We start from the raw sequence: 72089 nt of genomic DNA, 5'->3' as shown, positions 1-72089 counted from the left end.
AATAGTTGGTGAGTGGGGTGTGCCTGCTGGGGTAGATGAGAATGGGAGTGCGTTAGTGGACATTTGTGCTGGGAGGGGGTTGGTGATAGCCAATACCCTCTTCAGGCATAAAATGATCCACAGGTATACATGGCGAGTGATGAGAAGGGTGGGTGGTGAACTGAGTGAAAGGAAGGCAATGATTGATTATGTGTGTGTGGATGAAAGGATGCGAAGATGTATATTGGATGCAAGAGTTTATAGAGGTTGGGGGAGTGGACATTCTGACCACTACTTGGTGATGGCCAGAATTAAAGTTCAAGTAAGATGGAGGAATAGAAGAAGGGAAAGACGAGAGGAAGGAGTAGTTGCAAGGAGAGTGGAAAGGTTACAAGAGGATGAGAAAAAGGCAGAGTATAAGAGAGAAGTGGAGGAACGATTGGGCAAATATGAATTGGAGCAGATGGGGGACGTGGAAGGTGTGTGTAGAATATTTACAGAAGAAATATGTGCAGCATGTGATGTGGTGTGTGGAAGGAAGAGAAGACGGAGGGGGGTGCAAGGAACAGCGTGGTGGACTGAAGAGGTGAAAAGGGCTGTGGCACAAAAGAAGAAAGCATACAATGAATGGATGAGAAATAGGGGCGTGGAAGAAGTTTAGAGGCGGAAGAGAGAGTTATATGTAGAAAGAAAGAGAGAGGTGAAAAGATTAGTAAGAGAGAGTAAGAAGAGAGTGGATGAGGAATTTGGAAGGAATTTGAGTGTAAAGTGGAGGGACTGTAAGAAAATGTTCTGGAAAGAGGTGAAAAGAGTAAGACAGGGTGGAAGTGAAGTTAGCAGGGGAGTGAAAGATAAAAATGGTAGATTACTAGTGGAGAAGGGAGAAAAAGTGAGCAGATGGAGAGAACACTTTAAGGAATTGTTGAACGTGGAGGATGGAAGTAATGCGAGTATAAGTGGCTGGGAATGGCTGGGAGAAGGAGGGAGGTGAGAGGACAGGAAGAAATCAGTAGGATAGAAGTTGTGGAAGCAATGAAGAAAGTTAAATCAGGGAAAGCCCCAGGAATTGATGGAGTGTGTGGTGAAATGCTGAAGCATGGGGGAGAGATAGTAGTAGAATGGATGTGGAAGATGTGCAGATTGGCCTGGGAGGAAGGTAGAGTCCCGGAGGATTGGAAGTCAGGTATAATTATTCCCTTGTACAAAGGAAAAGGGGAAAAAGAAGTGTGTAGTAATCATAGGGGCATTTGTCTTCTTAGTATAATAGGAAAAGTGTATGGTAGGATACTTATAGACAGAGTTAGAGAAAGAACAGAGAAATTAGTTGGAGAAGAACAGAGAGGCTTTAGGAAGGGAAGAGGTTGTGTAGATCAGATATTCATTCTCAGATCTTTAGTGGAAAAGTTTCTAGAGAAGGGAAAGAAGTTGTATGCGGCTTTCATGGATTTGGAGAAAGCATATGACAGGGTGGATAGACTAGGATTGTGGAAAGTGTTAAGAATATATGGAGTAGATGGGAAGTTGTTGAATGCTGTGAAGAGTATGTACGATGGTGCGAAGGCTGCAGTGCGTGTGGATGGTGAACTAAGTGAATTTTTCTCTTTGAAAGTTGGGTTGAAACAGGGATGTGTCATGTCTCCATGGTTGTTCAATGTGTACATGGATGGGGTAATAAAAGAGGTACAAGGTAGGGTAGTGGATGTTGGAGTGGCCCTGGTGAGAGAGGATAGTGTTTGGAAACTCCCTGTACTGTTGTTTGCAGATGATACTGTGTTGTTGAGTGAAGACGAAGGGGAGCTGCAAGGCTTGGTGGATGAGTTTGAGAGAGTGTAAGAAACGGAATCTAAAGGTGAATGTAGGGAAGAGTAAAGTGATGGTCTTTGAGAGAGGTGAAGTCAGTGAATGTACAGCGAGGTTGGATGGTGAGGAATTGGAAAATGTGAGTACGTTTAAGTACTTGGGTAGTGTGATGAGTAAAGATGGAGGTTTGGAGGGTGAAGTGCTTGAAAGGGTACAGCAGGGAAGAAAGGTTGCTGGTTCTTTGAAAGCAGTGATAAGAAACAGGGAAGTGAGCATGGAAGTGAAAAAGTTACTACATGACAGTATTGTGGTACCAACTCTAACGTACGGAAGTGAAGCTTGGACGTTGTTGGAAGGACACAAGTCAAGAGTGAGAGCCGTGGAAATGAGTTATTTAAGAGGAGCCTGTGGAGTCACATGGAGAGACAGGCTGACGAATGAGGATATAAAGGAGCGTTGTGGTGTTGATGTGGATGTGATAGGAAGCGTTATGAGGAACACACTGAGGTGGTTTGGCCATGTGGAGAGGATGGAGGGTGAAAGACTGACGAAGAGAGTGTATGTGAGTGAGGTGGAGGGGGAAAGAGGGAGGGTGAGGCCGAGGATGAGATGAAGAGATGGGGTGGAGAGGTATATGAGAGAGGGGGGTGTGAGTTGGGAGCAGGGGAGTGAAAGGGCGGGGGACAGGGCGACTTGGAGGGGATTTGTTTGTGGCCACCCCAAACGGGATTGAGGCGTCTGGCAATAGAATATATATATATATATATATATATATATATATATATATATATATATATATATATATATATATATATATACATCATCCTTATTATTATTATTATTATTATTATTATTATTATTATTTTGTGGTAGGTAGGGGCGCTCACCATCCACTCACTCGATGTAGTGCTGCTATCGAGTGTCTGCTCTTTCCTCTCTTCCATCCTTCTTTCCTTCCATCCTCTTCTGTTCTTTCCTTCATTCTTTCCTTGTCCTTCTGCCTACGGGTAACTTTACACTCCCTCTTCTGTCTTTCTTTCCTTCATTCTTTCCTTTTCCTTCTGCCTGTGGGTGACTCTACACTAAGTGACAAGCCATATGGTTTCCTGTACACCAGGAAACCGTTTACTACGCTGGGTGGTAACCACATAGCCAAATTTTGGCACCTGGTGGTTTAATGGGTAATTATTGCACTCCAGCCGGATTGAGCCGGTGAAGGTTTATATCCAAGGGATGGTTGGGGTTGATTGCCCATGTAATGCCACTCAGGGATGCGTGAGGCTGGTCACTCTCATCTTAAATGTCGAGACCAACTGCCTAGCCCCGGGCTCCTACGCTCCTCATGGGGCAATGTAGGATTAGATGATGGATGGATGGATGGATTATTATCATTATTATTATTATTGATATTGTGGTAGGTGGGGGCGCCGCCATCCACTCACTCGATGTAGTGCTGCTCTTGGGTGTCTGCCCTTTCCTCTCCATCCTTCATTCCTTCCTTTCTCTTCTGTCTTTCTTTCCTTCATTCTTTCCTTGTCCTTCTGCCTACGGATGACTTTACACTCCCTCTTCTGTCTTTCTTTCCTTCATTCTTTCCTCTTCCTTCAGCCTGTGGGTGACTCTACACTGAGTGACAAGCCAAATGGTTTCCTGTACACCAGGAAAGCATTTACTACGCCGGGTGGTAACCATATAACCAGATTTTGGCGCCTGGTGGTTTTAGTGGGTAATTATTGCGCTCCAATCGGATTGAGCCGGTGAAGGTTTATATCCAGGGGGTGGTTGGGGTTGATTGCTCATGTAATGCCACTCAGGGATGAGTGAGGCTGGTCACTCTCATCTTAAATGTCGGGACCAACTGCCTAACCCCGGGCTCCTACGCTCCTCATGGGGAGGTGTAGGATTGGATGATGGATGGATGGATGGATTATTGTTATTATTATTGTTATAAATGTTAGTACTACTACTACTAATATTTCGTCTGAGGGCTGTTTAGGGTATATTTATAACCATTTGACTGTAAAATGTTTCTCTTTGTTGAATGAAATCTGCTAGATTTCGCCGATAAAAAAATTGTCTTGGTGCTAAAAGAGCTACAACCCACCAGCACCGACACACAAAGAACTAATGAATGGACGAGTTACCAGATATCGAGGAATAACACTATATCTTAACACGCTCTCGTTATTATTAGGGTAAAGAGCAGAGGTGGCGGCGTCTGAACGGGATTTGGAAGCGTCGTTTGAACAAACACTGAGAATCTGATATCACATTTATTATTGGATATGGCGAAGGGAGAAGAGGAGGAAGAAAGAATAAAGAGCAGGAAGGAGAGGGTGGAAGGAAAGGCAACTGAGAGGAATGGGTAAGGGAGGAGAGAAGACAGAGAAAATCCATGAACAGAAAGTACTGATATGGCAAAGTGGAAAGGGGAGAAAAAAGGAAAAATAAGAAAAGTAGGACATGAGGGTGGTATATGGATTTGTTTCAGCAGGAGAAAATGTAAGGAAAGAGAGAGAGAGAGAGAGAGAGAGAGAGAAGAATGGATAAATGGGAGGGTGGAAGGAAGAAGAGGACGGATTGTGAGGCAGATGTTGGATGGAAGGAAAGGGAAAATACCTTGGAGGAGATGGACGGAACGCAAGGAGAAAAGGAAAGAATTAAGTAGAAGAAGCGGGTGGATAAGAAGAAATGATAATAGAAAAGAGATTAGAAGTGGGAGAACGAACAATATTGGAAGTGTTGTTAGCGTTGCCTATGCCGAATGGGTGAAGGAGAAGGAATATGAAGAGGAGGCAGAAGAAAGATGGAAGGAGAGAACGAATGATGGAAGGAAAGAACGAAAGATGGAAGAAGAGGGAGAAAGTGAAAGAAAAATTAACTAGAAGGAGGAGAGCAGATGGTAGGTGAGAATGGAGCAAGAAAAGAAGAAAGGAAGGACGGATGGAGAGGTGGAGGATGCCTAAGAAGAAATATTAGACTGGAAGACTAGGAGACACACAAAGTGGAAAGGAACTAGAAGTGAGATAGGGAGAGCTAATGACAGGCACAAAGAAAGGATAGGAGAGGTGAGAATGGAGGATAGGGTGAGAAGAAAGGAGAAAGTGAGGAAGAGTGTGTTACTGCAGGAGGATACAAGGAGATATTAACAAAAGAGAGGAAATAGAAAAGAATAATAAAGGAGCAGGACAAGGTGAGACACAAGGACAAAAAAAGAGATGGTGAAGAGAGAATGAAAAAGGACGCAAAGTGAAGAGTGCACAAGAAGGACAGATAACTACAGTAAGTAGGGGAAGAAATAAGGGAAGTGGATGGAATGGAGTAAAGAAATAGAGGCAGAGAGTGAATGAGATTGAAAAACGATAATTAGGGTAGGGGGAACGGTAACAGGAAATGAAGCAATTACAGAGTGAACGAAGAAAGAAGAACAGAAAATTAGAGAATGAATGGGAAGGATGAGTAGGACTATGGAGAGGCCCAGGAGGTGAAGAGAGAGGAGAAAGATGAGAGGGGTTGTGGATGAGGAGCAGAGACTGAGTAAAATACCCCTGCTAATACCAGTACCCCAGTCCTGTGAGACAACCCTATAGCATGTATTTAATATGGACAGTGGGTGTTGGCGCCGAATTGGTGACATGTAGAGGTGTATGGCATGTAGGAGGACTACTGGGCCTTGGGAGCAGGATGTGAAGCCTATGCCCTGAGTCGAACACACACATTTAAGAAAAAAAAAATCATTGAAAATGAGAAGAGCAGAGAAAAAAAGTGTGGATGAGAAATGAGAGAGAGAGAGAGAGAGAGAGAGAGAGAGAGAGAGAGAGAGAGGGCATACCAAAATAGGATAACTGAGAGGGAAGTGAGGAATGGATATAGGCAGGAGGGGACAAGAAATGGTGCATAAGGAGTAGGAGACAGAAGAGGAAAAACAGTGAAACTGTAGATGACAGAGCAAGAAATAATAACCGGAAGGAAAAGAAGTTGATAGAATGGTGAAAACAGGAGTAGCTGTGGAAGGACAATATGTGAGGGAAGAATGAATAGCAAGAGGGAAAAATTAAACCAGTGGCAAATTTGTATCAGAGAGAGAGAGAGAGAGAGAGAGAGACAGACAGACAGACAGACAGACAGACAGACAGACAGACAAACAGACAGACAGAGAAAAAAAAAATAAAGAGAGGAGGGGGGTATAGGTGGAAAAGTGAGGCAATGACAAGAAAAAAATGAAAGAAAACCAGTGAAGTAAAGTCAGAGTGTGCTCATTGTAATATACTAACCAAGGAACTGAGTAACTGCTAAAAACGAACAAGGATGGCTTATATAATGCCACAATTAAGTGCAAGACAAATATTATAGTCTATGCACTATCATCTAATTCTTTACTCTAAAGGCGAGTATGACCAGTCGCTCGTCCTGAGTGGCAATAGATGCCCTATATACCCCAGTCTCCCTTGGATGTAAATCCTTATGGACCACATCTGACTAGAGTGCCTGAACCCACGAGACTTCCATGTGTTCATTTGGTTATATGGTAACCACTCTCAAATTATTCAATTTCCACTACTCTCATTCTGGACTCATGTCCATCGAACAGGATCCAAGCTTCATTTCCATTCTTAAAAATGGGAATCACCACACTGCCATGCAACGACTTTTATGTTTGTTTTACTCACGTCCCTATTCCCCATCACTGTTTTCAGTGAATCAGCAACTTTTCTTTCCTGCTACACCATTGCATGCACATAACTCTGAACTTAAATCCTCACTCATTGCGATACGAAAAATATTTGAATACACTCACATTCTCCATTTCCTGATCATTGTTATGGGCGTGTATATTACGGTGCACTCTTAACCCTTAGTTAAGCACCAAAAGGGATAAGATAAAGTTTGCAAGAAAACTAACTTAACTTTACTGTACACTATAACATACACAACCAAAGAAGAAACCAGGGTTCGTTTTACAAAGGGGAGGATTCATATAGGCCTCAGGATACAAATATAAAACAAGTTATTTCTTACCTAACCAGAATACACTCAGTGGAAGCTAAGTACTCACAAAGCTCGAGGAAACGTGGAGACTTCGAAGGTTAAATCCAGATATAAATCACACACTAATGTAAATGGAGGAGTGAACCAAAAATGGGAAATTGTACACAAACCTTGAGTTTCGTAATCAAAGTCACGTATTGAGTAGTGCTGGGGAAAAGTGCAACATAATGTGACAAAAGTGTAAAGTGACGGTAATTGTGCACAAATGTGTACAAATGACAAAATGTGTACAATGATATGTGCACAAAATGAGACTAAATGTGTACAGGGATGTGTGTACAAAATAAGACAAATGTGTACAAGGATGTGTGTACAAATAGACAAAATGTGTCTCTTCACACTTTCCTGGAGCTTATAAAGGAGACTTACTCCGCCTTTCTCAGCTAATTAACCACTAGGCTGTCTTAAAAATAATCTCTGTCCATACAGAAACAATAAAGGCATCTGCTACCAATGAGGGCCTCATACACTCCACACAGAACCAATTGCGTGCCATCAAGAACGTGACGAAAGCGCCATTTAGGCTTCTAATTGGCAAACATCCCTACTTTGCTCCTCCCACATTATGTCACACCCACAGTTCAAGGACAAGAGGAACTTCCTGCGTAATTTGTGAGAAAAACATCTGGTGTGTTATCAGTAGAGAAGGCAAAAGTTGACCCCTTGGGTAAATAAACATTGGGACCAGGATTACCCTTACAGGCAGCAAAACTGATAAGAAAAAAGATTTATGTTCTTAATGGCTCGCTTCTCTCTCCTTTCATTATCACCATATCTTCTATTTCACCCATTCGCTACTGGGATAACTACGCCAGTGACACCTCCCTTCCTGAGAAAAGAAATTTCCCAAGGGGAAATTTCTGGATACTGTACAATCAAGTTCTGGACATGTAATCTGCTAAAACATTACTAACACCTTTTACATGTCTTACATCAAGAGAGTATGGTTGCAAAAATAAGGCCCAGTGAGTCAATCTAAGATTTTTGTCCCTAAATCGGGACAAAAATTTCAGAGGGTGGTGATCAGTGTACACTAAAACATCACCTGACCCTGGACCAACATATACAGAGAAGTGTTGAAGGGCAAGTATGAGTGCAAGGAGTTCTTCTCAATAGTTGAATAATTTCTCTGGGCCTTATTGAACCTTTTGCTAAAATAGCACATAGACATCTCAAAGCCTTCATCATTATCCTGAAGCAAAACTGCGCCGGCCCCTAGGCCACTGGCGTCAACAGCTAATTTAAAGGGTTTATCAAAATTGGGAGCTTGAAGCACTGGGTGACTTGACAGGATGGCTTTGACTTTAGAATAGGCTTCCTCACATTCTGGCTTCCACTCATACTTGACTCCTTTTCCTAACAAATCAGTAAGGGGAGCTACAAGATCAGAGAAGTTCAGAACAAAACGTCTGTAGTACCCTACCATACCCAAGAATCGTTGCAACTTTCTCTTATTTTTGGGTTGGGGGGAACAGACTATGGCCTGAACTTTAACATCAGGTGGGCTCACTTGGCCTAAACCAACCACATAACCTAGATACTGCACTCGAGCCCTCACAAATTCACGTTTAGCTAAATTAAGCACTAAATTAGCAGAGGACAGTCTCTGAAACAAGGCATCTAGTTGGCTCAAGTGTTGTTCCCAGGTGTTGCTAAAAATAACAACATCGTCATTGTAAGTGATACAGTTCTCAACATCTTTCGTGAGATCATTCATCAGCCTTTGGAAGGTGGCAGGAACATTCTTCATACCATAGGGCATGACCTTACATTTATAAGTCCTGCCACCAACCACAAAACAGGAAATTTCTTTGGCCCTTCCTGTGAGTGGGACTTACCAATATCCCTTCATTAAATCTAATTTTGTGATAAACTTAGCACTGCCTATCACGTCCACACAATCGTCTACTTTAGCAAATGGGTAAGTATCAGTCTTGGTAAGGGAGTTGACTTTACGATAATCAATACAAAAGCGATGTGACCCATCGGGTTTTGGAACCACTATGACCGGGGAGCACCACTCACTTTGACAGGACTCGATTAACCCCTGTTGCAACATGTATATAGTTCAGTTCCTCTCGAATGATGGTCTGCTTCTGAGGACTAGCTCGGTAGGGGGACTGCTTTACAGGGCTGTCATCTCCAACGTCCACATCGTGCTGTGCCACTTCCGTCCGTCCTGGGGTGTCCCAGAAGACATCAGGGAACTTCCTGAGCAGAGCAACAAGCTCAGGACACCGCTCTGCAGTCAAGTTTATCAGTCGGTGTACTCCAAGCTTCCTGGTTTTCTCTCCAACTGGTCATCTGGTCCAAAGTCAAAGGGCAGCCCTTGTCCTCCGCCGACCCAACAGCCGACACCATGCATGCAGCACTTGGGGGTTCCACGGCTCGCCTGTGGTACTCCTTCAACATATTTATATGGCACAATCTTTGTTACTTGCTCCGGTCTGGGGTTAAAATGACATAATTTACTTCACCTACCCTCTTTTCCACTAGATAAGGGCCTGCAAAACTTGCCTGCAGGGGCTGACCATGAATGGGAAGGAAGACAAGAACTTGATCGCCTGGGTGAAACACTCTGTGCCTAACTTTCTTAGAGTGGTCATACCACCTCTTGATCTCCTGAGAGGACTCTAAGTGTGCCCGGGCTACTTCCATACTATAGGTCAGTGTTTCTTTAAATTTTGACTCACAGTCTAGCAAGTGGAGTAAACTGTAGCACCAGTCGAACAGGGCAGTACTCCTGAGGTTGATGGCAAGCTGGTGATAGGGAGAGCTGGAGCTCCCGTTTCACCAGCCCTCAGGACTTGATCCTGACTATCTCCCTTTGCTGAACATTTTCAGTGCATTCATTTACACAGAGAGTAGGCCAGCATGCTCTCATAATACCTCTACCTTCAACTGTCTACACAACACTACATGGGCATAACATATCACACCTTCTATTCATGTCTTTAGTAATGGCCGCTGCAATCGTACTTTCAAATGAGGTGGTACCTCTGATTGCCACCACTGGTAGGGTAGGGCTGACAGCACAGGGTCCTCCCGATCGCCATCAAGCAACTGTGCCGGCAGCGACTGTTGCTATTTCCGGGAATGCTCGTCGGCGAAGAGGTGACAGTGAGGCCTTATTCTTTACCAACATCCGCAGCCTTACCACAAATTTAAACTCAGTTCATATTTTCCTTCAGTCCATATCCCCTTTGGCCCTTTTCCTCACAGAACCACAAATCTCACCCTCTACCGATGTATCTCCTTTTTGTTTTCCTGGTTACCATCTCCTTACACACTTCCGTAACAAGGGTGGCACCTGTTGTGATATCAAATCCCAATATGCAGTTGATACTATTTTAAACTTCACTTCATCCAGTTTTGATTACTCATTATATAAATTAAATTGTCAAAACATTACCAAATATATTTCTGTAGTTTATCGCTCCCCCAGTGCTTCTTCGGAACCCAGTGTATTTGATTCCATATCCACTCAGTTGGGTAACCTTGACCTTGCCCTTGGCACCGAAATTACCATTTTGGGTGATTTTAACATACACAATGTTGAATGGTTATTGCATTCTGCCCGGACTGATGATGCTGGTCTAGAGTGCAAGCTGTTTGCGGGATCGTCTAATCTCACCCAGTTGGTAAAGCAACCAACCAGAATACCTGACAATCCTGACCATAATTCCCATCTCTTGGATTTATTCTTGACAAATAATCCAGATCAATACAGGATAGAGGTACTGTCACCACTTGGATCCTCTGATCATAATCTCATCAAAGCCTTATTAGTTAACCCTCCCACACCTCCCCGTTCTGAACCTGTCAGGGTGAACCAATGGCACTTTGATAGGGCTGACTGGGATGGATTTAGAAATTATCTTGCTGATGTTCCATGGCAGTCTTTCTTCTCTAGTGATCCCAATTCTACCCAGTTCCACATTTGCGACTTAATACTATCTGGTATGGATTTATTCATACCAAGTCAACAGTTCACTAAAAGATCGAACTCTCCTAAATGGTTTGATGGCAACTGTGCCAGAGCAACAGCCCAAAAGTCATTAGCATATAACTCTTACTTAAAATAAAAAGCATCTGAATCATTTTCCCAATTTAAAATTGCTAGAAATCATGCAAAAGCTGTATTAAATCTATCTAAATCAAACTTTCTTCAAAAGCAAGCATCAAAACTACTTAACAACCCTAATGACAATAGAATATTCTGGTCAACTCTTAATTCTTTCAATAATAACTTTAACAAGCCATCTTCCATTCCCCCACTAAAATCTTCAGATGGCAACATTACAAATGACCCACGTGGGAAAGCAGATATATTTCCCAGTACCTTTGCCAGAAACTCTACCATAGACGATACCAGCCAGAATGTCCCAGTACTGGAACTTGATTCTCCTGAAATTGTCCCACTTAATATACAGACAAGATACATAAAATCCATCCTAGACAATTTACCCACCAACAAAGATCCAGGCCCAGATGGAATTCTGCCAATTGTTTTGAAAAAGTGTTCCCCTGAACTTGCCTCTGTCCTAGCTAAATTATTCAGACTATGCATATGTACTTCTTTATTCCCAAATTCATGGAAAGAAGCCAATATCCATCCAGTTCCGAAGAAAGGAAGTTCGTCTGACCCCTCCAGTTACAGACCAATAGCTGTCACATCTTCTTTTGGTAAGGTATTTAAAACTTTAATCAATAAACACATTGTTAAACATCTTGAATCCAACAACTTAATTAGTGACAGACAATATGGTTTTCACCACGAAAGATCCACCATTGACATACTCAATCTCTTAACTCATACCATCCATCAATCAATTGATCTTTTTGGAGAAACTCATGCAGTAGCTCTTGATATCTCTAAAGCTTTCGACAGAGTATGGCACCGTTCCCTGCTGTCCAAACTCCCTTGCTATGGACTAACGTCTTTTGTTCCTTTGATTTCTTCATATCTTAGTGACAGGAAAATAAGAGTAAACGTAGATGATGTATATTCCAATTTCCACTCAGTTAACGCCGGCGTGCCACAGGGATCAGTTCTGGCACCAACCCTATTTCTGGTTCATATTAATGATCTCTTATCTGTCACCCACAATCCCATTCACTCATATGCAGATGACTCAACACTACATAGTTCATTCACATTCAGACATCCATTTACAAAGTCTAATATCTCTACCTCTCAACTCAGTACAGCCATCTCCAGAAATCAAGATCTGTCTACAATCAGAATGGGGACAAAACATCCTTGTCTCTTTTAATGCTAGTAAAACTAAATATATACAGTATACTAATAGACAGATATTGCCAGATTCATACATTACCTTCAGTGCTACTAATATTCCCAACTCCAAAAGTATTGAAATTCTTGGCGTCTCACTTAACAGTGCCCTCAGCTGGACCTCTCATGTCAGATCACTTGCTAAAACCGCCTCAAAGAAACTTGGATTATTGTACAGAGTCAGTAACTTCTTTGCTGATGAGCAGTTAGCTATAATTTATAAGAGTCATGTGAGCTCTCGGCTTGAATATTGCTCACCCTTGTGGAATGGTTGTGGAGAGGTTGTATTAAGACAATTAGACAAAATTCAGAATAAAGCTGTTAGAATCATTAACAACCCTGCCATTACACATAAGTTACCTCCCCTGCAAGTAAGAAGTAATGTTGCCTCCCTTGCATTATTTTACAGATATTTTATTGGCAAGTGTTCAGACGAAGTTGCGTCCATGGTGCCACCTCTCCATGCCTTCCCTCGTGCTACACGGGCATCTGGTAGCACTCATGTCTGGAATGTCACTCAGCCATATTGCAGAACTTCTGCCTATCAGAATTCTTTCATTCCCTGAACTGCATCTCTCTGGAACTCGCTTCCTCAGAGTTGTTTCCCTCCAAATTTCAACCCACAACTGTTTAAGTCTAACTGTTACAGATATTTTATGAACAGAGGACACCGGTAATCTGGTGTATGCATTATTTTTTTTACTCATTTGTTTTTCCTTCCTCTGTTCTGTTATTTATAAAAAAAAAAAAAAAAGTTAATTTGGTCATCATCCTTGACCCATTGTTCTTTGAGGAGTGTAAGAGGACCTCTTACTTCATGGCCAAAGATTAACTGAAATGGGGAGTAGCCCAAGGACTTGCTTGGTGCCTCTCTGGTTGCAAAAAGTAGGAAAGGCAAACACTTGTCCCATTCCTTTTCATCACCTCATAGTTTTCTGAGCACACTCTTCAAAGTTTGATGATACCTCTCTAATGCACCTTGACTCTGAGGATGATATTCTGAGGAAGTGATCTGTGAGATTCCTAACTCCTTAAGGGTTTGTCTGAACAGTTTGGAATTAAAATTACTGCCTTGATCCGACGGCACCTCCTTAGGGAGACCAAAACGGGTAAAGAAGGTTAGCATCTCCTTTACAACCAATTTAGCTGAAATATTTCTCAAGGGAATGGCTTCAGGATATCTAGTGGCCATGTCTAACATTGTGAGGATGTACTGGTGTCCTGAAGAAGTCTTAGGCAAAGGACCAACAATGTCCACAAGGACTCTAGTGAACGGGGCCTCAAACACAGGTAGAGGAATCAAAGGAGCCGCAGGGATGGGCTTATTGCTCTTACCGACTAGCTGACAGGTGTGACATGACCTACAGAAAAGGGAGACATCTCGACGGATTCCAGGCCAGTAAAAATGCAGCCAGATGCGGAAGAGAGTCTTCCTCACCCCAAGTGACCTGCTAAAGAAGAGTCATGAGCAATGGACATAATTTTTCGCCTATAGGGTCTTGGAACCACCACCTGATGTACAGTCTCCCACTCGTTATCATGAGCAACACTAGGAGATCTCCATCTTCTCATTAACACGTTATTTGGCCTTAAATAATAACACTCTGTCAGTTCAGACTCATATTCTTCTTCCCTAATTGCTGAGTCAGTTAAAGTGGCAATCTCTGGATCAGATCTTTGTATATCAGCTAACTTTGCACTTGCATCAGTCTGGGGAGAATCATCAACCTCTGAGTCATTTAACTGGGCAAAAAAGGTATCGCCAAGCCCAATATCATCATCGGCATTGCCAGTGTCATTACTGTCAACATTCCCATGGCTGGCTTTTGCCGTCATAGCTCTAGTTACAGCACATGCGGGAAACAATTTAGGACATGTATCTTCCAACTCTTTAGTCCTATCCTCACTCAAGAGTTTTTGACACGCAGGGAACAGCACTCAACTGTCCTCCCACCAGGTCATTACCCAAAAGGAAAGTGACCCCTTGTACAGGAAGCTGGTCAACAACACCCACACACACTGAACCAGTAACTAACTCTGATTGAAGCTTCACCTCAACTAGGGGAACAGATACAAACTCAGCTCTACCCTATAGCAAGACACATTCATTAGGGTCAGCTACATCAACAATCCCCTTCAACATTAGTGACTGTGAAGCTCCTGTGTCTCTAAGTATAATGACTTCCTTACCATCTTTTCCATCAACTGAAACTAACTCCTTAGAAATGAAGTTAGCAAATGAATGACCTGGGGAGGAGTCAGTTTGAGTACTGCTTGGGGGAGAACACTCTCATGGAGTCTTATTACCACTCTCACCTGAACCTGACACTGCACTGCTCCAGTCTTACTAGTGTCTAACAATGTCTCTACGGGAGTCTGTCTGTCCACCACTGACAGTTCCACTCTGGCCTTATCAACAATATGCACCTGCTGGGGTTGTGTCTGACTACCACTAACAATATCTGTGGGTGGCTGCTCTCTGTTGGTGTCAAAAGATCCCCAAGAGTTTATCAAAATAATAGGTTTAACAGAGGGATTTTTCCCTCGTTTTTTCCAGCACCAATCCTCCAAGTGCCCTGTTTTCTGACAATACTGGCAAAACCTGACACTTTTTCTTGACCCTCTGGCAACACTGTCCTCATTTACTTCTGTAGAACTAACATGCTCTGGGGTTGCAGTGTTCCCACTAGTGTCACTTGACATTAACTTGCCTTTACCAGAAGAAGGGTTCACAAAAACTGGTTGGTTCACTCTCATACCCTTAACAAATAACTGAGGCTTACGTTCATGCTTATGAATTATACTACTGTATAGTTATCTGCTACAACAGCAGCCTCAGATAGGGTATCTAAATCTTTCTCCACTAGGTATGTAGCCACATCACTATCTATCTTACCAGTGAAGTTCTCCAAGATCATTAATTCTTTAAGTTTACAGAAATCATCAACTTTCTTAGAATGCAACCATTGATCAAATAAGTCTGTGAGTACTCTAGCATATTCCACATGAGTCTGATCTTTCTGTTTAAAGGTGGATCTAAATTTAAGCCTATATGCCTCTGGCACGAGTTCATATGCTTTGAGAATGGCATCTTTTAAACAATCATAGTTAGCATTTTGATCAACAGATAGAGAAATGTAAGCCTCTTGAGCCTTTCCTTTCAAAACACTCTGCGGCAGTACTGTCCAAGAGTCTTTTGGCCACGAGAGACGACCTTCCACCTTTTCAAACACATGGAAATACTTGGTGACATCTTGCTCATTAAAGGGAGGTACTAGCCTAATGTTCCTAGCAACATCAAAAGATTCCTTGGCAGATGAACTATCAGCTCTAGGTAAACTATCAGGGTGCTTCAGTCTGAATTCGTGATCCATTTCCTTTTGGCACATTTGAGCCTGTAAATCTATTTCCCTCGTTTTGGCTTGCACTTCAAGTTCCCTCAGCTTAATTCTGGCTAACTCAAGTTGCGCTTTGTCACCAGTATCATGAGCAGAAAAATTACTAGGGCCAGGTATCTCCGATGCCAAAGCCTCAGGGTCAACACCTTGTGCAGTATCAAATGGCTCAGAACTAGCTATAGAGGACTCACTTTGCTCAAACATGGTGTCCAATATTAAATCAAGTAACTTAGTCTTAGTGACTGAGGCCGGAAATCTCAACTGTAAAGCCTGGGCAAGCAATATGAGCTCGTGTTTTGCTAGTGTTTTCACTCTATTTGGGGATGGCTTAGAATCCAAAAATGCTTTCACATCACTATCACTCATTAGGGCCATGATTACTGATTATAGTTAAGTAGGTATGAGTAAGCACTGTGTATGTGGCCAAGGTTGCCAATATTATGTCACAGAGCTATCTATGCTGGCCAGGAGGTCGCCAAATTGTTATGGGCGTGTATATTACGGTGCACTCTTAACCCTTAATTAAGCACCAAAAGGGATAAGATAAAGTTTGCAAGAAAACTAACTTTACTGTACACTATACCATACACACCAAAGAAGAAACCAGGGTTCGTTTTACAAAGGGGAGGATTCATATAGGCCTCAGGATACAAATTTAAAACATGTTATTTCTTACCTAACCAGAATACACTCAGCGGATGCTAAGTACTCACAAAGCTCGAGGAAACGTGGAGACTTCGAAGGTTAAATCCAGATATAAATCACACACTAGTGTAAATGGAGGAGTGAACCAAAAATGGGAAATTGTACACAAACAGTGTGTTTTGTAATCAAAGTCACGTATTGAGTAGTCTCGGGGAAAAATGCAACACAATGTGACAAAAGTGTAAAGGGACAGTAAATGTGCACAAATGTGTGCAAATGACAAAATGTGTACAGGGATGTGTGCACAAAATAAGACTAAATGTGTACAGGGATGTGTGTGTACAAAATAAGACAAATGTGTACAGGGATGTGTGTACAAATAGACAAAATGTGTCTCTTCACACTTTCCTGGAGCTTATAAAGGAGACTTACTCCGCCTTTCTCAGCTATTTTTCTTTATGCGAGGAAGAAGGAACCAAGGCCATGAGCCTGCAGTAACAGTTCCCTCCAAGAGAAAAACAAAAGACAATAGAGAGCCAAATTCAAGATTCGATCATTTTGAGATGACTTGACACACTGCGTTTCAAAGACTGGAGATCATTGGCAGCAGGAAATACAGACAGAGGGAGACAGTTCCAGAGCTGACCTGTTGCATAAATGAAAGACTGCGAGTAACTGTTAACTCTTGCATTAGAAAGTTGGACAGAAAAGGGATGAGAGTTTGCTGCCAGACGGTTGCAACGAGCCGGTCGTAGAGGTGGAGGAATGCAAGCAGACAGTTCAGAGGAGTAGTGACCATTAAAGTAGCGATAGAAAAGAGATAAAATGTAACAGTGCGGCGAAGAGACAGAGGTTGAAGGGAGTCAGTAAGAGGAGGAGAGTTAATGAGACGAAAAGCCTTTGACTCCACCCTATTGAGAAGAGCTGTATGTGGGGAGCCTCCCCACACATGAGAGTTGTACTCCACACAGGGGCGGATAAAACCCCTGTATAGAGTCAACAATTGTGCAGGGGTAAAGAAAGAGTGGAGTCGGCTTAGCACACCCAAATCTCTTGGAAGCAGATTTTACAAGAGATGTAATATGATCTTTCCAAGATAAGTCCCGAGTAAATGAAACCCCAAGCATGTTCAAGGATGATGCAGGATTAAGCTGAATATTATTAAACATTAGTGGGTATACCTGTGGAAGATTTTGTTGGGTTGATAGGTGTAAGAACTGAGTCTTAGATGCATTAAACACAACCATATTATTTTTACCCCAGTCAGAGATACGAGCCAAGTCAGACATTAGGTGTGCCATAGCCTCATCCCTTGTTTGTTGAAGTAACTGTTGAGATGGGCGTTGCGGGAACCGAATGGAAAGGTCAAGGGTGGAGTCATCAGTGTATGAGTGGATAGGGTTAGAAGTACAGCTTAGAAGATCATTGATGAATAAAAGGAAGAGAGTTGGTGATAGGACAGAGCCCTGAGGAACACCACTGTTGATAGATCTAGGAGAAGAACGATGGCCGTCTACAACAGCGGCTATAGAACGACCAGAAAGGAAGCTAACGATGAAGGCACAGATAGAAGGATAGAAACCGTAGGAGGGCAGTTTGGAAATTAAAGAATTATGCCAGACTCGATCGAAAGCCTTTGAGATGTCAAGTGCAATGGCAAAGCTTTCGCCAAAGTCCCGAAAGGAGGATGACCAGGAGTCTGAAAGGAAGTTGAGAAGATTGCCAGTGGAGCGTCCCTGACGGAACCCATACTGACGATCGGAAAGAAGGTTGTGATAGGAAAGATGCCTTAAAATTTTTCTATTGAGAATTGACTCGAAAACTTTTGAAATACAGGACGTTAAAGCAATTGGACGATAGTTGGAGGTTTGGGAGTGGTCACCCTTCTTTGGGACTGGCTGAATGTGAGCAAACTTCCAGCAAGAAGGAAATGTACAAGTTGACAGACAAAGGCGGAAGAGTTTGCCTAGGCAGGGTGTAAGCACAGAAGCACAGTTCTTGAGAACAAGAGGAGGGACCCCATCAGGCCCATATGCCTGGTTAGTACTGAGGCCAGTGATGGCAGAAAATACATCAACTGAAGAAATTTTAATGTCAGCCATGAGGAAGTCAGAGGGGGGAAGTGATGGAGGAACAGCACCGGAATCGTCTAAGGTGGAATTGGAGGAGAAAGTCTGTGCGAAGAGATCTGCTTTATCAGTAGAAGAAATAGCTACAGAACCATCAGAGTAGAAAAGAGGAGGGAAGGATGATGAGGTAAAGTTGTTAGAAAGATTTTTGGCAAGGTGCCAGAAGGAGCGGGAAGAATTCGAGTTGGAGAGTTGAGAGCATTTAGTATGGATGAAATTATTTTTAGTAGAGCGAAGAACAGACTTAGCACGATTCCGGGCAGAAACGTAAAGATGATGTGATTCAGGGGTGGGTTGGCTCCGGTACCTTTTGTAGGCCCTCTCCTTGTTGCGGACAGCATTAGAACAAGCGTGATTAAACCAAGACTTTCTTGCGTTAGGCTGTCTTAAAAATAACCTCTGTCCATACAGAAAGAATAGAGACACCTGCTATCAATGGGAGTCTCATACACTCCACACAGAACCAATTGCGTGCCATCAAGAACGTGACGAAAGCGCCATTTAGCCTTCTAATTGGCAAACATCCCTACTTATCTTACATATACTCCCAGCTACAATCACCAAGCATTGCAACTCCCATTCATCTTCACTTGGCATTTCCTTATCATCAGCCAAAAACAGTTCAGGCAATTTCCAACGTCTCTCTCTCTCTCTCTCTCTCTCTCTCTAAGGTCACTCCAGCATAAAAATGAAAGCTGATGTCAAAATCACGGGTTTAATCGGGACATTGGTGGGAATAGTTTGCCAAGGCACAAGGATATGTCATGAGTACACTCACAGTATCATTTATTACACTAGCCCTGAACAAGACACCCAAAGAATATCACTGTACCGATGTTTTGGTTGTTGCCTTCCAGACTTCCAGAAAAAGAAAACTGTTCATGTATCTAGAAATGAACATTTTTTAAAAATTTTTACTCGATTTTTTCTTTTACTCTTTTTTGTTTTTACAACCTTGGAAAGGGGAAGTTTCTCCAAGCATCATGTTTGTTATTTCAATTTCCTCCTAAATATAAGAACGGAGAATTGTCGCGTCATTTACTGGCGTGGAGTCGGATACATAAAGCTACACAAGGCCGGTGTGGGTAAAAAGGCAGGACTGTAAGAGGCTCAGGCTTCTTTTTAAGCAAACAGGACAATTAACTCATAGATGAAGAACTTCACTTACAGCTAGTGGGAAAGAGGTCACTACTCAGTCTCTCTCTCTCTCTCTCTCTCTCTCTCTCCTTCTTCTTCATCTTCATCTTCTTCTTCATCTTCTTCTTCTTCTTCATCTTCTTCTTCTTTCTCCTTCTTCTTCTTCTTCTGCATTACGTGCAATCATTTTTTTCATTGTTTACGTTTTTTTATTTGGCATTCTTATTTTTTTCCCCGCCTTCTAACACACCGTGTCATGTTCTCCTTTGTATCATTTTTCGTCTATCTTGTAATTTCACCAACCGTGTCTCCTATCCAATTCTTAGTCTGATCTGTTCTAACTTCTTCCTTTTTTGTTTCATTTTCCCATGGTCAGTATTTTTCTTCAGTCTCTCTTTCATAGATACATGATTTGGTATGTTCATTCTCCCATCCATAAGTTCATTATTATTATTATTATTATTATTATTATTATCATCATCATCTCATACCCTCCCCACCCCCCTCTTTTTTTATTTTCTTGTCACACACTATACACCTCACTCTCTTTACACTACATACACTCCCACCATTCAGAGTATCCTTCCCTACTTTCCCGTCGATTTACTGTTCGTCCCTTACCTCTCATCCTCCATTTCACATTTAGTCTCAAATATAATAGTACATGGTAAATACAATAAGTGTTTTCTTTGTTATCATCGAGAATGCAGCTACAAATCATCTCGCATTTTGATATTCATGCTTGATATCGAGAGTAAACTATTTCTTTTTTCACAGACACGAAGAAGTAAATTTCCTGGTTTTCAACTGTGAATAAACTTTGAGCAAGAGACTGACACTTAAATACGGTGCTGGCAAGGAAGACGTGCTATGGAAAGGATGTAGAGCCGTAGTATTTTCGCATTATACCATACAACAACGGGAAACTCGCTGCTAAAGGAACAAATTCTACTTCAAATTATAGTGCATGGACGATAGACATCATGAAAAACGCTGGTATATCAACTATATGAGGGGAGCAGTTAGGGACATACTCTCCTGTTCCTTATTTTCCCTTCTTCATTCTTTCCACTCTTCTCACTTTTCTTCTTTCACCTTCCATCTCTCCTCTCTTCTTCCTCCCCTCCCTCTTCTTTCTTCTTTCTGCTCTTCCTCCTCCTCTCTGCTCATTCTCCTTCTCCCCTCTCCCATTCCCTCTCTCCACTCTTATTCCTTCTCTCTTTCCCTTGTCTCCCTCTTCTTTCTTCTATTGGTCTTTCTTCCTTTTCTCAACCCGTCTTCCTTCTCCCCGCTCCTTTTCTTTCTCTCTGATCTCTTCCTTTCTCTCTGATCTCTTCCTTTCTCTCCTTTCATCTTCCTTCTCTCCACAGTCCTCCCTTCTCTCCAATCTTCTTCTTTCCCTCCGCCTTTCTCCCTTCTCTCCGTTTTCTCTTCCTTCATCCCCGCCATCCCCACCCCTGAGAGGTGACAGGGAGGGACCACCGTGTCGTTGGGCCTTGCTATGACTGCTTATCGGCCAGCGTGTACTTAGTATTCCTCTTACCATATAACATTATTGTACGACTGGTTCATACCGACAAATGGATAATAATGAGTGGGTCGTATAAACAGGAAATATGAGTGGGAGGGATAAACAGGAAAGAGTTAATGTTCTTTATATGTTTAGATGCTGAAGAGGAACGCCTGCATGTGGTGGCACCGATATAACTGGGCTGCTTCACTGTCCGGTTACACAATCACACCTCATCTTCCTCCCTATCCTTCGAAAGATGATGGTGGACTTCAGGAAAAGGGCAGGTTCAGCCTGCAATCCACTGGGTTCGTATTTCAGGTGTTGTCGAGGTTACAGCTACTACATCTGGTTTATTCTATTCGTAGCCTGAAACGTCAGAGAAATAAAGAACTTAAAACCTTTCTTGTTTTTCCATCAACCCACGATCCACAGGAGTATTGTGCTATGACTACTTCCTACTGGCGTCTCCTTAGTGTATATGTGTGTGTGTGTGTGTGTGTGTGTGTGTGTGTGTGTGTGTGTGTGAAAGACTAAGATAATTATAAAAACACTGAATATATATATATATATATATATATATATATATATATATATATATATTGTTACGGAACAAAGAAAGATAATGTACACTTTAAGTGAGAATACTAAAAATCACTACTGTCCCGTAAAGTTCCACGTTCAAAACAAAAGAATTAGGTAAAATTACAAGTTAAAGTTTAATGCTCAAACTAACAACAAAAACATTCAGGACTCATAAGGATAATGTAATGGCAAAAAACAGGTTAAATATATGGTTAACTGCAATAGCCTCTATTAACACGAAATTAGCAAGAGTAAATTTATCTAAGTCAGCCCTGATAAAATGAGAAAACCAGATAATACTCAGTGAATGCAAGATATATTATTACAGATACAAAATAATATTACCACTGGTTGACAATATGAATTACAAAAACTTTACTAGGCCTACGAATCAACACCTTATGCTATAAAGCACAAGAACAAAATGTAATAACACTCATACTCAAATTACACAGCTGCTAGATGGTTGGAGACTTCCTGAGCACTCACAATAATAACAACTGTACAGGGGAGGACAGAGATGTGAACAAAATGAGGAGTATAATCTAAGTGGCAATTAATGCAGAGACTGAGCTCATTATATAGGGGCCGGCAGAGCTTGATACAACTTGTAAGAAGGACGCGCAAATGAAGCCAGAGGGGACGAAGAGTTGACACTCCTGCTCTGAACAACAGAAAGAACGACTTACTCTACGATAAGGGTAGAAGGGGGGAGTGAGGTAGAACACGCTTGTGATCAAACATGCAGCATACAGTACGTTAGAATTACACAAAGGATGATGAAATCATAGGCTATGTAACACCTCCCCACAAAAAAAAAGAAATTTACAAAGGAAATTTCTTATTACTCTAAAACAATCTGTCTAAAGTCTAGATAAGCAATCTGCAATAACATTTTCTTTCCCCTTGACATGTTGTATGCCTAATGAATACTCCTGAAGAAGTAGACTCCATCTTGTCAATCTCTGATTTTTATCTTTAAACTTACTAAGGAATTTCAGTGGGTTATGATCGGTATAAATGACTATGGGGTCAAAACCAGAACACAAATAAAATGAAAAATGCTGTAAACCCAAAATCAAGGCCAAAAGCTCTTTCTCAATAGTTGAGTAGTTCTTTTGAGGTGGAGTGAACTTCTTACTGTAATAAGATACAGGATGTTCAATACCCTGATCATCCTCTTGCGGCAAAACAGCCCCAGCTCCTGTATCACTTGCGTCAACAGCCATCTTAAAAGGCTTAGCAAAATTTGGAGTAGCGAGCACTGGCTGACTTAATAGGATAGCTTTAAGTTTGCTGAAAGAGGATTCACAGTTATCGGTCCAGACAAATTTAACTCCCTTTTTCAGTAGGTCTGTAAGTGGTGATACAAGAATTGAAAAGTTAAGAACAAATCTCCTGTGATAGCCTACCATTCCCAAAAATCTTTGTAGCTCTTTCCTACCTTTAGGTCTGGGAAGATCACTTATAACCTGAACCTTAGCTCCTGGTGGTGCAACATGTCCATCACCAATTACGTACCCAAGGTACTGAACTTTAGCTTGACCAAACTCACACTTTGATAAATTAGCTACAAGATTAGCCTGAACCAAACGCTCAAGAAATTTACTTACATGGCATAGGTGATCTTTCCAGTTGTCACTGAAGATTAATACATCATCAATATAAACAATACACCCTGCCAAACTCTCTGTTACAACATTCATGAGCTTCTGAAATGTGGCTGGTGCATTCTTCATACCATATGGCATTACAGAACATGCAAAAGTCTTTCCTAGTGTTACAAAACATGAGATCTCCCTAGCACGTTCAGTCATAGGTACTTGCCAGTATCCCTTTAACAAATCAAACTTACTTATGTACCTAGCCTTTCCGATCTTGTCTATGCAATCTTCCACGCGAGGGAGAGGGTAAGTGTCTGTTTTGGTTATCTGATTAACACGTCTGTAGTCGATGCAAAGCCGCTGTGACCCACCTGGCTTAGGGACTAGAGTGACAGGAGAACTCCACTCGCTCTGACAGGGCTCAGTCATCTTGTGGTCCAACAGGTAGCCTAGCTCCTTCTCGATGAGAGGAACTTTCACTGGGTTCACACGGTAAGGAGGCAGTTTAATTGGCTTTGCATCTCCAACATCGACATCATGCATCAACACAGTGGTTCTTCCTGGAGTGGCACGGAACACTTGCGGGTACTCCTGCAGTAATGCCGAAAACTCCTGCCTTTCCACGGGAGCTAGATGAGAAAGCTTAGTCTGGAGATCATTCATGATATCAGGATTCTTCCCCAAACTATCACTCAGGCTCATGCTGCATGGGAGAACTTCACTTGCAGACTCGGGTGGAACAGCTACAGTGCAGACTGGGTTATTTTCGTCCCGCCTGTGATATAACTTTAGCATGTTGATGTGACAAAGTTGCTTGTTCTTTCTACGATCTGGTGTGGCGATGACATAGTTGACATCACTGAGTTTCTTCTCAACGAAATAAGGACCACTAAACTTGGCTTGCACCGGTAGCAGAATCAAAACCTGATCTCCTGGCTGAAAGTGGCGTAACCTGGACTTCTTATCATACCAAGTCTTCATCTCCTGAGCAGCTCCTAAATTCTCTCTCGCCAGCTGTAAAGCAGTGGACAGCCGTTCTTTGAACTTCATCACATACTCCAGCAGGTTGACATCATCTTCCTCCGACAGCCAGCATTCCTTGAGTAGCTTAAGGGGTCCTCTTACTTCATGGCCAAACAGTAGTTCCAAGGGTGAGAAGCCCAGTGATTCATTTGGAGATTCTCTTGCGGCAAATACAACGAATGGAAGACCTTTATCCCAGTCTTTCTGATGTTCCAAACAGTATTTCTTGAGCATCGATTTGAGTGTTTGATGATATCTCTCCAACGCTCCTTGGGTCTGGGGATGGTAAGCTGAAGACGTGATCTGGGTGATGCCCAACTCTTTCAGAGACTGCTTGAAAACATTTGACATGAAATTACTTCCCCGGTCTGACTGTACCTCCTTGGGCAGACCAAACTTGGTGAAGAACCCCAGCATTTCCTTAACCACGTTCTTTGCTGAGATATTTCTAAGTGGAATGGCTTCAGGATAACGAGTAGCCATATCAATCAGGGTCAACACATAAGAAAATCCTGAAGAAGTCTTAGGAAGAGGGCCCACAATATCCACCAACACACGGGTGAATGGCGCCTCAAAAGGAGGAATGGGAACCAGAGGTGCAACCTTTTCGGTCTGATTACACTTCCCCACAACTTGACAGGTGTGACAAGACTTACAATACCAGGAAACATCCCTGAAGGTACCTGGCCGGTAGAAGTGTTTCAAAATGCGTGCCACAGTCTTCCTTGCTCCAAGGTGTCCTGCCAAACTGGAATCATGAGCCACTCTAATGATATCCTGCCTACAAACACGAGGGATGACAACTTGATGTACAACCTCCCATTCACAGTCGGCTGATGCTGTTGGGGGTCTCCACTTCCTCATAAGTACTCCTGACTATATATAATAACAAGTAGAATCACCGGCTGACTCTTCCTCACTGCAAGCAGAGTTAGCTAGACCTTTCAACTCAGGGTCAGCAACCTGCAACTCAACCAACTCTTGAGGAGACAAATTATCAACACTACGGGGTACTGCCTCATCTGGTGAGTGGTCCAAATTAGCAAGAAAAGTGTCAGCTAGGATAACATCATCATCATCATTATCCTCTAAGTCACCAGTAACTTTAGACTTAGCCCTAGTGACAGCACATGCAGAGAACACATCAGGGACATCACAATCCTGGGCCGCAGCCACTGGCTTACTAGACAACTGAGGAGCTGGACTCACTTGACTTCCACCAATATCATTTCCAAGTAAGAAAGTTACACCTGACATTGGGAGTGTCTCAACCAACGCAACCATAACGGAACCATTAACAAAACCAGACTCTAAATTCACTCTGCACAGAGGGACAGAGAAGTAATTATTCCCTACACCTTGTAAGATTACAGTTTCATCAGAGGAATTAACATTAGAGCCTAGAACACTGGTCAGCATAAGGGATTGGCAAGCACCTGTATCACGATATATTTTAACTGATTTCCTGTCATTACTGTCCAGAGGACTGACAAAACCATCAGACAGGAAATTAGCACATGAACTCTTGAGTGTCACCCACGTTACTGCTCAAAAGAGGAGCTTCATCATGAGAATTTAATTTACCCCTCAAAGCAGGTTCAGTTAACTCAGTTAAAGAATTCTGGGAACTCTCAAGAGTGGACACTAGACCAATTGACTGAATATTTAAAGACTCCCATTTGTTCACATCACGCTGTCTCCTGAAACATTTCTCCGTAGTATGACCAAGCTTACTACAATAAGTACATTTACTTTTCTGAAATTTAGAGGTGAAGCTGGTATTTACTTCCTGAGAAACATCATCTTTATTCTCTTTCCTGTTACCTGTACTCTGAGTAGAGGCAACATACTTACTCTCAGCTATCCTTTTTTCTTTAGAATATCTCTTGTGAGTGAGAACATATTCATCAGCTAAAACTGCAGCATCAGACAGATTATCTATTCTTCTCTCATCAAGACATAGGCTTACATCTTTATTAATACACCTTTTGAAGTCCTTCAGGAAAATCATCTGCTTTAATTTATCAAAATCAGAATCCACATTCTTAGAATTTAACCACTGCTCTAACAGATCTTCTTTGATTTTTGCATACTCAACATGGGATAGCTTATCTTGCTTATAAGTTGTCCTAAATTTTACTCTATAGGCTTCAGGAACAAGCTCATAGGCCTTAAGAATCAAGCTCTTAACTACATCATAATTATCAGATTGATCCTGAGGCAAAGATGCATAAGTTACTTGAGCTTTACCGGTGAGAACAGTTTGAAGGAGTAGTGGCCAATACTTTTTGGGCCAATTAAAACCTGTAGCTACCCTCTCAAGCAACTGAAAATACTTTGTTAAATCAGATTCATTAAAAGGAGGGACAAGTTTAACATTTTTAGCCACATCAAAATCATCAGAGCTAGATGATCCAGTTCCACCTTGTTTCATGCGATACTCATGGTCTGCCTGAATCCTAGCAAGTTCAATTTGTGCCTGAGCCTATACCTGTGCCTCCTGAATTCGAGCATTTGCCTGAAATTCAGCCTCCTTAGTACGAGCCTTCTGCAGGGCTAGCTGTAACTTAGCTAATTCAATCTCCGTTTGCTCATTTGGAGGAGTTATATTAAACAAGCTTTCATTAATCATGTCAACAATTTGATCTTTAGAATGATGAGAGCGAACAGCAATTCCCAATTGTTGAGCAACAAGCTTAAGTTCATTCTTTGTTCTGTTTTCTACATCACACACTGTTTGCACATTTGACAAAAAATCTTTGGCTTCATCAAGAGTAGTAATAGTAGACATCATGAATAAATCACAGTCACAAAATATCAAGCAATATCCTTATGATAATATCCTGAATATCCTGATAAGAGATTGCCAAATCTTTGTTACGGAACAGAGAAAGATAATGTACTCTTTAAGTGAGAATACTAAAAATCACTACTGTCCTGTAAAGTTCCAGGTTCAAAACAAAAGAGTTAGGTAAAATTACGAGTTAAAATTTAATGCCCAAACTAACAACAAAAACATTCAGGACTCATAAGGATAATGTAATGGCAAAAAACAGGTTAAATATATGGTTAACTGCAATAGCCTCTATTAACACGAAATCAGCAAGAGTAAATTTATCTAAGTCAGCCCTGATAAAATGAGAAAACCAGATAATACTCAGCGAATGCAAGATATATTATTACAGATACAAAATATTATTACCACTGGCTGACAATATGAATTACAAAAACTTTACTAGGCCTACGAATCAACACCTTATGCTATAAAGCACAAGAACAAAATGTAATAACACTCATACTCAAATTACACAGCTGCTAGATGGTTGGAGACTTCCTGAGCACTCACAATAATAACAACTGTACAGGGGAGGACAGAGTTGTGAGCAAAATGAGGAGTAGATCTAAGTGGCAATTAATGCAGAGACTGAGCTCATTATATAGGGGCCGGCAGAGCTTGATACAACTTGTAAGAAGGACGCGCAAATGAAGCCAGAGGGGACAAAGAGTTGACACTCCTGCTCTGAACAACAGAAAGAACGACTTACTCTACGATAAGGGTAGAAGGGGGGAGTGAGGTAGAACACGCTCGTGATCAAACATGCAGCATACAGTACGTTAGAATTACACAAAGGATGATGAAATCATAGGCTATGTAACAGTTTATATATATATATATATATATATAGATATATATATATATATATATATATATATATATATAAAGAAAAACTCATCGCAGGGGAAGGACTGGAAGGTGTGAACGTGGTGTGTATGGTAGAATGGGCGGGGTGGACACATTAAAGGAAATAACTGACAAACGGCAGACGGAAAAACATGCGGAAGCTAGTAAGATGTGGAATTTTGAGGGAAAGGCACTTGAATAAGATAAAACATCAAAAGATATATAAGCACACACACACACACACACACACACACACACACACACACACACACACACACACACACACACACGAAACGGGAGAGATGTTTGTGTGGAGACAAGATGGGAAGTGAACATTAGGATTGAGAGAAACATGAAGCCAATTCAAAAGAAAATGAAACAAAGAAACACATAAGAATGGTGAATGAGTGCTGTAATAGGAATGGTGGGGTGGTGATGGGGAGGGGTTTGGTGAAAACTAGGAGGAAAACACACAGGAAAAGGAGGCCTCTCGGGTAAGGAAGATTGACATTGTTGTTGAATGGAACGACTGGGAAATTAAGTTACCAGAATGTAAATACGTACTGGAGTCTTATGTGAGAAAACAGACTCTCAGTGGAAATGTCATGCCGGTGTTGCTGGTAGTGGTGGTGGTGGTGGTGCTGCTGCTGCTGGAAAGCAAATACAAATGAAGAATGGTGATGGACTGAGGGGCTGATGGGAAAAACAAATGGAAAAATGGTTATGTAAGGAGCTTGGGAATACAGAGAAAATTAAAAGAACAAAGCACAAGGTGAAGAGGAGGAAGGGCATGCAATATGAAGATGGGCTTACCAACCCAGGGACGAACAACGCAAATAGAGATGCAAATAGCTTCTATAGATTCGCCAGAAAAAAAAAAACACACACACACACACACACATACAAGAAGGAGAAAGGTGACGAGGGAACATAGAGAAAGATGTCTGGGGGGAAGAGACGAAGTACCCGGATAAACTGAGATCATGAAATGGTATTACAAGCATCAAGGGATATTATATGGAAATAGATAAAGAAGGTGACATGAAAAAAAAAAAATGCATAAATGGATGGAGAAACTGCATGAATAAGAAGTTAATGATGAAGAAAATTTAATATATGTAAACTATTAACATTAACTCCTCCCTTTTCGCACATCCTATAATTTTGAATTTATAATGTTCCTTTCAATTATCCTGTACTAAATAATGGATCAACCAGCTTACCTAATGCTGTCTCTTCTTATTTCGTCCCACACAATTATTCTGTGTCGAATACTTCAGTGTGTGAAAGATACCACTAACAAATAGAGCAAAATTGCCGGATGTATTTGCATCATGAAAAGCCAAAACGATTCGATGCGTGTGTTGTATATTGTATTCCGAAATTATATATTATTTGCGGTGGCCCTTAACAAATTTTAGACGCATACATTCGCCCAAGATTCCTAGTTATTTACCCTTTCAGCATTATGGTGTATTTTCGTATCCAGTTTCTTGCTATCTTCGGACTATACTTCTCACCCCAGAAGATACTTTTCAAACTAAAAGTTATCGGTGTTCCTTCTGTCTGTTCATCATGCCAAGATTTTATCTAAACTACATAAAATCTTCTAGAGGTGGAAAGAATTAAAAAGACGTGGTGTGTGTGTGTGTGTGTGTGTGTGTGTGTGTGTATGTGTGTGTGTGTGTGTGTGTGTGTGTGTGTGTGTGTGTGTTGGACGAAAGTCTGGAGACGGAGAAGTTCAAGTAACTAGAGAGAAGAGAAGGGGAAAGTTACTCTGGCGTAACTTTCCAAATTCTTCTTCAGGACTTAAATGCACAAGTTTACTTAACCTTTGACTCCCTCACTCCTCACACGACTTGTCCTCACACAACTTACCCTCGAACAACTCAGCTTTGCACAACAAATTGTCCTTCCACAGAATACCTCCACACAACTTGCTTTCACACAGAGTACGCTCACACAACTTTCCCTCACGAAATTTACCTTTACACAACTCAGTCTTACACAACTCATCCTTACACAACTCACCCTCACACAACTCATTCTCACACAACATAACCTCACACTACGTTCACCAGTACAACTTGTCTTCACTCAGTGTGCCCCCACACAACTTGCGCTCACAACTTGCCGTCACATATCCAGCCATCTCATAGCCTAACCTTCAACAACTCATCCCCACACAACTCGCTTTCACATGATTCACCCTGACATAACTGACATAACCTCGTACAACTTATCTTCATTTTATACTCAAACAATTTGCCTTTACACAACTTACTCTCATACAAATGCACTCCCCTTTTGGTTCTTGTTCATCACCTATCTTCTGAAGATAACAATAGGGTTAGCATAAATCGAACAACAATATTACTTCTTTCATCAAGGATACGACCGGCTATGGTAGCTAACTCCTGTTCAAGATGCCTTTCTTAGACTGAATTATACTTTTAAATGAAAAAAGAATCAAGTAACTGAATATAAAAAAACATTATGGAACTAACAGGAGTAACAGATGATCTTTAAACTCAATACGAGGGGCTTTCTTGCACTGAGTAATACTAGATGTAGTGTTGACTCCGTCTTCCTTCACTTTTATATTTTGTCTGTGTCTGCCCTCCTGTCATCCCTATTCCTTTCATCTTTCATCTTCCCTTCTTATGAATCTTCTTTCCACCTCAGCTGGCTCTACACTGAACGAGTAACCTAATTTCATGTCGCCCACGAAACCATTTAAACGCTGAGTGGTAACCATATGGCTAAATAACGGAGTGATGCAGAGCCTGGTATGGTACCCCTTTTAACCGAGGGGAGAGACGCAATTGTGGCGTCCAGCCATGACTGGATACTTTATCTGAAACACAAGGCCCGGTATTCTCGCCGTGTGAGGAAGTTCCCTAACACTTTTTTTTTCTTTTTTTTTTTGCTTATTACACCTTACTGTCCTCTTCTGTTTTACTGAAAATCTTCCAATATTGCCACACGCTGAGAAAATAATGTACAAAACGATATTAACCAGCTGTGTACAAAATAAATCGGTAAGGAAGAGTTGTTAGGGAGCTTCCTTAGCCGACGAGAATACGTGGCCAGGTCTCAGGATGTCAGGTAAAATACAGCAGCAGAGTAAGTTGTGGCCTATTACAGGAAACTGATATTACCCGCTCCATTGTTCACCCTCATGTCTTTACTGCATTCCCTGCTAGGGTGAGCTTTTTATCACCCTTTTCTTTCATCCACTGCTAACCTAAAATTCAGCCAAGGTTTATGGCAATGTGGATAGATAGATAGATTGATATATAGATAGGTGCTAGTAAAGCTAAATATATACAGTTTTCTCCTACAGTAGACAAATATTGTCAGATTCGTATATTACTTTCAATGCTACTAATACTACCATCACCAAAAGTTCTCGGTGTTTCATTTAACAATGCCCTCAGCTGGACCTCTCTTGCCAGATCACTCGCTAAAACCGCCTCAAAGAAACTTGGATTGTTGTACAAAGTCCGTAACATCTTCACTGACGAGCAGTTAACTATAATATATAAGAGTCATGTGCGCACTCAGCTAGCATATTGCTCACCCTTTTGGAATGGATGTGGAGAGGTTGTTCTAAAACAACCAGTCAAAATTCAGAACAAAGCTGCTGGAGTGATTAATAATCCTGCCATTATAAATAAACTACCCCCACTACAAGCATGAAGGAATGCTGCCTCCCTTGCATTTTTATGGCAAATGCTCAGACGAAGCTGCATCCATTGTGCCACTTCTCCATGCCTTCCCTCGTGCCACACGGGCATCTTGCAGCGCTCATGACTGGAATGTCGCACAGACATATTGCAGAACTTCTACCTATCAGAATTCTTTTATTCCCCGAACTACATCTCTCTGGAACTCGTTTCCCCATAATTGTTTCCCTCCAAACTTCAACCTACAGCTGTTCATGTCCAACTGTTACAGATATTTTATGATTGGAGGACGCTAGTAATCCGGTGTATGGATTATTTTTTTATTCATTTTTTTTCCTTCCTCTAGTCTGTCATTTAAAGAGAGACAGACAGACAGACAGACAGACAGACAGATGGATGAACAGATATGGAGATAGATGGACGGATTATGCAGATTCAAGAATACTCCCCCAGTATCCCTGCTTGTCGTACGAGGCGACTAAAAGGGTTGGTGGTGGGTTAGTGCCCCACCCCGTAAAAAGAACTAACTAAAAAAGCGAATAAAGCGCCTCGGACCCGGACGGACCATACGTTGACGACTAAGGAACGGACAAAGGACATTCTGAGGGTGGGAACATGGAATGTGAGAGGAGTGAATGATGAAGTGAAAGAGAGAGAGATTGTTCAGGTGCTTGAGGATGCAAAAGTGGATATATGTGGACTGACTGAAACTAAATGGTAAGGTGAAAGGGTGAGAGAATGGGAATATGGTGTAGGTATATGTGCGGGAGTCAGTGAGAATGAGAGGGCAAGAGAGGGAGTATGTCTGATGATAAGCAAGAAGTGGAAGGAGAATATAAGAGAGTATGGAACAGTGGGTGCAAGGATTGTATGGGTGAGGATGAAAGTAGGTATACAAGCATGGGCGATTGTATGTGTGTATGCTCCAACAGAGGATCGAGTGGCAAGAGTGAAAGATGAGTTTTGGGCTAGAGTAGAAGCATGTATGGACAAGTTTGAGAGGAGCGAGAGAGTGCTGTTGATTGGAGACATGAATGGCAAAGTTGGGAATGTACGAGTGGATGGAGTGGTTGGTCAGTGGGGTGTGCCAGCTGAAGTAGATGGGAATGGTAGTGCTTTGTTGGACATCTGTGCTGGTAAGGGGTTGGCAATAGCCAGTATACATGGAGAGTAATGAGGAGGATGGATGGTGAACTTGTTGAACGAAAGGCAATGACAGACTACGTGTGTGTGGATGAGCGAATGAGAAGACAAGTGTTGGATGCAAGAGTGTGGAGAGGGTGGGGGAATGGAGTCTCGGACCATCACTTAGTGATGGCCAAAGTAGAGCTGCAAAGAAAGTGGTTGAGGAGACGAAGGGGAAGACAGGAGGAAGCAGCTCCTGTGAGAAGAGTGGAGAAATTGCAAGATAGTGAGAAAATGACAGAGTATAAGAGCATAGTGGAAGAAAGATTGGTAAGGTATGAGCTAGAGCAGATGGAAGGGGTGGAAGACGTATGTAAGATATTCACGGAAGAGATAGGCGCACCGTGTGAGGCGGTTTGTGGAGTTAGGAGGAGATGCAAGGGTGTGCAAGGGACAGCATGGTGGAATGATGAGGTGAAACGAGCTGTGGAACAAAAGAAGAAGGCATATGGTGAATGGTTGGCGAGTAGAGGTAGGGGAGAAGATGAGAGAGAGAAGAGAGAGGTATATGTGAGCAGAAGGGAGGTTAAAAGACTGGTGAAGGAGAGTAAGAAGAAAGTGGATGAAGAGTTTGGGAGGAATCTGAGTGTGAAATGGAGGGAGAGTAAGAAATTGTTTTGGAAGGAGGTAAAGAAAGTAAGGCAGTGTGAAAGGGGAAATAGTAGGGGAGTGAAAGATAGGAATAATAGATTGCTGGTGGAGAAGAGAGAGAAATTGAGGAGATGGAAGGAGCACTTTGAGGATTTGTTGAATGTAGAGAGTGAGAGCAGTGTGAGTATAAGTGGTTGGGGAATGGCTGGGAGAAGAAGAGATGAGAGGAGGGAGGAAGAGATCAGTAGGTCGGAAGTAGTGGAAGCGATGAAGAAGATTAAGCTGGGAAAGGCCCCAGGAATTGATGGAGTGTGTGGTGAAATGCTTAGGTATGGGGGTGAGATTGTTGTGAAGTGGATATGGAAGTTGTGTAGATTGGCTTGGGAAGAGGGAAGGGTTCCAGAGGACTGGAAATCAGGTATAATTGTTCCTCTGTACAAAGGAAAAGGGGAGAGAGAGAAGTATGTGGTAACCATAGGGGTATTTGCCTTCTTAGTGTGACTGGTAAAATATATGGTAGAATACTCATTGATAGGGTTAGGCATATGACAGAGGAGCTAGTTGGAGAAGAACAAGGGGGATTTAGGAAGGGAAAAGGGTGTGTAGATCAGATATTTGTTCTAAGATGTTTAGTGGAGAAGTATCTAGAGAAGGGAAGGAAAGTGTATGCTGCCTTCATGGACTTGGAGAAAGCTATGACAGAATAGATAGGCAAGGTATGTGGAAGGTATTAAGAATTTATGGAGTGGAGGGGAAATTGTTGAGTGCTGTGAAGAGTATGCATGAGGGAGCTAGGGCTACGGTGCGAGTGGATGGTGAGCTGAGTGAGTTCTTTGATCTCAATGTGGGACTGAAACAGGGGTGTGTGATGTCTCCATGGCTGTTTAATATATATATGGATGGGGTTGTAAAGGAGATGCAAGGTAGGGCAGTGGATGTGGGGCTGGCCCTAATGAATGAGGGTGAGATTTGGAAGCTTCCGGTGTTGCTGTTTGCTGATGATACAGTATTGTTGAGTGAAGATGAATGGGAGTTGCAAGGTTTGGTGAATGAATTTTGGACAGTGTGTAGGAGGAGGAAGCTGAAAGATAATGTAAACAAAAGTAAAGTTATGGTGTTTGAGAGGAATGAAGTCACAGAGTGTGCAGTGAGGTTGGATGGTGAGGATATGGAGAATGTGAGTGCATTCAAGTACTTGGGTAGTGTGATGAGTAAGGATGGAACTTTGGGGGATGAAGTACGTGAAAGGGTACAGCAGGGAAGAAAGGTTGTTGGTACACTGAAATCAGTGATGAGAAATAGGGAGGTGAGTATGGAAGTTAAGAAGTCACTGCATGATGGTATTGTGATCCCGACCCTGACGTATGGAAGCGAGGCGTGGACCTTGCAAGAGGGGAACAAGTCAAGAGTGAGAGCAGTGGAAATGAGTTACTTGAGAGGAGCATGTGGAGTGACGTGGAGGGACAGGTTGACGAATGAAGAAGTGAAGGAACGTTGTGGGGTAGATGTGGATGTGGTTGAAAAGATTAGGAGAAATACACTGAGGTGGTTTGGACATGTGGAGAGAATGGAGAATGAAAGACTGACTAAGAGGGTGTATGTAGGTGAGGTGGAGGGAGGGAGAGGGAGGGGTAGACCGAGGATGAGGTGGAGGGATGGAGTTGAGAGGTATATGAGGGAGGGGGGGGTGAGTTGGGGGGAGGGTAGTCAAATGATGGGTGACAGAGTGACTTGGAGGCGTTTTGTCTGCGGCCACCCTTTGCGGGATTAGGGCGTCGGGCTATAGATAGATAGATAGATAGATAGAGAAATGTAAAACACATATGAAGTACATCTTCACAGCATTTCATTTTATATGAGAGAGAGAGAGAGAGAGAGAGAGAGAGAGAGAGAGAGAGAGAGAGAGAGAGAGAGAATATTTAGGTGAAGAAATACCTTTCGTTTGAAGTACAGTAGTTACATCTATTTTTCATTACCTCCTTTAGTACCAGGACGTCCCTTTGATCTTATTCTTATTACCAACAGACCATCTTTTTTTTTTTTTTACCCTCTACCTGACAAAGTCAGAGGAGGATGTTGTTATCACTTGAATCAATAGGCGTCCGTCGGTAGAGCTGGGCGGCAGGCCGGCAGGATGGCTAGCTAGGTGTAGAGGTTTTGTTTCCGGGCCCGAACTCAGGAAGTTTTCACTTCAGAGCAATGAAATATCACATGGTTATGTGTCTTATAGCAAACTGGTGCCTTTTGAAGGGCAATATGCTGTCTTATTTTTATTTTTTTTTTTTAATAAGAAAAAAGAAAAAAATCCAAGATTTCAATGAGACCTGTGCAAGGAATCTAAAGGGCCTAGGGTATGTGTTCTCAAGGCATTGTCCTTAAGCCCACCTTTCAAAGAAAAGATTGGGGGGGTGGGTGAGGGCCATTCTGCGCTTGGTTAGGTGCGCAGGGAGGTGGAGGGTATGAGTTTGGTCAGTTGGAGGGTTGCAACAGTGCTTCATTCCTGATGCTTTTATTAAGACCCTCATAACGAAAGAATTATAAGTATTTTCTACTTATTCTTTCTCCACAGTGTGTCATGTACTTCCTGATCATGATAAACGGTTGTAATAATTTCGGGAAGGAGTCTGCAAAGGATGTAGTAAAAGCGGAACTTAACACGCACCGATATAGATTTACATATGATACTCCATATATAAGTAACTGACGTCCTCTTGTTTCTATTACATTTTCATTTTCATTATTGATCCTGTTGTCAAGAGAAGCTAGTGTTTTTTGGGGGGGACTTCTTCCTGCAAAAAGAGGTTATGGACGTGTCTTCACACATATCAGCTAGAAAACACACTCATTTTGAAAGCAAGGAGAGAGCCATACCTCCGCCGATGCCAATAAAGTGAATGATTTACTGCTGTAAATCCTCTATCCTCCCAGATGAATACTTTTACATTCCCTTATAGGTAGTTAATTCGACGGTCATATTCTATCCTATTACACAAATCAGAGAGTGTGCCAATATAATTTATGATTTATTCCTGCATCGGGATTTGGATCCATCTCATAATCTAATAAACTCTTCCTTGACCCACTGCCCACATCCACCAGATTTCATTTAAGTCCAATGTCAGCTTTTTGAGATAACATGTACACAGACGAAGAGACAAAAGTGAATTAATAAGCTTAATGCTATTTCTTTGGCGGAGGTAATAAAGTTACTGTAGCCCTTTTACCTTAAGTTGACACAGATTTTCGTCCTTTTGCTGTTTTTTTCACTTAACACAGTGCCATAATATGACAATACTATGCATCTACCACAGCACTTCTTCTTGACTAGCAGAATATGACACTACTGTACTGTGGATCTAGTGCCTTTCCTCAGCACTTCTTCATGATTAGCACCATATTCTAGTGTTAATTTATAAGTACAACTCTGCATTCAAGAGGGAGAGAGGGCAATTGAGGACAAGTTAGAGTGAAAGGAGTATAGTGAAGCCTCAGAGTCCACCAACAGCCCTCCTCTCCTCTCAAACGGTTCTTCATATTTATTTTGCGCTTCAGTTTCTACTCAGAGCTATTGGAGGAACCCCTTGTCGTTAAAATGATAAAAATTTCTTATCTGAAGTCAATGAGTTATTTACGCACCACTGCAGACTTGTCAAAAACCAGCAAATTCTCAATAAATTTTAACATCAATAACGAAGCGAATCGGATTCTCGTTTCGTTCATAAGTTAGGAATGCTAAAATTATATTGAAAGTAGTAACCGGAAATGTACTGTACTTTGATACCCTCTCTATCTCTATCTATATACCTAGGCTGCTTCCCCCAAGGAAAGGGAGGTAGCCGAGACAGGACGACACACTCCCCATTACTCATCCATTCAAACACATTCATTCGCATCTTAGCCCCAAAGGGGAGAAGGAACAGATCCTCACCACGTCAAACAGCACAAGGGTCAACTGCGAAGTGCAATCAGTGACATCCGCAGCAGGGCCCGACAGCAGAGCTGGTTTACCCCTGCCACATCATAATAGACCCATCCCCTTACCCACACCTGACCTGACTAACTGATCAGACCAAATGCGGGAGAATAACCCCTCAGGGCTGCGTCATCATTTATTTATTCACAATTTCTCTCCATTTATATCTGTCACGCACAGCCACTCTTTCTTGCTCAACAGACATCCCTCTCGCATCCAGCACTCTCTTCACGCTGTCCATCCATCATATTCGTGGTCTCCTTCTCAGCCTTACACCTCTCACATCAGATCTAGTTACCTTTTTCACCAATCGCTCATTATCCATTCTCTCCATATGCCCAAACCATCGCAACACCCTCTGCTCAACTCTACCAGCCATCTCCCGAACAACTCCAGTTCTCCTTCTCACTTCATCATTTCGCACTCGATCCATACGCGTCACTCCACACACACTCCTCAGACACCTCATCTCCATTACATTCAAACTTTTCCTCTCTGCTACACCCATATTCCATGTTTCAGCACCATATAACGCAGTCGGTACCACAACACCCTCATACAGCCTTCTATTTACATCCATTCTAAGTGAACGACATCTAAACACTTTCTTCATTCCTCCCAGCACCTTACCTACTTCATTCATTCTAAACTTCACTTCTGCATCTATTCTTCCATCCACAGCAACATGTGACCCTAAATATTTAAAACACTCTACCTTCTCAAGCAACTCATCATTCAAAACTATATTCATCCCCCTACCATCTACCATCCTCGTACACTTCATCACTTTACTCATATTCTCGTTTACTTTCAATTTCCTCCTTTCACACACCCTTCCAAACTCCTCTACTAACTGTCTCAGTCTCTCCTCTGAATCAGCCACCAGTGCAGTATCATCTGCAAACAGCAGCTGCTTCAGATTCCACTCTCCACCATCAACATTCACCATACTCAGACCTCCACCTAAAACTCTTGCATTCACCTCCCTTACAACACCATCCATATAAATATTAAACAACCAAGGCGACATCACACATCCCTGTCGCAGCCCCACTCTCACGGGAAACCAATCGCTCACAGCATTACCCACTCTTACACACACTTTACTATTTACATAAAAACTTTTCACACCTTTTAGTAACCTACCATCAAGTCCATGCAATCTTAAAACAGTCCACAAAGCCTCCCTATCAATTCTATCTTATGCTTTCTCTAAATCCATGAAACACCTCCTTCCCTTTCGCTAAGTACTTTTCACACACTTGTCTCACAGCGAACACCTGATTCACACATCCCCTCCCTCTCCTAAAGCCACACTGCTCATCACCAATCACTCCCTCTGTACCCTCGCTAACTCTCATAATTAGCACTCTACCATACACCTTACCTACAACACTCAACAGACGTATACCCCTAAATCTAGCACATTCATACTTATCACCCTTGCCTGTATACAACAGGACCACACAAGAACTTGCCCAGTCAATTGGCACCATACCTTTCACAAAGCATACATTCAACAATCTTACTAACTAGTCAACAATAGTCACCCCACCACCCTTCAGGCATTCCACAGCACACCAATCCATACCTGCAGCTTTCCCTGTTTTCATCTCCTTTACTGCCTTCTCCACTTCCTCCTTCGTGATCAAAGAATCATTCAACTCTCCCAACACATTTATTCCTTGCACCCTTCCATCCACCACAATCTCAGCCACCCTTTCCTCCTCTACATTTAACAATCTTTCAAAATACTCTGCCCATCTCTTCCTTACTGCATCGATCTCAATTAACATCCTTCCATCCTCTGCTTTTACTCTCTCCTCCTTCCCAGACTCTCCCTTTCGCACCCTTTTCACCTCCTACCAGAACATTTTCTTATTCTGTCGAAATCTTCAGTCAGTCGCCTACCCCACCTTTCATCTGCTAGCACTTTAGCACAACGCACATCCCTTCTCGCCCTATTCCTCTTTTCCTTATACCTCTCATATGACACCTCCTTCCTCTGCAGCCACACTTCATATGCATGTCTCTTCTCAGCCACAGCCATACTTACTTCCTCGCACCACTATTCACTTCCCTTTCTTACACCACCACCCACACGTCTCACACCACACACCTCTTCTCCATGCCCCACCATAGCACTCTTAAACAACTGCCATTCCTCCTCCACACTGCCATTTTCCTGATCTTTCACTGCGTTCCACTCATCTTTCAATTTCTCATGATACTCTATCATTTTCTCTCTTTTATCCAACTCACTCACTTTCAAAACCTCCCTGCCACACTTAACCCTCCTAGCTCTTACCCATCTCTTACCTACTCTTAACTTTCCCTCCACCAGCTAGTGGTCAGACATACCTCCACCCTCCCCTCTCAGAACTCTCACATCCAACAATCTTCCTATTACATTCCTAGACACAACCACATAGTCCATCAATGCTTTATCCACAATCATTCCACCCTCCTGTCTCACTCATGTATACTTATAAATATCTTTCTTCTCGAACAGCGTATTTCCAATCACCATCTCTCGCTCAACACACATCCCTATCATTCGTTCCCCATTTTCATTTCTTCCAGGCACACCATGCCCAGCAATATAATATTTCAAGTGTCACTCAGTATTGCACCAGCATCCCTCCTTTCGTCCCCATCGCCTCTTCGTAATCCCTGCAACGAGTCACATCATAAAATAGAACGGAAAAATCCGAACACTGGAGCAGCAGTAAGCAGCAAAAACGAAAAAACTTTTGATCTCTCTCCATGCAACCTACCCCTCCCATTCGCTCTCATTTTATATTATTTATTATTATTATTATTCATTATCATTATCATTCTGCGTCTCTTTTTCCACTCACAGGTAGAGAGAGAGAGAGAGAGAGAGAGAGAGAGAGAGAAACACTAAACACTAATTAATAGCATGTAATGTAGGCCACACATTCATTCACTCACCATTCAATCGACTGAAATCTCAACCCTGCCTCACAGGCATATCACCCTTATACACTTCACAATTACCAATAAAATTGGCATACCCTCAAGTAAAAGTAAAAGGGATGGGGGATACAAAACAATTTTTCATGCTCTCTAACAAATTTCACCATTCAGCTTAATCCTTGGTTCTGCAGTCTTATCAACCGCTGTCCCTCGCTTTAACACACAGTAATTTACCATATCTATCCACCTTCTTGGCTTATCACGCCTCCTTCATCTTGAAATTCACTCACACATACCCTTTCTATCACCCTGTTTAGATCTGTTTTCTCCATACAATTTAGCACACTCATTCAATTAATTTCTTTTAATACATTTTATAAATACTTTCCAAAAGTGGCCTGGTATTGTCTTTTATTTATTTATTTATTTTCCGTGGGAGGAAGACTTGTATTATTGTCTTACAATGTAAAGATGGCCTTGATGAACTTAGCTTACATTCCTCGCAATGAAAATGGTAGAATAGGCTTTATTTTTTCTTTCCTTTAGTATGATTGATTTCCACATAGTTTTTCGATACCTTTTGACAGTTTTATTAATCTATTTATTTATATATTTTGTGTGAGTGAAAATTCATGATGAAGGGTTTTTACTTCACACTGGCATTTTTCTAAGGCCATATTAGTGTTGTTTTACTTACAAGCTTCGTTCACTCAATCTCTATCATCTGGTATCAACACCCCCTCCTGCCAGTCCAAGCCTCACTGCTTTATATAGACTTCCATTATATCCTTGCACATCCTGTTGTTGGCCTTTTCCCCATTACCCTGTCGTTTATTCGTTGTAAAACTTTTTCTTTTTCCGTTCGTTTCGTTTGCCCGTCTGTCCTGGAGACTTGGTAGATTTGCTGGTGCATCTAAGGTTTTTGTGTGTATTTGATTAGTTACAATCAGATTTCTTGACCATTATCATTGTCGTCATCGTCAGTGTTACCAACACCACCACCGCCGCCGCAAGTTACACTGTATGACAATGAAAAAATAAATACAAAGACCAACGCAGTTACGGTCTCGTAAATCGCTACGGGCGGGGGAAAAGGGAGCGGCGTCAGATGTTGGCATGCACTAAACACTTTCGGAGACCTTACGAGAGCCGGAGTTACGATCGCCGCTAAGGTTGGCCCCGACCAACCTTAACGTCTCCCGTATCTTTCAGACACCCGAAAATAAATTGAATTAAGCATTCTCTCGTGTAAACGAATTATTTCACTAAACTGGGTGGTTAATTGAGGTGCTGTACAACAATATACAGTGCGCTGAATTGTACATTAGTGTAAATTGGTGCTTGGTGGTTTCAGTAGGTGTTCATTAGTGTTCTACTGTATTATATGCTCATCAGTATTGTGTAGTACAGTACTATAAATTAGAGGTAGGAATAGGGTAGAGTCGGCGTGAGAAGGCTCCGGTGAAGCCAGAGAACTGTCAAACGGCCATATTGGTCAAGTCAAGAGGTCACGGCAACACCTACCTGACTTGAAGAAGATTGCTGTGCACTCCTACCTCTATGGCTGTGCCCATAGAGGTAAGAGTCCTAATCCTACCTCCGTGGGTGTGGCCATGAGATTATTAAGCCAGCTGTGTGTCCACCTGGTATTCCTCAGGGAGAATGCCAGAAACAAAGTAGACTTCATTCTACCTCTGGTTTTAGTTGTAGTTCAGCTGTGGGTGTGAGACGTTCTGTCCTAAGTTGTAACTCACCATCAAATAACCTAAGTCTCCAAAAATGTCCACCACCTGTGCCGCATTTGGGTGTAATGAAAGAGGAGATAAGAAATCTGACCCATCCATTACATATCACAGGTGAGTATCTTTAGAGTGAATTATAGTTTGTAGGTTAGTATGCAAAAATAGATAAATAAATAAATAAAGATAAAACATATTTTTTTCTGTTTGCAACTAAGAAAACACTTTCGCCTGGTCAGCGGAACCAATTCAGACAGCTGTCAAAGAGGTCGCCGCCATGTTGGTCGAGTCAGGTCTGTCGGCCTCACTCTGACCTACCCTTGGTTAATCACATATGCCACCTCTACCTACTCCTACCTCTATGGTAAAGCCCCCAGGAAAAAAAAATCCCTTTTCTAATATAGTTTCAAGATAGGTTAGGTTAATTTAAAATCAAGGTTAGGTTATTTTAGATTAGGTTAATTTTTGTTAGGTTAGGTTTGTTTATATGTGGACTGGATTATTGTAAGGTTAGCTTAGTTTAATTTGAGCTCATGTAAGGTTAGGTTAGTACTGGGTTAGGTTAGGTTAATTTAAGAATTAGGTTAGGTTTGGTTAAATGTTGGTTAGATTAGGTTTATTTTTGTTAGGTAAGATTAGTTTATTTTTGGATTGAGTATTGATAAGGTTAGCTATGTTAAACTAATGTTAGGCTAATTTAAGGTTAGTTGAGATTAGGTTGGTGTAAGAATTGGGTTAAGCCTTGGTTACTTTTAGTTTAAACCAGATTATTTTAAATTTAGGTTATTTAAGTTAGAGTAGTTTATTACTGGAATGGGGTGGGTTAAAATTATCTTAATTTATTAGGCTAGGATAATTTAAGTTTAGAGTTATGCTGAGTTAGCATATGATAGTTGTGTGAACAGGGCAAGGGGAATTTTGACATTTCAAGGGGGCAATTTAAAAAAAAAAAAAAAAAGCCAAAACGGTCATAAAAGCCTGTTATGTTGGTTAGATTTTATGGTTTTTGGCTTTTGATTTGTGCCTTCTGAGAGTAAGGACAAAATTTGGATCCTCACATAATTGTTATGGCCACATAAAAGTACAAAATCTTAATATAAACAGATTATACCAAAATTTTCACTAAAACCACTAAATTCCATGCCATAAAAATTTAAGATTAACCCGAGTATATATTTATTCAAAACTTCAAAGGAGGGATGGAATCCCTCTTGGGACTTAGAAAGGAATTATTCAGTATTTTCTGGCAAAAGTGAGGAATGACTGAGAACAGTATTTATGTGAATCTCAGAGCAAGGTTAGGGTTGGATAAATTTAGCTTGTTAGGTCGATTATTATTATTATTATTATTATTTTTTTTTGCTGGCTTAGGTTAGCTTGTTCTATGTGGCTCTTATGTTTCTTCAGCTAAGTTCTGTTAGGTTAGGTTATTTAGATAGGTATTGTTAGGTTGTTAGGTAAGGTGAAATTGTTTGGTTAAGGTTTGGTTAGGTTAGGCTCGTTGGCTTAGCTTAGGCTGTTCAGTTACCTTTGGTCAGGTTACTTTAGGTTCTTAGGTCAGGTTACTGTTAAGCAAAAAATAAAATAAAAAACTACACAAATTTATTTTCTTTGCTGGAGCTTTTATCCCAGGGTGCTTTTTCTAGGGTGCTTTTGTTTAACATAAAATGTCAGGTACAGTATTTACTGTACAGTGTACAACAGTGTAAGTTTAGTTTTGCAGAACGCACATTAATGTAATAAGTGTTGTACGGCTGAAATGTTAAATATAAGAGCGATTCAGTCTGTACAGTGTACTGAAGGCACTTTAATGTACTCGTACATTACTGTATGATAGTAATGTGCAGTACTGCTGCACAACATGCAGCAGTAGCTATGCTGGTAATATTGTGAGTAATGCTTTCTGCTCACTGCACTTCCCAAACTGACAAACACTTCATATATTTCATCCAAGCCTGTCCTCTGTTTTGTTTTTGAGTTCTTCTCAGCTGAGAGTCAGTGTCACCAAACACGATGATTGGCTGAAGCGTCTAGGCAGAGATGCATCCTGCGTTGTGATTGGCCAAAGCGACCATCAGCTGAGCGGGGAAAAATTCCCTCAAACACAGCGAGTTTTTCCCCGGCCTTAGCCTTAGTCACCGTACGATGGTGGGAGAAATGTTAGTACATAGCAAAACACCGACTATCGTACGGGGACCGTAGAGGCGGCGGCCTTACGGGGAGCTTACGGGGACGTGTTAGTGCATCCGCCTCCTGAACAATTGTGTCTGCTGTCCCTCTGAATATATTGTGCAGTTAAGTCCCCCCTATAATTTAACACTACGTTTTCTCTTTTATGTAAGAACGATGAGCTCATGCTCAAATAGTTCTTTTAAGATTTTAAATACTTTTTTTTTTTTTCATTTTTTAGATCCACTGAAGATGACAGATGAATATGTCGAAGCATCTGGACATAATAAATATGCTTTTCGTTGCAACACTGGTATTGCTTTTTCTGTATAAGAGTGGCCTTTCCTAAGACAGTTTTATATGTAGATAACAAAAAGAACACCCAATTTTGTGTGTGACTCACCAACGGGGGAGGCGGTGGCTAAATCGGTAGAGAGGTGGCCTGCAGTCCTAATGGACCCAGTTTCGAATCCCGGTTGGGGCAGGAGCAGTTTATGGATTTGAATTTCATAAAAGCAGACTTTACTAATCTACCAGAAGACCCGCCGACATGTAAAAATACCCCCTCTAATAACAGTACACCAGTCCTGTATGAGACAGCCCTAGCTAGTATTCAATATGGACTGTGGGTGTTAGCGCCGAAGTGGTGACATGTGCAGGTGCAGGAGGACTACTGGGCCTTAAGGAGGACTACTGGGACTTGGAGATAGGATCTGAAGCCTTTACCCAGAATCGGAGATGTAAAAAAAATAAAAAATCTTGTAAATGATCCACCTACAGTATATGTAACACTATTTGCCACCAAGGTACAGTCACGCGTACTAATTTCTGCTCTGGGGTTACCCATTCCTTTCTCCCTCTACCCTGGACAGAGGGAAGGGAGGAATCGTGAACAAGTCTACCCCGCCTTCTGCCCCCAACACCCCCACCCTCCACCTCCAGCTGCCAGTTACTGATTATACGCAAATTTTCTCATGTCCTGTAAACATGACTAAACTGTCGTTGCACACGCTTTCAACGGCCAAGATTTGGACTATATTTTTAGAATAAATTATTACCGTATTGAACTGCATTCTCAAATTGAAAATATTCACCATCATTGTAATCCAGTGTCGTCCGCTGCACAATTCTGGGTTCCAGTGCTTACCTTTTCACTTCCCCCAGCTCTCTCTCTCTCTCTCTGAATTTACTTTTCCCACTCACTCTTTCTTTTTAAATTTATATAACTTTCTCTTTGCTTCTTTCTCCCTTCTCTCTCGTTCTTTGTCTTAAGTCTTCCCCGAATCTCACTCCTCCCCTCCCCCCACCTTAGGCCTGATCAGCAGTCAGTTATACCGTCACCGCTCCTTCGTATATCGTGTGCAGGCAACATTAATCACACACACTTAGGTCAGATGTATGGAAAGCTATTTTTTATTTTTATATATAATTGTATTTCTCATTATGTGCCAAGTTCAAATAGAGAACACCAGACCAATATTCGTAATTTTTATTAGAGTGACCGTTCCACTTCACATAGCTGGGTAGCTGGGCTTATGAACTGCACACACACACACACACACACACACACACACACACACACACACACACACACGACTTAAATTTTGCTCTGACAGCGTGGCGACTACATATATAGTCATTCTAACAACTTGATCTGCTGGCTCCAAACCTTCCCTGTCCCAGTCAAACTCCTCATTCAATAACCGGTTATTGAATGAGGAGTTTGACTGGGACAGGGAAGGTTTGGAGCCAGCAGATCAAGTTGTTAGAATGACTATATTTGTAGTCGCCACGCTGTCAGAGCAAAATTTAAGTCGTGTGTGTGTGTGTGTGTGTGTCTGTGTGTGTGTGCAGTTCATAAGCCCAGCTACCCAGCTATGTGAAGTGGAACGGTCACTCTTATAAAAATTACGAATATTGGTCTGGTGTTCTCTATTTGAACTTGACACATAATGAGAAATACAATTATATATATAAAAAAATTAGCTTTCCATACATCTGACCTAAGTGTGTGTGATAAATGTTGCCTGCACACGATATACGAAGGAGCGGTGACGGTATAACTGACTGCTGATCGCCTGATCAGGCCTAAGGTGGGGAGAGGGGAGGGGTGAGAGGCGGGGAAGACTTAAGACAAAGAACGAGAGAGAAGGGGGAGAGGGAGAGAGAAGCAAAGAGAAAGTTATATAAATTTAAAAAGAAAGAGTGAGTGGGATAAGTAAATTCAGAGAGAGAAAGAGAGAGAGAGAGCTGGGGGAAGTGAAAAGGTAAGCACTGGAACCCAGAATTATGCAGCGGACGACACTGGATTACAATGATGGTGAATATTTTCAATTTGAGAATGCAGTTCAATACGGTAATAATTTATTCTAAAAATGTAGTCCAAATCTTGGCCGTTGAAAGCGTGTGCAACGACAGTTTAGTCATGTTTACAGGACATGAGAAAATTTGCGTCTAATCAGTAACTGGCAGCTGGAGGTGGAGGGTGGGGGAGTTGGGGGCAGAAGGCGGGGTAGACTGGTTCGCGATTCCCCCCTTCCCTCTGTCCAGGGTAGAGGGGGGAAGGAAGGGGTAACCCCTGAGCAGAAATTAGTACGTGTGACTGTACCTTGTGTGCTAAGTCACGAATGGTTCCTGTCTGGAGTGCGTCATTATCGTTTTGTGCAAAATTCTAATTTGATTTAGATCATCTAATTTTTATTTCATTTTTCAGGTGACATTGATATTACTTAAGCAATAATGCCTAGAGAATGCAAGAATTCTCCAGACAGCTTTTGTTATATATGCGGATCGCTCACACTGAAACTATTTAAAAGAGGTTGTTTACTGATGCATCTCTCTACAGCATTAAAGCTGTATTCTTGCACATTGGAAACACCATACCATCCCTTCCAATTGCTCACACAGTCATTCTAAGAGAGTTATATGAAAATCTTCCTTTCATTCTAGATCGCATAAATTACAGTGATCATGAATGGCATATTTTTGCAGATTTGAAAGGTGTGGCTATTTTTAATGGGTTACAAACTGGCTATACAAAATTTGTGTGCTTTCTCTGCAAGTGGGACAGCCGGGCAAGATCAGAACATTTTGTACGCTCAGCATGGCCACCTCGGGATTCACTGATACCCGAATCCCACAATGTTATTCATGAACCACTAGTAAAGAAGGAAAAAGATCATTTTGCCACCTCTCCATATAAAGCTGGGCTTAAAGAAACAGTTTGCCAAAAGCTCTGCAGCATCATGAGCCATGTTTCCAGTTACTGAAGGAATAATTTCCCAAAAATAAGTGATGCTAAAATTAAAGAAGGCATATTTGTTGGCCCTCAGATTCAACTTATGACTGACAAGGATATTGAAATAATGATGGATGAAACCGGGTTAGCTGCATAGTGTGCACTCAAAGATGTGTGCAATGGACTACTGGGAAAGCATAAAGAGGGCCAACGTAATGTTTTAGTGGATGAACTAATAAAGTGTTACCAAGATCTTGCGTCCAACATGTCAATGAAGCTTCATTTTCTACATTCTCATCTATCCTTTTTCCCAGAGAATGCAGGGGATGTAAGTGATGAGCGCGGAGAGAGGTTTCATCAATATATGTCAATAATGGTGAGTAGATACAAAGGGAAATGGAGTCCAGCCATGCTAGCCGATTTCTGCTGGAATCTGAAGCATGACCAACCAGAAACATCCCACAAACGCTGAAGTAAATGCTAATATGTATAGAAACTCATTCTAAAATACCTGTTAAGTGCTTATTTTTTTATGGATATGAAATATTAACAATGATGACATTTCATTTGGCAATGGCAATATAAGTATCTCTTTTCTTTTTTTGGTTTGAATATATGAATGTTTAGTGGACATATCATGAGAAAATGTGACGTGAAAGGGGTATCTGGCTATCAGATTCAGATTCAGCACACTTGCATTGATAATAAAATCCTAAAGAGGACGACGTTTTTTTCTTGACCCTGAAATTTGTTATGCAGTATTATATATATATATATATATATATATATATATATATATATATATATATATATATATATATATATATATATATATATAATATGAAAGCATCCGGAAAAAATGATAAGAGACAGCTTAAAATTCGTAGAACTTACAGCATGCCCAGCAAATTGCAACACAATCGTTCACACATCATGCTGGCCTTCAACGTCTCTCTCTCTCTCTCTCTCTCTCTCTCTCTCTCTCTCTCTCTCTCTCTCTCTCTCTCTCTCTCTCAGAGTTAGTACTGGGTAAGTATGGTCATTCATGGTTACACTAGGTTTGGTTAAGTTTGGGAAATATTTCAGAAGCCCGGCCAATGTTAAAATATTTTCATAATTTACATATCAAACTTTTAATCTCTTTTCCACATCAACAGTTTCCATTAAATAAACCTTTTTCATTTGGTGCCACAGGTCTTTGAAGCCAGGGCATAAGTTTTCTAATTAATCTCTCTGCTTCTACACCACGCCGTCACAATCTTTAAACTCATTAATCACCAGAAGGTTAAATTTTACCTCCCCACTTCTCTGCATCATCATCACTCTCTGGCCAGCGCTGTGATCCACCCACTGGGGCTAGGATTACCGTATGGCTCACTGTGATGAGGAAAATGGATAAGTGACTCAAACTGAATGGATGTGGTGGTGGTGGGTGATGCGGGTTGGATGATGGAGGATGTGATGATATTGGGGTTACTTTATATTAATATTTATACACATTAGGTAATGTTGAGATGATGGTAGTTGACTGCTAAATGTAATGTTGTTGGGATTAGTTCATGGTAATGCATGAACACAATAGATGGTGGAGGTAGAGTGATGGAGGTTCGCTGATGGCAGGTGTAAAGCCATAGTGTTAGCTTACTTTGTGGTAATGTTTATGCACTCACAGATAGCCTATATGCAGGTAACAGGTAAGAATCCTAAACTCACTGTTTCACCAAAGGAAGTGCTACATGTACTGTAAAAATGTTTCTCACACAGCTTATCAATACTAGCCACAAATGGATTTTTTTTTTCATTGTGATAATTTTATAAGTACTAATATATAATACACGTAATCGGGTTTTCACTTAACTGGTCTATCTATCTATCTATATATTGATTTATCTATCTATCGATCTGTCTATCTATCCATCTATCTATCTATATATATATCTATATCTATCTATCTATATATCTATATCTATATTTATCTATCTATATATATATATCTATATCTATATCTATATTTATCTATCTATATATATATCTATATCTATATCTATCTATCTATCTATCTATCTATACACACTGTATTATTGTCTCTTTATAACTCTAGCTGAACAAGTATAATAATATGAAACAAAACATCTGTTGTACACAGTACTGGTGCATAACGTGAAGTAATGATAGATCCCCCTCTGCATACAGTAGCCTAACCCCCACATGTTCCTTTGTTACTGAACTATCCAGCTTGATAACACTACCACACATACTGTTTTCCTTGTAACTTGGCCTTAATTTGCCATCTCTCCATCTTGATTAGTGAGCTGTAACAATACCGTAACACTTGAATGTGATGCTAGTCATGAAGAAGCGCAATGAAAAGGATGTAGAGTCTTACTATTCTCTCATTCATCCGCTGACCTTAGAGAAATATGCTGCAAATGGGCGAAGATCTAGGCCAGGTTATGGTGCAAGAAACTATAACAGTTACAAATATCTGTTTGAATATGAATAAGTAATGATTACATTAGGTATCCTGCTCTGTGCATCCCAGCACAATGTGCGAAATAACGTAATATAAAAGCCCGGAGGACAGTACTGTTACCTTTCAGTTGGCAATGTTTGGCTGGATAGTTACTACATGGTGCTACGAACTGCATCACCGCTAACAATGTGTGAACTTATATGAACTACACTTTTTTATTCTACACGCTCATCGGTTACCCGGACGTTAGGGGAGGGGTAACACAAGGGCTTAGTGTGTGTGTGTGTGTGTGTGTGTGTGTGTGTGTGTGTGTGTGTGTGTGTGCTTTATTAGGTCGGCCACATTATGCAGTTTCATTTCCCTGGCAGACTAGTTGTTTACAGCACCAGATGGAAGGACGACCGTGTGCCTTGCGTGTATACTGTAGGATCGAAATTTCAAGAAGTGAGAGGTGACTTGACCGTAGGGTTTTTAGACGTGTATTTTCCACGGGAGCTTAGTATGCTCTTCCACCGTTAAATGTCCTGTACTGCGGTAGTCTGACCCACGGATTCTAAATCGTGGAAGGTGTTATGGAAAACTGGTACAGCATATCCTTTCATGTCATCAGTAAGTAGTACCATTACCTACTCTCTGAACAATGAGGTTCAGTATTTTCTTTACACTCATTCTCGGTTACATGTTAATGAGATTTTTTTTTTTTTCAAGCAGATATGTTGCATGACTTATGAACTCCAGATATGTAAAGCGGCTGTTGATTTTCATGATCAGTACAGTACAGCTTGGAAGCAGAGCAGTTGTACACTTATGTCCCTGTTTATTGTGTTACAATACAGTACAATGCATCACATGTGTCCTGCATTTGTATACCTGTGATTGTATCACGGTGACGCAGACCTGGGAAACTGACCGTTGTCATGGCAACATAAACACTACTAAGCCATAATATTCCCTTCAATGTCAATTCCTAGAGGAAAAAAGAACTTAATATGGAGGTTGTATCATATTTTACTGAACATGGATATTCTCTGAACTGAAGTGTTTGCGACTGCATCAAGTTATGTTCAGTAGTAACAGTGAAATGTAATTGGCAACATCATACTGAAGGAGTTAGGTTACTGCACAACGGACATGAATATACTGTAGTTGCTAAAGATAAATCCCTGGGAGTGAGGCTGTTGCATAATATTACGACTGCAGTTTGTTGCATTCAATATCCATTTCTGTTGGGCGTTGTAGTACACCTGTACTGTATATTACACTTAACAAGAGAGAAGCGTAAAATATCCTGATACATTTTGTCCCTCCCTATTTATGCCCATTGGTGAGGTGTTGCCTCCCAGTTAGTGTGTTAACATGCCTGCACACGGTCACATCCCCACACCCACACGGTCACATCCCCACACCCACACGATCACATCCTCACACCCACACGGTCACACCTCCATATCCACACGGTCACATCCTCACACCCACATGATCACATTCCCACACCCACATGATCACATCCCACACTCTCACGTCACATCTCCACACTCACACGATCTCATCCCTACACCGACACCGTCGCATCCCCACATCCAAACAGGGAAGGTGAAAATATCAACGTTTATTATCGTGGTATAAGAACAAATCACGTCTAAAACAGATAAATATCGTGTGAAAATAGCTTTGCGCAATACAAAGAATTATCTGAAGAATGTGTTGTTTTCCTTTTAGCCGTGAAGTAGGGAACAATAAGCAGTTCCTCAAGCACTGTTTTTAGGTGGTACACTTCGATACTGTACTTTCATTTATTGTCGACTAAGTCAAAGCATAACATTGTTCAGCAAGTACTTGATAATCATGTCAAAGCTGCACTAGCTGTTGTGCTAGTACTTCGAAAACCACCACTGTCGATATTTTCAATTTCCCTGTAGCACAAAACTAGCAAGTGGCCAATTTCTGTGTATCAGCATTAACTCCATAGTACGTTACCTTTCATCATACTTGGTCGAAAATGAAGGTATACTACCGTAAGGATCTTATGTACAGTAGGAATGAGAGGAAGGAAGGTATTTGCTTTCCTATTATAACACTGTGGTGGTGTTAAGGAAGAAAAAATATATATCATCCTCAGGGATACTAATAGCTCACTATTAATGAATAATGGGAATATTCTTTATAGCATATGATAAAATATTTTATTATTTCTCATGTCAAGAGGGAATTGTTTTCACTCGGTTTCCCTGTTTGTCTGTTAACAACTTTACGCGAAAGCTACTGGTGCGATTTTGACTAAAATTTCAGGGATGATGGGGTATGACTTTCTGGTCACCTGATTAATTTTTTGGCCAAACTGGGCCAAGGCTCAGGCTGTAGTCCCCCCCCCAAAAAAAAAAAAAAAAATCGTTTTTTCGACATAACTCCTTTCAGATTCGTCATATCGACATGAAACCAAAACCTAAAGGTGTATTTTCAAACCTGCATCCTATAACATGGCTCATTACATCAGGGGGGTCAACCCCAGTTAGCGGAAGGGGGGTCAACGTCAGGTGGGTCGGGCCTAAAATTTCAAATGTGTAAAAAATCGTCAATCTTAACCCGGTTTACTCCAAATCTGATATATAACAGCTTTGACTAGATATCCTGTTGAGTTTATACGTCAGCATTAAAATGCCTGCCGGGGACGGGTGTGCTGTGCATTGGCCTCACTTCGTGTTATTAGGTCTTTATTTTCAGATGTTTATTTTCAGATGTATTTATTACTCGTCCCAGTCCCGGAGGAGCTGGGGGACGGGCATTGTTTTCACTCGGTTTGTCTGTCTGTCTGTGTGTTTGTTTGTGTGTCTGGCTGTCTGTTAACAACTTCACGCGAATTCTACTGGTGCGATTTTGACTAAAATTACAGGGATTATGAGCTATGACCTCTGATCACATTATTAAATTTTGGACCAAATTGGGCCAAGGCCTAGTCTATAGCCCCCCCCCTTAAAAAAAAAAATCGTTTTCAAATTCGTCATATCGACGTGAAATCAAAACTAAAGGAGTACAGTAGACTGTGGCACCAGTCGAGCAGGGCAGTACTCCCGAGGTGGATGGAAAGCTGATGACAGGGAGTGCTGGAGCTCCAGTTTCATCAGCCCTCAGGACTAGTTCCTGACCATCCCCCTTTGCTGAATTTTTTCAGTGTCTCAGTTAAACAGAGAGTAGGCCAGCATGCTCTCCGATACAAATTTTCTAACTATCTACACCAAACTACATGCACAGAACACATTACACTTCCTTTTCCAAAATTCAAAAAAAAAAAAAAATGATCATGGCGTCTCATCACCCAGCCTCGGAGTCCCCGGGGGGGGGGGGGAGGGACCATAATTGCCCCCACCTTCCGCCCCTCTCCTGGTGACGACCCGAGGTGCCTGGAACCACTGTCTGACTCTCTTCTTCTTCATTTCTGCAACATTCGCGGCCTTTCCTCTAACTTTCGCTCTGCTGAGCACCACCTCTCCTCCTCTAAACCTCACCTTCTTTTTCTAACTGAGACTCAGCTGTCTGAGGCAACTGACAGCAAACCCTTTTCTGTATCCTCCTACTTTTCTATACTCATTTCAAAGCCAAAGGTGGCCGTTGTGTATAATACGCAACGACTTATCTTGCTCTCATGTTCCTGAACTCGATTCTTCTGAATTCTCTACACTCTGGCTTCGGCTTTCCTGTCATTCTCTGACTAAATATAACTGTGCTGTTTACTTATCCCCTAATTCTACGTACTCTCAAAAAGTCTTCGACTATCTTACTTCTACGATGGAACACATTCTATCCATTTCTCCTTTCTCTGAAATCTCCATTCTAGGATGTTTCAATGTTCACCACCACCTTTGGCTCTCCTCTCCTTTCACTGATCCACCTGGTGAACAAGCCTACATCTTTTTTATCCTTAATGACCTAGAACAGCTTGTACAGCACCCTACCTGTATCCCAGACCGCCTTGGAGAGAGCTCCAACATACTTGACCTTTTCCTTATAAATAATCCTTCTGCTTAATCTGTTAATCTTTTCTCTCCGTTGGGCTCCTCCAATCACAACCTTATCACTTTAACCTGTCCTATCACTCCGGTATGGCATGTGGACCCTCCAGGGAAACATTGTCTGTGGCATTTCGGAGCCATGGATTGGGAGGCCCTCAGGCAGTACTTCTTTGATTTTCCCTGGAATGATTATTGCTTCCATGGCCGGGAGCCATCTGAGTGTGCCTTGCGCATTACGGAGGTTATTCTCTTGGGCATGGAAGCATACATTAATTTCTCATATCCTTTGACTAACGCAAGAAAGCCTTGGTTTAATCACGCTTGTTCTAATACTGTCTGCAACAAGGAGAGGGCCTACAAAAGGTATCAGAGCCAACCCACCCCTGAATCACACCATCTTTACGTTTCTGCCCGGAATCGTGCGAAGTCTGTTCTTCACTCTGCTAAAAATAATTTCATCCGTACTAAATGCTCTCAACTCTTCAACTCGAATTCTTCCCGCTCCTTCTGGCACTTTGCCAAAACTTTTCTAACAACTTTACCTCATCATCCTTCCCTCCTCTTTTCTACTATGATGGTTCTGTAGCTATTTCTTCTACTTATAAAGCAGATCTCTTTGCACAGACTTTCTCCTCCAATTCCACCATAGACGATTCCAGTGCTGTTCCTCCATCACTTCCCGCCTCTGACTTCCTCATGGCTGACATTAAAATTTCTTCAGCTGATGTATTTTCTGCTATCACTGGCCTCAATACTAACAAGGCATATGGGCCTGATGGAGTCCCTCCTGTTGTTCTCAAGAACTGTGCTTCTGTGCTTACACCCTGCCTAGGCAAACTCTTTCGCCTTTGTCTGTCAACTTGTACCTTTCCTTCTTGCTGGAATTTTGCTCTCATTCAGCCAGTCCCAAAGAAGGGTGACCACTCCCAACCCTCCAACTATAGTCCAATTGCTTAACGTCCTGTATTTTAAAAGCTTTCGAGTCAATTCTCAATAGAAAAATTTTAAGGCATCTTTCCTATCACAACCTTCTTTCCGATCGTCAGTACGGGTTCCGTCAGGGACACTCCATTGGCAATCTTCTCACCTACCTTTCAGACTCCTGGTCATCCTCCTTTCGGGACTTTGGCGAAAGCTTTGCCATTGCACTTGACATCTCAAAGGCTTTCGATCGAGTCTGGCATAAATCTTTAATTTCCAAACTGCCCTCTTACAGTTTCTATCCTTCTATCTGTGCCTTCATTGCTAGCTTCCTTTCTGGTCATTCTATAGCTGCTGTTGTAGACGGCCATCGTTCTTCTAGGTCTATCAACAGTGGTGTTCCTCAGGGTTCTGTCCTATCACCAACTCTCTTCCTTTTATTTATCAATGACCTTCTAAGCTGTACATCTAACCCTATCCACTCATACACTGATGACTCCACCCTTCACCTTTCCATTCGGTTCCCGCAACGCCCATCTCAGCAGTTACTTCAACAAACAATGGATGAGACTATGGCATACCTAATGTTTGACTTGGCTCGTATCTCTGACTGGAGTAAACATAATCTGGTTGTGTTTAATGCATCCAAGACTCAGCTCTTACACCTATCAACCCGACAAATCTTCCACAGGTATACCCACTAATGTTTAATAATATTCAGCTTAATCCTGCATCATCCTTGAACATGCTTGGGGTTTTATTTTCTCGGGACTTATCTTGGAAAGATCATATTACATCTCTTGTAAAATCTACTTCCAAGAGATTGGGTGTGCTAAGCTGACTCCGTTCTTTCTTTACCCCTGCACTATTTTTGACTCTATACAGGAGTTTTATCCGTCCCTGTGTGGAGTACAACTGTCATGTGTGAGGAGGCTCCCCACATACAGCTCTTCTCAATAGGGTGGAGTCAAAGGCTTTTCGTCTCAATAACTCTCCTCCTCTTACTGACTCCCTTCAACCTCTGTCTCTTCGCTGCACTGTTGCATCTTTTATCTCTTTTCTATCGCTACTTCAATGGTCACTGCTCCTCTGAACTGTCTGCATGCATTCTTCCACCTCTACGACGGGTGCGTAGCACCCATCTAGCAGCAAACTCTCATCCCTTTTCTGTCCAACTCTGTAATGCAAGAGTTAACCGTTACTCCCAGTCCTTCATTTATGCAACAAGTCAGCTCTGGAACTGTCTCCCTCTGTCTGTATTTCCTGCTGCCTATGATCTCCAGTCTTTCAAACGCAGTGTGTCCAGGCATCTCGAAATGATCGGATCTTGAATTTTGCTCTCTATTGTATTTTGATTTTCTCTTGGAGGGAACTGTTATTGCGGGCTCGTGGCCTTTGGTTCCTTCTTCCTCGAATAAAAAAAAAAAAAAAATCTTTCAAATCTGCATCCAATAGTATGCCTCACTACATCAGGGGGGTCACTTCAGTTAGCAGCAGGGGATCAAAGTCAGGTGGGCAAGCCTTAAATTTCAAATAGGTATGAAATCTTCAAATTTCACCCGATTTACTCCAAATTTGTTATGTGATATCTTTGACTAGATATCCTGTTGTGTTTACACGTCAGCACTAAAATGGGGACGGGTTGGCTGTGCCTTGGCACCACTTCTTGATTTCAAATATCAATATTTTCAGATGTTTTTTTTCGGATGTCTTTATTTTCAGATGTTTATTTCCAGGTTTCTTCATTTCCAAAGGTTTATTTTCAGGTGTCTATATTTTCAGATGTCTTCTTGCTACCTGTAGACGATTTTGTGCAGCTTAGGGGGAAAGAGCAGGTTATGAATGGGTTAACTGGAGTCAGTTTCTAACCCAGTCAATACAGATCATCTCTCCAATGTTTAACAAAATCGCTGGGAGGTAGCAAGAATAAAATAAAGTCCATAAATACAAAATAAAATAAATAACAAGATAAATGAAATAATTTAACTATAATAAAATAATTAAAATAAAATACGGAAACAAATTTTTGAAAATAAATCCATCCATCCATCCATCATCCAGCCCTACGTTGCCCCATGAGGAGCGTAGGAGCTTGGGGCTAGGCAGTTGGTCCTGACATTAAAGATGAGTGAATAAGGTAAAAAAATAAAAAAATAAACACTCCATCTTAGTGAAGAGACTGGTTGTTATTTACCTGCCTTCACTCCAGAATGGATTACACGTGAACTAAGTATGCAGTTCCTCTGTTTAATCCACCCATTATTCTTCCTTCTCACACATTGCTTGCCGTGCCCAGCGAGCCCTCTGGTGGGCTGCCGGGTTGCCCTGGCGGACAGCTGGGGGCCCACCAGTGGACCCTGGTGGGTGGCAGTTGCCCACCATTAGATGCCTCTGGTAAAAGCTAAACCCCACTGACCGGGCTAATGTATGGCCCGGCTCCCTCTATAGGAGGGAGATATATTTAAACAACAACAACCCCCTCATATTACTGTATGTACACTCGATCAAAAAACTCTTTACATAGGCGACTGATGGTTTCATAGTGAGAGCTGTTGCCCATCGTTATATATATATATATATATATATATATATATATATATATATATATATATATATATATATATATATATATATATATATATACTGTGAAACAATATTGTGGGTGGCGTGGTAGTTAACGCTTCCGCCAGCCGATCCGTGTGACGTTGTTCCACCCCCGTTAGAAAAGATGGGTTTCTCCTATTAAACACCAGGCCCTTATGACCTAGGTCTTAGTAGCAGCCAGTCAGCAACCAACATCACAAATCCTCTCACCCCGGGCCTCGGTGACGGGCGCTAAAGCGCCTAGGTTCTTGGGATTAAAAAAAAAAATATAATAATAATAATAGATAAAAAATATAAAAAAATCAGTGTTCCACCTTGTAATAATAATTTCATGTTTGTTATGTTGCATTTACCAATCATGTAAGTAATATCACAACCAATGGTGATATAAACGTCCCAACAATTCATGAATCAATAACAATTGTACTTAAAATGACTGGAAGCTTTCACATACTATGATGTAGCTGTGGTGTCTTCATCTTGCAGTTATGTGAGATACTGTTGTTCGGTGAATAATCAATGAGCGTGTAAATGTGTGACCTCACACAAAAGCGGCACCGCTCACAATCAATTTTTCTTGTAATGTGTAACTTAGACATTCGTTAGATCATCGGACTACAAAGGTGTACTGTAATGACCATAGTCATATGAAATATGATACGGTAAGTCATTATCATAGCTGATATAACAGCCACATTCGACAACGGTATGCATAAACTCTTTGCCTGTTGGGGTGACAGTATTTTAACCTCCTACCTCTCCGTGGTGCACCACAGAACACATACAAACATCTACCTGAAGTACTATCAACGAGGAAATAAGCAACCGTTAACAGTGTCTGAACATCATCCTAAAGTTTATTGGCCAGTGTTATTCATGATGTGATTATGCCAGGTAATCTTACTTGTAGCTGGATGTAGATGTTAGGTAAATGCATTCCTCTTCAATCTATACTGATAATGGTATCAAGCGATCACCATATGAACTGGAATTACTGATATAAGGAGAGAGTGAAAGAGAGAGAGGCTTGAAGCAATTCCAGTATATAGTGCATTAACATGTTATGGTAACAATGTAAAAACAACATAGAAAATAAAATGTTTAGTATTGTTAAGAATGCAAATATTTCGTAGAATGCTAATGGATGTCAAAAACTAGTTCGGCAATTATTATCACTGACGGTATGAATAACGTAACCCTCCCCCCCCTCTCCCCGTCCGGCGCTAGCCCTGGCCTTCACAATACTGTATGTATATATATATATATATATATATATATATATATATATATATATATATATATATATATATATATATATTGTTACATAGACTATGATTTCATCATCCTTTGTATAATTCTAACGTACAGTATGCTGCATGTTTGATCACGATTCGCCTCGTGGCTTCCATAGTGACCATGTTTCCGTGTTCTACCTCACTCCCCCCTTCTCCTCCCTTATAGTAGAGTAAGTCGTTCTTTCTGTTGTTCAGAGCAGGAGTGTCAACTCTTTGTCCCCTATGGCTTCATTTGCGCGTCCTTCTTACAAGTTGTATCAAGCTCTGCCGGCCCCTATATAATGAGCTCAGTCTCTGCATTAATTGCCACTTAGATCTACTCCTCATTTTGTTCACATCTCTGTCCTCCCCTGTACGGTTGTTATTATTTTTGTGAGTGCTCAGGAAGTCTCCAACCATCTAGCTGCTGTGTAGTTTGAGTATAAGTGTTATTACATTTTTTTCTTGTACTGTATAGCATAGGGTGTTGATTCGTGGGCCTGGTAAGGTTTTTGTGATTCATGTGGAGTTTTTGATATCAACCATTGTTAATAATATTTTGTATCTGTAATAATATATCTTGCATTAACTGAGCATTATACGGTTTTCTCATTTTATCAGGGCTGACTTAGATAAATTTACTCTTGCTAATTTCGTGTTAATAGAGGCTATTGCAGTTAACCATATATTTAACCTGTTTTTGCCATTACATTATTCTTATGAGTCCTGAATATTTAGTTGTTAGTTTAAGCATTAAACTTTAACTTGTAATTTTACCTAACTCTTTCGTTTTGAACCTGGAACTTTGCTGGACAGTAGTGATTTTAGTATTCTCACTTGAAGTGTTCATTATCTCTCTCTGTTCCGTAACATACATTTGGCGACCTCTTATCAGGATATTCAGGATATTATCATAAGGATATTGCTTGATATTTTGTGACTGTGATTTATTCATGATGTCTACTATTACAACTCTTGATGAAGCCAAAGATTTTTTGTGAAATGTGCAAACAGTGTGTGATGTAGGAAACAGAACAAAGAATGAACTTAAGCTTGTTGCTCAACAATTGGGAATTGCTGTTCGCTCTCATCATTCTAAAGATCAAATTGTTGACATGATTAATAAAAGCTTGTTTAACGTAACTCCTCCAGATGAGCAAACGCAGATTGAAATAGCTAAATTACAGCTAGCCCTGCAGGAGGCTCGTGCTAAGGAGGCTGAGTCTCAGGCTCGTATTCAGGAGGCACAGGCACAGGCTCAGGCACAAATTGAACTTGCTAGGATTCAGGCAGACCATGAGTATCGCATGAAACAAGGTGGAACTGGATCATCTAGCTCTTATGATTTTGATGTGGCTAAAAATGTTAAACTTGTCTCTCCTTTTAATGAATCTGATTTAACAAAGTATTTTCAGTTGTTTGAGAGGGTAGCTACAGGTTTTAATTGGTCCAAAAATTATTGGCCAGTACTCCTTCAAACTGTTCTCACCAGTAAAGCTCAAGTAACTTATGCATCTTTGCCTCAGGATCAATCTGATAATTATAATGTAGTTAAGAGCTTGATTCTTAAGGCCTATGAGCTTGTTCCTGAAGCCTATAGAGTAAAATTTAGGACAACTTATAAGCAAGATAAGCAATCCCATGTTGAGTATGCAAAAATCAAAGAAGATCTGTTAGAGCAGTGGTTAAATTCTAGGAATGTAAATTCTGATTTTGGCAAATTTAAGCAGATGATTTTGCTGGAGGACTTCAAAAGGTGTATTAATAATGATGTAAGCCCATATCTTGATGAGAGAAGAATAGATAATTTGTCTGATGCTGCAGTTTTAGCTGATGAATATGTTCTCACTCACAAGAGATATTCTAAAGAAAAAGGGAAAGCTGAGAGTAAGTACGTTGCCTCTACTCAGAGTACAGGTAACAGGAAAGAGAATAAAGATGATGTTTCTCAGGAAGTAAATACCAGCTCCACCTCTAGATTTCAGAAAAGTAAATGTACTTATTGTAGTAAGCTTGGTCATACTACGGATAAATGTTTCAGGAGACAGCGTGATGTGAACAAAAAGGAGTCTTTAAATATTCAGTCAATTGGTCTAGTGTCCACCCTTGAGAGTTCCCAGAATTCTTTAACTGAGTTAACTGAACCTGCTTTGAGGGGTAAATTAAATTCTCATGATGAAGCTCCTCTTTTGAGCAGTAACGTGGGTGACACTCTCAAGAGTTCATGTGCTAATTTCCTGTCTGATAGTTTTGTCAGTCCTCTGGACAGTAATGACAGGGTATCAGTTAAAATATATCGTGAAACAGGTCCTTGCCAATCCCTTATGCTGACCAGTGTTCTAGGCTGTAATGTTAATTCCTCTGATGAAACTGTAATCTTACAAGGTGTAGGGAATAATTACTTCTCTGTCCCTCTGTGCAGAGTGAATTTAGAGTCTGGTTTTGTTAATGGCTCCGTTATGGTTGGGTTGGTTGAGACACTCCCAATGTCAGGTGTAACTTTCTTACTTGGAAATGGTATTGGTGGAAGTCAAGTGTGTCCAGCTCCTCAGTTGTCTAGTGAACCGATGACTGCCACCCAGGATTGTGATGTCCCTGATGTGTTCTCTGCATGTGCTGTCACTAGGGCTAAGTCTAAAGTTACTGGTGACTTAGAGGATAATGATGATGATGATGTTATCCTAGCTGACACTTTTCTTGCTAATTTGGACCACTCACCAGATGAGGCAGTACCCCGTAGTGTTGATAATTTGTCTCGTCAAGAGTTGGTTGAGTTGCAGGTTGCTGACCCTGAGTTGAAAGGTCTAGCTAACTCTGCTTGCAGTGAGGAAGAGTCAGCTGGTGCTTCTACTTGTTATTGTATAAAGTCAGGAGTACTTATGAGGAAGTGGAGACCCCCAGCAGCATCAGCCGACTGTGAATGGGAGGTTGTACATCAAGTTGTCATCCCTCGTGTTTGTAGGCAGGATATCATTAGAGTGGCTCATGATTCCAGTTTGGCAGGACACCTTGGAGTGAGGAAGACTGTGGCATGCATTTTGAAACAGTTCTACTGGCCAGGTATCTTCAGAGATGTTTCCTGGTATTGTAAGTCTTGTCACACCTGTCAAGTTGTGGGGAAGTGTAATCAGACTGAAAAGGTTGCACCTCTAGTTCTCATTCCTCCTTTTGAGGCGCCATTCACCTGTGTGTTGGTGGATATTGTGGGCCCTCTTCCTAAGACTTCTTCAGGATTTTCTTATGTGTTGACCCTGATTGATATGCCTACTCGTTATCCTGAAGCCATTCCACTTAGAAATATCTCAGCAAAGAACGTGGTTAAGGAAATGCTAGGGTTCTTCACAAAGTTTGGTCTGCCCAAGGAGGTACAGTCAGACCGGGAAAGTAATTTCATGTCAAATGTTTTCAAGCAGTCTCTGAAAGAGTTGGGCATCACCCAGATCACGTCTTCAGCTTACTATCCCCAGACCCAAGGAGCGTTGGAGAGATATCATCAAACACTCAAATCGATGCTCAAGAAATACTGTTTGAAACATCAGAAAGACTGGGATAAAGGTCTTTCATTCGTTGTATTTGCTGCAAGAGAATCTCCAAATGAATCACTGGGCTTCTCACCCTTTGAACTACTGTTTGGCCATGAAGTAAGAGGACCCCTTAAGCTACTCAAGGAATGCTGGCTGTCGGAGGAAGATGACGTCAACCTGCTGGAGTATGTGATGAAGTTCAAAGAACGGCTGTCCACTGCTTTACAGCTGGCAAGAGAGAATTTAGGAGCTGCTCAGGAGAAGATGAAGACTTGGTATGATAAGAAGGCCAGGTTACACCACTTTCAGCCAGGAGATCAGGTTTTGATTCTGCTACCAGTGCATGGGCAACCTCTTCAAGCCAAGTTTAGTGGTCCTTATTTCGTGAAGAAGAAATTCAGTGATGTCAACTACGTCATCGCCACACCAGATCGTAGAAAGAACAAGCAACTTTGTCACATCAACATGCTAAAGTTATATCACAGGCGGGACGAAAATAACCAAGTCTGCACTGTAGCTGTTCCACCCGAGTCTGCAAGTGAAGTTCTCCCATGCAGCATGAGCCTGAGTGATAGTTTGGGGAAGAATCCTGATATCATGAATGATCTCCAGACTAAGCTTTCTCATCTAGCTCCCGAGGAAAGGCAAGAGTTTTCGGCATTACTGCAGGAGTACCCGCAAATGTTCCGTGCCACTCCAGGAAGAACCACTGTGTTGATGCATGATGTCGATGTTGGAGACGCAAAGCCAATCAAATTGCCTCCTTACCGTGTGAACCCAGTGAAAGTTCCTCTCATCCAGAAGGAGCTTGGCTACCTTTTGGACCACAAGATGATTGAGCCCTGTCAGAGCGAGTGGAGTTCTCCTGTCACTCTAGTCCCTTAGCCAGGTGGGTCACAGCGGCTTTGCATCGACTACAGACGTGTTAATCAGATAACCAAAACAGACACTTACCCTCTCCCTCGTGTGGAAGATTGCATAGACAAGATTGGAAAGGCTAGGTACATAAGTAAGTTTGATTTGTTAAAGGGATACTGGCAAGTACCTATGACTGAACATGCTAGGGAGATCTCATGTTTTGTAACACTAGGAAAGACTTTTGCATGTTCTGTAATGCCATATGGTATGAAGAATGCACCAGCCACATTTCAGAAGCTCATGAATGTTGTAACAGAGGGTTTGGCAGGGTGTGTTGTTTATATTGATGATGTATTAATCTTCAGTGACAACTGGAAAGGTCACCTATGCCATGTCAGTAAATTTCTTGAGCGTTTGGTTCAGGCTAATCATGTAGCTAATTTATCAAAGTGTGAGTTTGGTGAAGCTAAAGTTCAGTACCTTGGGTACGTAATTAGTGATGGACACGTTGCACCAGCAGCAACTAAGGGTCAGGTTATAAGTGATCTTCCCAGACCTAAAAGTAGGAATGAGCTACAAAGATTTTTGGGAATGGTAGGTTATTACAGGAGATTTGTTCTTAACTTTTCAATTCTTGTATCACCACTTACAGACCTACTGAAAAAAGGAGTTATATTTGTCTGGACCGATAACTGTGAATCCTCTTTCAGCAAACTTAAAGCTATCCTATTAAGTCAGCCAGTGCTCGCTACTCCAAATTTTGCTAAGCCTTTTAAGATGGCTGTTGACCCAAGTGATACAGGAGCTGGGGCTGTTTTGCTCCAAGAGGATGATCAGGGTATTGAACACCCTGTATCTTATTACAGTAAGAAGTTCACTCCACCTCAAAAGAACTACTCAGCTATTGAGAAAGAGCTTTTGGCCTTGATTTTGGGTTTACAGCATTTTTCATTTTATTTGTGTTCTGGTTTTGGCCCCATAGTCATTTATACCGATCATAATCCACTGAAATTCCTTAGTAAGTTTAAAGATAAAAATCAGAGATTGACAAGATGGAGTCTACTTCTTCAGGAGTATTCATTAGACATACAACATGTCAAGGGGAAAGAAAATGTTATTGCAGATTGCTTATCTAGACTTTAGACAGATTGTTTTAGAGTAACAAGAAATTTCCTTTGTAAATTTTTTTTTTTTTTTGTGGGGAAGTGTTACATAGCCTATGATTTCATCATCCTTTGTATAATTCTAACGTACAGTATGCTGCATGCTTGATCACGATTCGCCTCGTGGCTTCCATAGTGACCAAGTTTCCGTGTTCTACCTCACTCCCCCCTTCTCCTCCCTTATAGTAGAGTAAGTCGTTCTTTCTGTTGTTCAGAGCAGGAGTGTCAACTCTTTGTCCCCTATGGCTTCATTTGCGCGTCCTTCTTACAAGTTGTATCAAGCTCTGCCGGCCCCTATATAATGAGCTCAGTCTCTGCATTAATTGCCACTTAGATCTACTCCTCATTTTGTTCACATCTCTGTCCTCCCCTGTACGGTTTTTATTATTTTTGTGAGTGCTCAGGAAGTGTCCAACCATCTAGCTGCTGTGTAATTTGAGTATAAGTGTTATTACATTTTTTTCTTGTACTGTATAGCATAGGGTGTTGATTCGTGGGCCTGGTAAGGTTTTTGTGATTCATGTGGAGTTTTTGATGTCAGCCATTGTCAATAATATTTTGTATCTGTAATAATATATCTTGCATTAACTGAGCATTATCCGGTTTTCTCATTTTATCAGGGCTGACTTAGATAAATTTACTCTTGCTAATTTCGTGTTAATAGAGGCTATTGCAGTTAACCATATATTTAACCTGTTTTTTGCCATTTCATTATCCTTATGAGTCCTGAATGTTTAGTTGTTAGTTTAAGCATTAAATTTTAACTTGTAATTTTACCTAACTCTTTTGTTTTGAACCTGGAACTTTGCTGGACAGTAGTGATTTTAGTATTCTCACTTGAAGTGTTCATTATCTCTCTCTGTTCCGCGACAATATATGTATCTATCTATCTATATATCTATATCTATATATATATATATATATATATATATTGTTACGGAACAGACAGAGAAAGATAATGTACACTTTAAATGAGAATACGAAGAGTCACTACTGTCCCGTAAAGTTCCAGGTTCAAAACAAAAGAGTTAGGTAAAATTACAAGTTAAAGTTTAATGCTCAAACTAACAACAAAACATTCAGGACTCATAAGGATAATGTAATGGCAAATAAACAGGTTAAATATATGGCTAACTGCAATAGCCTCTATTAACACGAAATTAGCAAGAGTAAATTTATCTAAGTCAGCCCTGATAAATGAAAATACACCGGGTAATGCTCAGTTAATGCAAGATAAATTATTACAGATAAAAAATATTATTTAAAATGACTGATATAAAACCCCACATTAATCACAAAGACCTCACTAGGCCTAAGAATCAACCCTATGCTACACAGTACAAGAAAAAATGCAACAACAGTTATACTCAAATTACACACAGCTGGTAGATGTTTGGAGATTTCTTGAGCACTCACAATAATAATATCTGTACAGGGGAGGACAGAGATGTGAACAAAATGAGGAGCAGATCTAAGTGGCCATGATGCAGAGACTGAGCTCATTATATAGGGACCAGCAGAGCTTGATACAACTTGTAAGAAGGACGCGCAAATGAAGCCATGGGGACAAAAAGCTGAAAATCCCGCTCTGAATAACAGAGAGAACGACTTACTCTACTATAATGGTAGAAGGGGGGACTGAGGCAGAACACGCTCGTGATCAAACATGCAGCAACTGTGCGTTAAAATTACACAAAGGATGATGAAATCATAGGCTATGTAACACCTCCCCACAAAGAAAAAAGAAATTTACAAAGGAAATTTCTTATTACTCTAAAGCAATCTGTATATGGCATTACAGAACATGCAAATGTCTTTCCTAATGTTACAAAACATGAGATCTCCCTAGCACGTTCAGTCATAGGTACTTGCCAGTATCCCTTTAACAAATCAAACTTACTTATGTATCTAGCCTTTCCGATCTTGTCTATGCAATCGTCCACACGAGGGAGAGGGTGTCTGTTTTGGTTATCTGATTAACACGTCTGTAGTCAATGCAAAGCCGCTGTGACCCACCTGGCTTAGGGAGTAGAGTGACAGGAGAACTCCACTCGCTCTGACAGGGCTCAATCATCTTGTGGTCCAACAGGTAGCCAAGCTCCTTCTGGATGAGAGGAACTTTCACTGGGTTCACACGGTAAGGAGGCAGTTTAATTAGCTTTGCGTCTCCAACATCGACGTCATGCATCAACACAGTGGTTCTTCCTGGAGTAGCACGGAACACTTGCCGGTACTCCTGCAGTAATGCCGAAAACTCCTGCCTTTCCTTGGGAGGTAGATGAGAAAGCTTAGTCTGGAGATCATTCATGATATCAGGATTCTTCCCCAAACTATCACTCAGGCTCATACTGCATGGGAGAGCTTCACTTGCAGACTCGGGTGGAACAGCTACAGTGCAGACTGGATTATTTTCGTCCCGCCTGTGATATAACTTTAGCATGTTGATGTGACATAGTTGCTTGCTCTTTCTACGATCTGGTGTGGCGATGACATAGTTGACATCACTGAGTTTCTTCTCCACGAAATAAGGGCCACTAAACTTGGCTTGAAGAGGTTGCCCATGAACTGGTAGCAGAATCAAAACCTGATCTCCAGGCTGAAAGTGGCGTAACCTGGACTTCTTATTATACCAAGTCTTCATCTTCTCCTGAGCAGCTCCTAAATTCTCTCTCGCCAGCTGTAAAGCAGTGGACAGCCGTTCTTTGAACTTCATCACATACTCCAGCAGGTTGACGTCATCTTCCTCTGACAGCCAGCATTCCTTGAGTAACTTAAGGGGTCCTCTTACTTCATGGCCAAACAGTAGTTCAAAAGGTGAGAAGCCCAGTGATTCATTTGGAGATTCTCTTGCGGCAAACACAACGAATGGAAGACCTTTATCCCAGTCTTTCTGATGTTCCAAACAGTATTTCTTGAGCATCGATTTGAGTGTTTGATGATATCTCTCCAACGCTCCTTGGGTCTGGGGATGGTAAGCTGAAGATGTGATCTGGGAGATGCCCAACTCTTTCAGAGACTGCTTGAAAACATTCGACATGAAATTACTTCCCTGGTCTGACTGTACCTCCTTGGGCAGACCAAACTTTGTGAAGAACCCTAGCATTTCCTTAACCACGTTCTTTGCTGAGATATTTCTAAGTGGAATGGCTTCAGGATAACGAGTAGCCATATCAATCAGGGTCAACACATAAGAAAATCCTGAAGAAGTCTTAGGAAGAGGGCCCACAATATCCACCAACACACGGGTGAAAGGCGCCTCAAAAGGAGGAATGGGAACCAGAGGTGCAACCTTTTCAGTCTGATTACACTTCCCCACAACTTGACAGGTGTGACAAGACTTACAATACCAGGAAACATCCCTGAAGATACCTGGCCAGTAGAAGTGTTTCAAAATGCGTGCCACAGTCTTCCTCACTCCAAGGTGTCCTGCCAAACTGGAATCATGAGCCACTCTAATGATATCCTGCCTACAAACACGAGGGATGACAACTTGATGTACAACCTCCCATTCACAGTCGGCTGATGCTGTTGGGGGTCTCCACTTCCTCATAAGTACTCCTGACTTTACATAATAACAAGTAGAAGCACCAGCTGACTCTTCTTCACTGTAAGCAGAGTTAGCTAGACCTTTCAACTCAGGGTCAGCAACCTGCAACTCAACCAACTCTTGACGAGACAAATTATCAACACTACGGGGTACTGCCTCATCTGGTGAGTGGTCCAAATTAGGAAGAAAAGTGTCAGCTAGGATAACATCATCATCATCATTATCCTCTAAATCACCAGTAACTTTAAACTTAGCCCTAGTGACAGCACATGCAGGGAACACATCAGGGACATCACAATCCTGGGACGCAGCCACTGGCTCACTAGACAACTGAGGAGCTGGACACACTTGACTTCCACCAATATCATTTCCAAGTAAGAAAGTTACACCTGACATTGGGAGTGTCTCAACCAACCCAACCATAACAGAACCATTAACAAAACCAGACTCTAAATTCACTCTGCACAGAGGGACAGAGAAGTAATTATTCCCTACACCTTGTAAAATTACAGTTTCATCAGAGGAATTAACATTAGAGCCCAGAACACTGGTCAGCATAAGGGATTGGCAAGCACCTGTATCACGATATATTTTAACTGATTTCCTGTCATTACTGTCCAGAGGACTGACAAAACCATCAGACAGGAAATTAGCATATGAACTCTTGAGAGTGTCACCCACGTTACTGCTCAAAGCATGAGAATTTAATTTACCCCTCAAAGCAGGTTCAGTTAACTCAGTTAAAGAATTCTGGGAACTCTCAAGAGTGGACACTAGACCAATTGACTGAATATTTAAAGACTCCTTTTTGTTCACATCACGCTGTCTCCTGAAACATCTCTCCGTAGTATGACCAAGCTTACTACAATAAGTACATTTACTTTTCTGAAATCTAGAGGTGAAGCTGGTATTTACTTCCTGAGAAACATCATCTTTATTCTCTTTCCTGTTACCTGTACTCTGAGTAGAGGCAACGTACTTACTCTCAGCTTTCCCTTTTTCTCTAGAATATCTCTTGTGAGTGAGAACATATTCATCAGCTAAAACTGCAGCATCAGACAAATTATCTATTCTTTTCTCATCAAGACATAGGCTTACATCTTTATAAATACACCTCTTGAAGTCCTCCAGCAAAATCATCTGCTTAAATTTACCAAAATCAGAATCCACATTCTTAGAATTTAACCACTGCTCTAACAGATCTTCTTTGATTTTTGCATACTCAACATGGGATTGCTTATCTTGCTTGTAAGTTGTCCTAAATTTTACTCTATAGGCTTCAGGAACAAGCTCATAGGCCTTAAGAATCAAGCTCTTAACTACATCATAATTATCAGATTGATCCTGAGGCAAAGATGCATAAGTTACTTGAGCTTTACCGGTGAGAACAGTTTGAAGGAGTACTGGCCAATACTCCTTAGGCCAATTAAAACCTGTAGCTACCCTCTCAAACAACTGAAAATACTTTGTTAAATCAGATTCATTAAAAGGAGGGACAAGTTTAACATTTTTAGCCACATCAAAATCATCAGAGCTAGATGATCCAGTTCCACCTTGTTTCATGCGATACTCATGGTCTGCCTGAATCCTAGCAAGTTCAACTTGTGCGTGAAACTCAGCCTCAACATCAGCCTCCTTAGCACGTGCTTGAAATTCAACTTCCTTCACACGAGCCTCCTGCAGGGCTAGCTGTAACTTAGCTAATTCAATCTGCGTTTGCTCATTTGGAGGAGTTACATTAAACAAACTTTCATTAATCATGTCAACAATTTGATCTTTAGAATGATGAGAGCGAACAGCAATTCCCAATTGTTGAGCAACAAGCTTAAGTTCATTCTTTGTTCTGTTTTCTACATCACACACTGTTTGCACATTTGACAAAAAATCTTTGGCTTCATCAAGTGTAGTAATAGTAGACATCATGAATAAGTAACAGTCACAAAATATCAAGCAATATCCTTATGATAATATCCTGAATATCCTGATATGAGGTCGCCAAATTTATGTTACGGAACAGAGAAAGATAATGTACACTTTAAGTGAGAATACGAAGAGTCACTACTGTCCCGTAAAGTTCCAGGTTCAAAACAAAAGAGTTAGGTAAAATTACAAGTTAAAGTTTAATGCTCAAACTAACAACAAAACATTCAGGACTCATAAGGATAATGTAATGGCAAATAAACAGGTTAAATATATGGTTAACTGCAATAGCCTCTATTAACACGAAATTAGCAAGAGTAAATTTATCTAAGTCAGCCCTGATAAATGAAAATACACCGGGTAATGCTCAGTTAATGCAAGATAAATTATTACAGATACAAAATATTATTTAAAATGACTGATATAAAACCCCACATTAATCACAAAGACCTCACTAGGCCTAAGAATCAACCCTATGCTACACAGTACAAGAAAAAATGCAACAACAGTTATACTCAAATTACACACAGCTGCTAGATGTTTGGAGATTTCTTGAGCACTCACAATAATAATATCTGTACAGGGGAGGACAGAGATGTGAACAAAATGAGGAGCAGATCTAAGTGGCCATGATGCAGAGACTGAGCTCATTATATAGGGGCCGGCAGAGCTTGATACAACTTGTAAGAAGGACGCGCAAATGAAGCCATGGGGACAAAAAGCTGAAAATCCTGCTCTGAATAACAGAGAGAACGACTTACTCTACTATAATGGTAGAAGGGGGGACTGAGGCAGAACACGCTCGTGATCAAACATGCAGCAACTGTGCGTTAAAATTACACAAAGGATGATGAAATCATAGGCTATGTAACAATATATATATATATATATATATACAGTGCCCTCGCGTCCAGCACGCGTTAGTCCAGCACGATTCGAGTCCAGCACGGTGAGCAATCAATTAGTATTATTTAATACGATTTAATTTACTGCAACACGAGTGTGTTAGCATAACATGCACAGAGCTCCGAGAAGTGGGCCAAATCCGCAGAGTTAACTCTAGCACGATCACCCCCGGTCCAACACGGCCATACTGGACATTCCCATGATGATGATAGCCAATGAAATACTTCTGATCAAGTAGCCTTCCCTGCCCGCTATCGTGACGTGATCGTGATGCCGCCCAATTAAAAACGCTTCTGGTGTCACGTGATGTTTTGTTTACATTTCTCCCGCCACAGAGCCACTCAGTCGCATAATTGCATTGGAAGGTGCTTTTTTCTTGCTGCATTTCCTGCCCTTGTTACTGCATTTTACCCTGCTCACGATGCTTAGGAAGCCTTCTGAGAACCCCAAGAAGCGTCGGCACCTCCCTCAGGCCACCAAGCTACTGTAGAATGCATCGAGAGGAAGAAGAAAGGGGAGAGGAAAGTTGACATTGCCAAGGCCTACGATATGAATGAAGCCAACGTGATCATAATAAAAAACTTAAGACAAGATCCTGGCAGCCGAAGGCTATCACATGGCACTTCATACCAGGTTTGCCGAGGATACGATGGTAAATCGGAACGGTAACGTGGTAAAATTGCCGACGATACCACGGGCATTTGGATTCATATGGATGGATTCCTGCCGAGGATACGGGCAAAACAGTGTGACCAAAACCCAGGCGACTTGACAGAGAATGTATCGTACTACAGCACTGAACATTTAGCCTGACACTGAATACATATTGATATTTTAGAATAAATATCAATCGTTTTGAAACCCTTCTCATCGGCCTGCGTACCAGTTTATAAACAAAGTTGCTTCTCCTTATTCTCTACCGAGTCAGCGACAGCGATCACTTTCCACAGTCACGAGACGGGGCTCTGGCAACAGTGTGAGAAGCATGCACTTTGCCGAGGATTAATGGACGAAGATAGTGATTCTGAGTGTGATTTCGAAGGATTTATGAGGGAGGTTGAGGAGGAGCAATAGCCATTACCCGCTAGTGACGCCAGCAGCCATCCTCCGGGGACCCAGTAGGACTAACTACAGCCTTGGATACCACCTTCCATTCCCACAAGCCCACCAACACTATCCTAGAAGGTTAGTTATCATTCATAGCACAGTACCATTTATTATAATTACAATAGTACCAATATATGTATAGGTATATGGTAGGTATTTAGGGTGACTTTTCCGAGGGTTGCTGACATAATTTATTTTTCCCCATAAGCTCTATTGTTAGTCCAACACGTTTTTGGTCCAACACGTGACCCATGCATGACAATATTACCGTGCTGGACGCGAGGGTACTGTATATACATACATATATATATATATATATATATATATATATATATATATATATATATATATATATATATATATATATATAGTATAGTGAAGGCCTTACTCCCGAGACATTTTTCTCCCCACCCAACTCCGTACC

The sequence above is a fragment of the Coenobita brevimanus genome, chromosome 69 (assembly GCF_032717465.1).
Source record: "Coenobita brevimanus isolate Jiangsu-jjx chromosome 69, ASM3271746v2, whole genome shotgun sequence".
Classification (NCBI taxonomy): domain Eukaryota; kingdom Metazoa; phylum Arthropoda; class Malacostraca; order Decapoda; family Coenobitidae; genus Coenobita; species Coenobita brevimanus.
This window is presented reverse-complemented; position numbering follows the sequence as displayed.